Here is a 72,089-nt window from a genome sequence, read left to right on the forward strand (position 1 = left end):
ATTCTATTTATTTTATTCTGTTAATATGGTTTGTTTTGTTCTGTCTCCCCCTTCTAGGCCGTGAGCCCACTGTTGGGTAGGGGCCGTCTCTAGATGTTGCCAACTTGGACTTCCCAAGCGCTTAGTCCAGTGCTCTGCACACAGTAAGCGCTCAATAAATACGATTGAATGAATGAATGAATGAAATCAGCCTAGGCGTGGAAGACTTCATGCTGCTCTCTGACGCTCTCCCTGTCTCGCGCTATAGATACACACATGTTTGAGTGTGTGTATGTGTGTTTGTGTTCTTCCTGCTCAAAGATGATGTGCCTGGTGTCTGTCTCTGCACACAGTAAGCGCTCAATAAATATGATTGAATGAATGAATGAATGTAGGTCAGATGGACCTACAGACCCAGCTGCACTGTGTGTATTGTATCTCTTTCTCTCTCTCTCTCTCTCTCCCTCTCCCCCCCTCACACACCCCACCCTGATTGTATTGCCAGGTCACCTGGGTGAGGTCAGTGCTCAGCCTGCTCTTTGTTTTTCCTCCTTGTATCTTGCTCAGTCAGTCAATCATATTTATTGAGCGCTTACTGTGAGCAGAGTACCGTACCGAGCGCTTAGAGAAGCAGCGTGGCTCAGTGGAAAGAGCCCGGGCTTGGGAGTCAGAGGTCATGGGTTCTAATCCCAGCTCTGCCACTTGTCAGCTGGGTGACCTTGGGCGAGTCACTTAACTTCTCTGTGCCTCAGTTACCTCTTCTGTAAAATGGGGATTAAGACTGTGAGCCTCATGTGGGACAAACTGATCACCTTGTATCAGTATTACCCAGCACTTAGAACAGTGCTTAGCACCTAGTAAGCGCTTAACAACTACCATCATTATTATTATTATTATTACAGTACAACAATATAACAGACACATTCCCTGCCCACAGTGAGCTATTCCTGCCTGGTCATCTGGGTGAGGTCACTGTCTGGCATGCTCTTCGTTTTTCCTACCTGTCTCTTTCCCAGTCAGTCATATTTATTGAGCGCTTACTGTGTGCAGAGCACTGTACTGAGCACTTGGGAGAGTACAATACAACAATATAACAGACGCATTTCCTGCCCACAATGAGCTATCCCTGCCAGGTGAGCTTTGCGCAGTCAGTCCCCTGCCACTCTTCGCGTTTCCTCCTGGTCTCTTTCTCTCCTGGACCTCGTGGCTGCAATCAGTCAATCAATCAATCGTATTTATTGAGCTCTTACTGTGTGCAGAGCACTGTACTAAGTGCTTGGGAAGTACAAGTTGGCAACATATAGATACCCAACAGTGGGCTCACAGTCTAAAAGAACTGCTCCTGTCCGGGTGGCACGTGCCAGGCTGGTCCATCTGCTGACAATGGTTTCCCAGTACGTCGCTGCACTCCTGCAGTTTCGGAGGTTGCCTTGTCTTGAGTCCTTACACCGTCTTCTCTCAGCCACCCCGTGTCAGCTCCTCACACAGCACCTGCTCGGATGCCTTGTTAATAATAACAATAATTGTGATAAGGGATTGTGTCTGTTTATTGGTGTATCGAACTCTCCAAGTGCTTAGTACAGTGCCTTGCACATGGTGAGTGCTCAATAAATACAACGGAATGAATTCATTCAATCGTATTTATTGAGCGCTTACTGAGTGCAGAGCACTGTACTAAGCACTTGGGAAGCACAAGTTGGCAACATATAGATACGATCCCTACCCAACAATGGGCTCACAGTCTAGAAGGGGGAGACAGACAACAAAACAAAACATATTAACAAAATAAAATAAATAGAATAGTAAATATGTACAATGTGCAATGAATGAATCCTACCCTTCCTTTCCAAACTCCTAGAACGGGTCGTCTACACTCGCTGCCTCGAATTCCTCAACTCCCACTCTCTTCTTGGCCCCCTCCAATCTGGCTTCCCTTCCCAACACTCCACCGAACCTGCGCTCTCAAAGGTCACCAGTGACCTCCTTCTTGCCAAATCCAATGGCTCCTACTCTATACTAATCCTCCTCGACCTCTCAGCTGCCTTCGACACTGTGGATCACCCCCTTCTCCTCAACACGCTATACAATCTTGGCTTCACAGATTCCGTCCTCTCCTGGTTCTCCTCTTATCTCTTTGGCCGCTCATTCTCCATCTCCTTTTGTGGGTTCCTCCTCCCCCTCCCATCCCCGTACTGTAGGGGTTCCTCAAGAGTCAGTTCTTGGTCCCCTTCTGTTCTCTATCTATACTCACTCCCTTGGTGAACTCATTCGCTTCCACGGCTTCAACTATCATCTCTAAGCTGATGACACCCAAATCTACACCTCTGCCCCTGCCCTCTCTCCTTCCCTCCAGGCTCGTAACTCCTCCTGCCTTCAGGACATCTCCATCTGGATGTCTTCTGCCTCCTAAAACTCAACATGTCCAAGACTGAGCTCCTTATCTTCCCTCCCAAGCCCTGTCCTCTCCCTGACTTTCCTGCCACTGTGGAAGGAACTACCATCCTTCCTGTCTCAAAAGCCCACAACCTTGGTGTCATCCTTGACTCCGCTCTCTCATTCACCCCACACATCCAATCCATCACCAAAACCTGATGTGCATATAGCTATAATTCTATTTATTCTGATGGTTTTGACACCCGTCTACACGTTTTGTTTTGTTGTCTGTCTCCCCCTTCTAGACTGTGAGCCCGTTGTAGGGTAGGGACTGTCTCTATACGCTGCGAACTTGGACTTCCCAAGCGCTTAGTACAGTGCTCTGCACACAGTAAGTGCTCAATAAATACGATTGAATGAATGAATTTGTGGTTAAGTAATATTAATAATGATGGTATTTTTTAAGTGCTACCATGTGACAAGCACTCTATTGAGTGCAGGGCTAGATTCATGATAAACAGATTAAACACAGTCCTTGTCCCACATGGGGCTCACAGTCTAAAGAGGAAGGAGAACAGGTATTCAATCTCCATTTATATAGGAGCAGTGTAATAATAATAATAATAATGGTATTTTTAAGCGCTTACTATGTGCCAAGCACTGTTCTGTTGCCTAGTAGAAAGAGAATGAGTCTGGGAGCCAGAAGACCTGCATTCTAATCCCAGCTATGCCACTTTTCCGCTGTGTCTTTGGGCAAGTCACCCCACTTTACTTCTCTATGCTTCAGTTACCTCATGTGTAAAATGGGGAAGAAGATTGTGAGCCCTATGTTCATTCATTCATTCAATCCTATTTATTGAGCACTTACTGTGTGTAGAGCACTGTACTAAGCGCTTGGAAAGTACAACTCGGCAACATACGTTGGACTGTGTCCAACCCGATTATTCTGTGTCAACCCTGGTGCTTAGTACAGCGCCTGGCACTTAGTGGAAAGAAAGAGGCAACTGCGGTATAAAAAAGAAAGAAATTGAGAAAAGTTAAGCGACTTCCTCCAAGGTCAAACAGGTAAGTGGCAGAGCTAGGGTTTGAACCAGGTATCCTGGCTAGTACAGTGCTCTGCACACAGTAAGCGCTCAATAAATACGATTGAATGAATGAATGATTCCAAGCCCGTGCTCTTTTCACTACGCAACACTGCTTCTCCCGCTGCAGATCTTTCTTCTCATTGTCCCACCCGGTGAAGCTTTGTTGAGAAGAGAGAACTTCCCTGCGGAGAGACTGACAACATTCCAATAACTTCACTCTTCATGATCTTGTTTCACCATTTTTTTAAATGGCATTTGTTAGTTAAGCACTTACTATGTGAAGCGCTGCTTGGAGAAGCAGCGTGGCTCAGTGGGAAGAGTCCGGGCTTTGGACTCAGAGGTCATGGGTTCAAATCCCGGCTCTGCCACTTGTCAGCTGTGTGACTTTGGGCAAGTCACTTCACTTCTCTGGGCCTCAGTTACCTCATCTGGAAAATGGGGATGAAGGCTGTGAGCCCCATGTGGGACAACCCGATCATCTTGTTAACCTCCCCAGCGCTTAGAACAGTGCTTTGCACGTAGTAAGCGCTTAATAAATGCCATTATTATTATTATTATTATGTGCTAGTCACTAGACTAAGCCCTGGGGTAGATGTAAGCTAATCAAGTTGGACACAGTCTCTGTCCTACATGGGGCTCATAGTCTCAATCCCCATGTTTCGGATGAGGTAACTGAGGCACAGAGAAGTGAAGTGACTTGTCCAAGGTCACACTGCAGACAAGTGGCAGAGCTGGGATTCGAGCCCAGGTCCTTCTGAGTCCCAGGCCTGGGGTCTAGCCAGTAGGCCCCACTGCACATTCCTGGTCCGTACAATTTTGGTTTGGTCAGAGTCTTGCACCCCGCTGCTGCCTCACTGTGCCTGCCCATCTCTCCTTGGGGGCACACTGACCCATTCCTGGGCCTGGGGGGCTAGGGGGTGTCCATGGGCTTGCCAGGGGGCATAGTCGGGGAACTTGGTGGCCAAAAAGGCCCGTGAGAGGCAGCGGCCCTCCAGTTCTGCTGCAGCCTCGGCCTGGGGGAGAGGGAGACGTCACTTTCTCGTCACAGAAAGTGAAACTCCGTGGTTTAGCCTCCTAAGCAGAAAAGAGAAACTCCCCAGTGACATAATGGATGTAATGCGGAAGTGAGCATTTTCAGGCATTTTCAGGCGTTGCTTCTGCAGTGGCGAAGGGGGAGGCTTGGCTTGGGCCAAGTGTGTATATATACGTACATCATCATCATCATCAATCGTATTTATTGAGCGCTTACTATGTGCCGAGCACTGTACTAGGCGCTTGGGAAATACAAATTGGCAACACATAGAGACAGTCCCTACCCAACAGTGGGCTCACAGTCTAAAAGGGGGAGACAGAGAACAAAACCAAACATGCTAACAAAATAAAATAAATAGAATAGATATGTACAAGTAAAATAAATAAATAAATTAATAGGGTAATAAATATGTACAAACATATATACATATATACAGGTGCTGTGGGGAAGGGAAGGAGGTAAGATGGGGGAGATGGAGAGGGGGACGAGGGGGAGAGGAAGGAAGGGGCTCAGTCTGGGAAGGCCTCCTGGAGGAGGTGAGCTCTCAGCAGGGCACACACACACACACACACACATACGAATGCTCACTGTCCACTTTGGCCACACGAATGGAGCATGTGTCTCATAATAATAATAATAATAATAACAATAATAATGGCATTTATTAAGTGCTTACCATGTGCAAAGCACTGTTCTAAGCGCTGGGGGGATACAAGGTGATCAGGTTGTCCCACGGGGGGCTCACAGTCAATCCCCATTTTACAGATGAGGGAACTGAGGCCCAGAGAAGTGAAGTGACTTGCCCAAAGTCACACAGCTGACAACTGGCGGAGCCGGGATTTGAACCCACGACCACTGACTCCAAAGCCCGGGCTCTTTCCACTGAGTCACGCTGCTTCTCTATAATTATTTTGTGAATTTGTGTTGTGTTTTATCATTTTGTCACTGCTGCTGTCTGTCTCCAGTCCCTTCTCCCCACTTCTACTCTTAGGTTGTGAGCCCCTGAGAAAAGGGACCATGTCTAATTCCTACCTGTGTAATCTCTCTCAGAACTAATTACAGTAACTTCTTAATCAATACTACTACTACTTCTGCTACTACTACTACTATTACTACTGAACCTGACCTATCCTCCTGTGAGCAGGCAGGAAGCCACACTAGTCTTCTAGACTGTGAGCCCGTTGTTGGGTAGGGACTGTCTCTATAAGTTGCCGAATTCTGCTTTTCAAGCGCTTAGTCCAGTGCTCCGCACACATTAAGCGCTCAATAAATACGATTGAATGAATGAATAATAATGGTATTTGTTTAGCGCTTACTATGTGCCAAGTACTGGTCTAAGCGCTTGGGGGATACAAAGTAATCAGGTTGTCCCACGTGGGGCTCACAGTCTTAATCCCCATTTTACAGATGAGGGAACTGAGGCCCGGAGAAGTTAAGTGGCTTGCCCAAAGTCACATAGCTGACAAGTGGTGGAGCCGGAATTCGAACCCCTGACCTCTGACTCCCAAGCCCGGTCTCTTTCCACTGAGCCACGCTGCTTAATAGCCCTGGAGGGTGCCAGGGGAGCAGGGCGGTGGGGTCCTCTCTGCTGTCTCTATCCACCCGGGTGTCCTGGGGTTGGGGGTGGGCTGTGACAATAGTCACATAGTAAGCGCTCAATAAATACGATTGATGATGATGTGACAATCATCCTGGAGGACCCATCGTTCAGTGGAAACCCTTCCCCCCTCCCTGACTGACCTGTTTCACTCACAGCACTTATGTACGTATCTTTAAATTGTATTTTATAAATGATTTATATTAATATCTGTCTCTCCCTCTAGAAGCAGTGTGGCCTAGTGGAGAGAGCCCGGGACTGGGAGTCCGAAGGACGTGGGTTCTAATGTCGGCTCTGATGCTTGTTTGCTGTGCGATCTTGGGCGAGTCATGTAACTTCTCTGTGCCTCATGATTCCTCAAATGTAAAATGGGGATACCTGTCCTCCCTCCTACTTAGACTGTGAGCCCCATATGGGAGAGGGACTTTGTCTGAACTAATTAATAATAATAATAATTTTGGTGTTTGTTAAGCACTTACTACGTGCAGAGCACTGTTATAAGTGCCAGGGAGGATACAAGGTGATCAGTTTGTCCCATGTGGGGCTCACAATCTTAATCCCCATTTTACAGATGAGGTAGCTGAGGCACAGAGAAATTAAGTGACTTGCACAAAGTCACACAGCTGACAAGCAGCAAAGCTGGGATTTGAACTCATGACCAACTGTAAGGTACCATCATCATCATCAATCGTATTTATTGAGCGCTTACTATGAGCAGAGCACTGTACTAAGCGCTTACCAATTAACTGTACCTTCCCCAGTGCTTAGAACAGTGTATGACACAGAGTAAGCACTTAACAAATGTCATAATCAATCAACCATGATCAATCAATCTAGACCCTAAGCTTGTTGTGGTCAGGCGACATGTATTGTACTCTACCAAGTGCTCAGTGCAGTGCTCTGCACACAGTAAGCTTTCAGTAAATACCATTGATGATGATGATGATACAACACCCTGGATGCCCCCCTGGAGAGGTACACAATCCAGACCATGAGTGAGCACCTGTGCCCTGTCCATGCTCCTGGACACAACATCAGGATCATGCTTCAGGACACCTGGACTGCCCAGACACCACGAATGGCACAAGAGAGGACTGGTGATGCTGGTATTTGTGAAGCGCTTACTACGCTTCAAGCACTGTTCTAAGCGTTGGGGTAGATACAAGCTAATCAGGTTGAACACAGTCCCTGTCCCACATGGGGTTCACAATCTTTATCCCCATTTTACAGATGAGGGAACTGAGGCCCAGAGAAGTGAAGTGACTTGCCCGACATCACACAGCAGACAAGTGGCAGAGCCAGGCTTAGAACCCAGGCCCGTGATCTAGCTAGTAGGCTATGCTGCTTCCTCATTCCATCAGCACAGCCTGCAGTGACTTAAGTGATGACGGTTCTAACGTAGCAATCACTGTGGGCCAAGCACTGGGCTCCGTACTCGGGCAGATATAGGATAATCATGAGAGCCCCAGACCCTGCCCCACATTGAGCTCACAGTCCAAGAGGGAGGGAAAGTGGGGACCTAATCCCTGTTTTACAGCTGACGCAACTGAGGCTCAGAGAGGGTCAGTGACTTGTCCAAGGTCACAGAGCAGGCTGGGGGAAAAGCCAGAATTAGAATATGGTTCTCCTGATTCCTGGCCCTGTGTTCTCTCTCTGAAGCCCTCACTGTCCAGAACTGACCCCACCTCTGTCCCTAGTCTGCAGTGTGACCTCAGGAAAGTCACTGGACCTCTCTGGGCCTTTGTTTCCTCCTCTGCGACCCAACACCGTGGGTGTACCAACACCGTGTCCAGGGTGAGGGGACCGCCGGGCCCTGGTTGGCTTTTCCTGGAGTTCCTCTGTGACCGAGAGCATCCAATGACCACCCATTGGCCTGCCCGTCCATTCCCTTGCCTGCCTTGCCAGAGGACTAGACTGTAAACTCGCTGTGGGCAGGGAATGTGTCTGTATATTGTTATACTGTACTCTCCCAAGCACTTAGTCCAGTGCTCTGCACAAAGTAAGTGCTCAATGAATATGATTGATTGACTTATTAATCAATAAGGTATTGACACCTGCCTACTTGTTTTGTTTTGTTGTCTGTCTCCCCCTTCTAGACTGTGAGCCCCTTGTTGGGTAGGGACTGACTCTATATGTTGCCAGTTTTTACTTCCCAAGCTCTTAGTACAGTGCTCTGCACACAGTAAGCACTCAATAAATACGATTGAATGAATGAATGACTTCACTGCTGGCCAATCGGATGTCTAGGGGAGGGTCAAAACTTTAGAGCAGTTGGAGAGAATTCATTGTGGTCACCTGAGCTGTCCCCTGCTATCTGTCCCAAACTGGTTCTCCCCAAACGGGCCACTCATTTCACGGTCCAGCCTTGTCTCAGGGATTGGTGTAACCTGGACTGATTCTGCTCTGAGATAGCCTTTCCCCTCCCCCTTCCTTTCCTCATCACTTCCTCTTCCTCCTTCTACCCTCCTAATAATCATGATAATAATGACAGTGATGTTTGTTAAGCACCTACTTTGTGCCAGGAGCTGTGCTAAGCATTGGGGTAGATAGGAGATCATCAGTCGGATACAGTCCCATCTCCCGCATGGGAGTTACAGTTCAAGGGGGAGGACATCTTATCCCCATTTTGCAAATGAGGACACTGAGGCCCTGAGAAATTGTGTCTTCCCAATGTCACCCAGGAGGCCAGTGGCAGAGCTGGGATGAGAACTCAGGCCCCGCGATGGTCAATCTTGTGCTCTGTCCACCAGGCTGTGCTAATAGAGAGCTCTGTGACCCTCTCTGATTGCTGAATTGACTTTTCAGATCATTTCTGGGCAAAAGTTCCTCCTCCTCCCTTGGGGGTGGGGGAGAGAGAGAGAGAGAGAGAGAGAGAGAGAGAGGGGTGTGTGTGTGTGTGTGTGTGTGTTCACAAACCTGGGGGTGGGGGAGTGGCAGCAGGCATGTGTGTCAATGATGGTGGCCCATTGTTCTTGTTCTAGAGGTGGCCAGGGGTCAATGGGTGACCACTAAGCTCAGGGGAACTGGTGGAGCCTTGGATTAGGTCTGATTGTGAAAGCACCAGCTGAGAGCCCTGCCCCTACCGAGGAGACTGTTGGGTAGGGACTGTCTCTATATGTTGCCAACTTGTACTTCCCAAGTGCTTAGTACAGTGCTCTGCACACAGTAAGCACTCAATAAATACAATTGATTGATTGATTGAGGACCAAAGCCCCAGTACAAAGCCCCCTGGGGGGCATCTGCCCCAGGCCCACCCCAACCCGGGTGGTTCCCGACGTATACCCCAATTCCACCTACCCCAAGCCACAGGGCTCCTCCCCCCAGACATGAGGCTGGGACTAATCTAATCTTTGTTGGGATTGTCCCAGATGGTCTTCTGGGACCAAGAAGCCTAGTGCCCTTCCCGAGATGCCCGGTGGTCCATCAGGAGGCTGCCCAGCTGGGGACAAACTGCAGGACTGGGAGCCAGGGACCTAATCTGCAGTGTGATCTCAGGCAAGTAACTGAACCTCTCTGGGCTTTCATTTCCTCCTCTGTAAAATGGGGCTTTGATCTCTGTTCTCACACCTCTTGCTTCCACTCTGGCACTTAGCAGAGTTTTTCGGCGGAGTAATTAATAATAATGATAATAATGATATTTGTTAAGCGCTTACTATGTGCAAAGCACTGTTCTAAGCTCTGGGGAAGTTACAAGGTGATGAGGTTGTCCCATGGGGGGCTCACAGTCTTCATCTCCATTTTACAGATGAGGTAACTGAGGCCCAGAAAAGTTAAATGACTTGCCCAAAGTCACGCAGCTGACAGTTGGCAGAGCCGGGATTTGAACCCATGACCTCTGGCTCCAAAGGCCGGGCTCTTTCCACTGAGCCACGCTGCCACGAAGGAGATGAGGGAGAGGAGATGAGGATGGAGAAAACGGGGGAATGGGAGGGACAGAGTTAAGGGGGAAGCAGTGGGGAGGGTGGGAACTTGACTGGTCCAGGGCTCATGGAAAGGGAAAGGGAAAGGGAAGAAGACAGTGACAGGTGCTCTTGTGAAGACAACTTCTCCATTCTGCTGGCCGGAGCACAGCAATCTCCCCACAAAACTTGCAAAACACAAAGTCTTTGGTTTTTGAGGGCATCCTCAAACAACAACCAGCAGCCTTCTGCGTGGGCCCAGCTGGGCCAGTGTCAAAGTGGCCTGCACTGGACCTGACCCTAAATGCACCCTTTGGTGGCTCTACAAGCCCTCACCCCCAACTTTGGACCCGGGGGTCCGGCCTGAGACCCTCAGCTCTTAGGACACTTGAGTTTCTCAATCAGTCGATCGACCGATCAGTGATATCATCCTCACCTCATTACAGCTTCACAAAACCCCTGGAAAACCGGGAGATTAGTGTCCCCATTTTGCAGATGAAGAGACTGAGGCCCAGAGAAGACTTGCTTTTAGTCCAAGGGGAGGGTCAATGGCAGAGCTGGGAACAGGATCCAGTTCTGCTCGTATCCATAATCAACTCACTGACTAGGGAGCCAACTGTGAGCGGAGCACTGTACTGGACAATTACTGTGAGCAGAGAACTGTACTAGGCATCGGCTGGGTACAAAGTTCTGTACTGAAAGCTTGTTAGTCCAGAGCATAATAGGGAGAGCCTGCTGTTGGTGATCACTTTGGCGGGGCAGGACCCAGAGGTGGGATGTATTTCCTTTCAAGGGCCGATGCTGCAGAAATTCGTAACCAAATCTTTCTCTGGAATAAGAAAGAAAGTCCCTCTACTGGAACAAGCTGACCTTTACCAACTCTTCCCATACTGAGATGGTATTTAACTCCTTGCTGCAGTGAGTTTCCTCTTTCCACTTAACAGGATATTTCCTGTGGGAAACAGTTTGCCAAAGTTTAGAGCATAGACAGCAGTAGGGAGAGGCAGGAGAAAGAGAATGGCTTTGCCTCAGATGCTAAGTAAAGGCACTGTGGGGTCTGACAGCCAGGGTTCGGCCTCCAATAATCAATTAACCAATCAATTGATGGTATTTATTGAAATCCTACTGCATGCAGAGCACTGTACTGAGTGTAATCGAGTTGGTAGACATGATCCATTTTCATGAGAAGCTTGCAGTCTAGGGGGAAAGGCAGCCTATTAAAATAAGCTATAGAGAGTGGAAATGTCAGGGTATAATCATCAGTCAACATTAAAGTATTTTTTGAGCCCAAAAGGCACCGATCCAAGCGTAAAGACATACAGAAGAGTCGGTCCGATTTGAAAGGGGAAGGAGTACTAGGCCAGAGGGAGAATGGGGGTGAGGGGTTGGTGGCGAGAGAGACGAGATAGAAGTACAGCGAGTAGGTTGGCATTAGAGGAATGAAGCGTGTGGACTGGGTTGTAGGAGGAGATCAGTCAGGAAAGGTAGGAGGGAGGAGTTGATGGAATGCTTTAAGCCTGATGGTCAGGAATTTCTGTTTGATGTGATGTGGAGATGGGTGGGCAACATTGGAGGGCCTTGAGAAGTGGGGAGATATGGACTGAATGATTTTTAATAAAAATGATCCAGGCAGCAAGGTCAAATATGGAGTGGAGTGGGAAAAGTCAGAAGGCAGGGAGGTCAGCCAAAGCGCTGATGCATTAGTCAAGGCAGGGTTTGATATGTGCTTGGGTCAGCCTGATAGCGCTTTGGACACAGAGGAAAGAGTAGAATCTAGAGATGCTGTGAAGGTAGAACAGACAAGATCTGGGGATCGGCTGAATAGGTGGGTTGAATGAGAGAATCAAGTGGAGTGTAATGCCAAAGTTATGGATTTATGAGACAGGAGGGTATCTCTAGATTGTAAGCTCACTTGGGCATGGAACCTGTCTGCTAATTCTGTTGTACTGTACTAAGTTGCTTAGAACAGTGCCCTGCACATAATAAGTGCTCAATAAATACCACTGATCCATTGATCAATTGGTGTTGTCTACAGTGATGGGAAAGACTTCAGGAACATAGGATTTCAGCGGGAAAATGAGGAAGCCCCAGGGCGCTTGGATGAACATTGGGCTGGTTGTCCTCCTGGACGCTAAACGGCACGGTTAAAGGCTGGATAAGGTTGGACTCTCCAACACCTCTGACTCGCCCCTGTCCATCCCTGACTCTCCCCCAGTGACCCAGCATGGGCTTTCAAACACCCCTGACTCTCCCCTCTCATTCATTCATTCATTCATTCATTCATTCATTCATTCATTCATTCCCCTACTGAGAGCTCACCTCCTCCAGGAGGCCTTCCCAGACTGAGCCCCCTCCTTCCTCTCCCCCTCCTCCCCCTCTCCACCCTGCCGCCTTACCTCCTTCCCTTCCCCACAGCACCTGTATATATGTATATATGTTTGTACGTATTTATTAGTCTATTTATTTATTTATTTTACTTGTACATATCTATTCCATTTATTTTATTTTGTTAATGTGTTTTGTTTTGTTCTCTGTCTCCCCCTTCTAGACTGTGAGCCCGCTGTTGGGTAGGGACCGTCTCTATATGTTGCCAACTTGTACTTCCCAAGTGCTTAGTACAGTGCTCTGCACACAGTAAGCGCTCAATAAATATGATTGATTCATTCATTCATTCAGTCATATTTACCGAGCGCTTACTGTGTGTCATCCCTGACTCTCCTCTGGTGAGCTAGCACGTACTCTCCAACACTCCGACTCTCCCCTCCCCACCCCTGACTCTCCCTTAATGACACAGCACGGACCACCAGACACCCCTGACTCTCCCACAATGAGCCAGCATGGTCGCGTGTCCCTAGATCTGGGTAAATTCTTCGACGTGCAGCTGGAGGGGGAGGGGGTTGGCAGGTGCTGTGGAGGGCACAAGCCGCAGTCTGGGAGTCGCAAGCCGGTTTCCGTTTTGCTTCTGTGGGGAACTGTGTCACTAGCCTGTGACTTGAGCCTGTCGGGCAGCCCAGAGGACGTTCTGCTGGGTGGGTGGGGATGGGGGTGACCCGCAGACCATCAGGGGGGATGCAAGCCAGGCGGCTGGCACTGGGCAAGAAGTCAGCCCTTCCCCTGTTCTGGCCCCACTCTCCTGCCCCCTCTGTGCCCGGGACCCTTCTGTGGTAGCCTGGGTCTCTTGTCTGAACCCACCCTCTCCTGCCCCTGCCCAAGATAATAATAATAATAATTGTGGTATTTGTTAAGCACTTACTACATGCCAGGCACTGTACTAAGAGCTGGGGTGGATACAAGGAAATCGGGTTGGACACCGTCCCTGTCCCACGTGGGGCTCACAGTCTCAATCTCCATTTTACAGATGGGGTAACTGAGGCACAGGCAAATTTTGTTAGTATGTTTGGTTTTGTTCTCTGTCTCCCCCTTTTAGACTGTGAGCCCACTGTTGGGTAGGGACTGTCTCTATATGTTGCCAATTTGTACTTCCCAAGCGCTTAGTACAGTGCTCTGCACATAGTAAGCGCTCAATAAATACGATTGATGATGATGATGATGAAGTGACTTGCCCGAGGCCACAAAGCAGACAAATGGTGGAGCCGGGATTAGAACCCATGACCTTCCGAGTCCCAGGCCCATCCTCTATCCTCTAAACCATGATGCTTCCCGTGTTTGGGTGTTCCTGGTTGGAACTGTGGCAGCAGTATCCCCCACCCTACCTCCCCTCCCGGTCATGTTGTCCCCTCTCACCATTCCCCATCTCTCTAGACCCCGGGATCAGGGCTGGACCTCTGCTCGTTCAGACCCCAGGTGAGGGCTGAAAGTCAAACCAGGATCCAGTCAGCCTGTGGTCCTGATTTGAAGAAGCTTCTAATAATAATAATAATAATAATAATAATAATGAAAATAATAATAATAATAATGGCATTTATTAAGTGCTTACTATGTGCAAAGCACTGTTCTAAGCACTGGGGAGGTTACAAGGTCATCAAGTTGTCCCACATGGGGCTCACAGTTTTAACACCCATTTTACAGATGAGGTAACTGAGACACAGAGAAGTTAAGTGACTTGCCCAAAGTCACACAGCTGACAATTGGCAGAGCCAGGATTTGAACCCATGAACTCTGACTCCAAAGCCCATGCTCTTTCCAGTGAGCCACGCTGCTTCAGTAGTAGTAGTAGTAGTAGTAGTAGTAGTAGTAGTAGTAGTAGTAGTAGTAGTAGTAGTAGTAGTAGTAGTAGTAGTAGTAGTAGTAGTAGTAGTAGTAGTAGTAGTAGTAGTAGTAGTAGTAATTATGGTATTTGTTAAATGCTTACTATGTGTCAAGCACTGTTCTTAGTGCTGGGGTAGATACAAGGTAATTAATCTGGACGCAGTTCCTGTCACATTAAGGATTTATAGTCTTAATTTACATTTTACAGTTGAGGGAAGAGGCGAAGAGAAGTTAAATGACTTGCCCAAGGTCACACAACAGACAAATGGCAGAGCCGGAATTCGAACCCAGGTTCTCAGACTCCCAGGCCCGGGCTCTTTCCGCTAAGCCACGCTCCTCCCCCTGAACCTCAAGAAACCGTGTATTTCCGGCAGTTGGAGGCCGAGTTCTGTCAGGGGCGGAGGCGGAGGGGAAGGCAGGCCGTGGGCTAAAAACAAGCAGTTTCCTGTTGGAAGCAGCGGAGGTGGCTCCACTCACCTGAACAAACCACAGTTTCGGGTGGCGCCGACACCACCGGAGCGCTCTCCGTTTCGGCGGGAAAGTCAGGCGGGCCAGGGCAGGCCTGGGTGCATCTGGGGGGGCCTGGGCGGCAGGGTCACACATTTCTCATTCGTCTTTGGAGTGTGATCTCTGTCACCCGCAGCAGGAGTTTCAGGGGAGGATTTTCCGGCCTGCCTCTCGTCAGCGGGGCCGGACCCTGTCCTCTCTCTCCCCCTGGGCCCCACCACTGCTCGCCTTCCCTGCCCTGTGGGGGCTTAGTCCTAGTCCACCCCACTCAGTGCTCCCCGTCCCCTACCTCTCCCTCTCTGTCCCCCAGCCAGCTTCCTCCAACCCCTACCCTTCTCACTGTACCTCCATCTCATCTATCTCACTGAAGAACCCTCAACTACATCCTGCCTCTGGCCTGGAACGCCCTCCGTCCTCAAATCCAACAGACAATTACTCCCACCGCCCCCTCAAAGCCTTATTGAAGGCACATCTCCTCTAAGACATCTTCCCTGACTAAGCCCTCTTTTCCTCTTCTCCCACTCCCTTCTGCATCCCTCTGACTTCCTCCCTTTATTCATCCCCCCTCCCAGTCCCACAGCACTTATGTACATCTCTGTAATTTATTTATTTACATTAATGTCTGTCTTCCCCTCTAGACTATAAACTCGTTGTGGGCAGGAAATGTGCCTGTTTATTGTTATATTGTCCTCTCCTGAGCACTTAGTACAGTGCTCTCCCGTTGAGTGTCCATGCTCCAAAGACTTTATGCCTCTCACCTCCCTGTCCCTCTCCTCCTTGCCTTCTACCTTCAGGCACAACACTAGGCCTCCCTCATTCATTCAATCGTATTTACTGAGCACTTACTGTGTGCAGAGCACTGTACTAAATGCTTGGAAAGTACAATTCAGCAACAAATAGAGACAATCCCTACCCACAACAGGCTCACCTGGGAGCTCTCTGCTGCTAGGCAAGCCTGATTCCTGAGAATAATAATAATAATGGCATTTATTAAGTGCTTACTATGTGCAAAGCACTGTTCTAAGCACTGGGGGAGATACAAGGCAATCAGGTTGTCCCGTGGGGGGATCACAGTCCTAATCCCCATTTTACAGATAAGGGAACTGAGGCACAGAGAAGTGACTTAAGCAGCGTGGCCTCGTAGAAAGAGCATGGGCCTGGGATTCAAAAGCCTTGGGTTCTAAATCTGGCTCTACCACATGTCTGCTTTGTGACATTGGGCAAGTCCCTTTACTTCTCTGTGCCTCAGTTACCCCATCTGTAAAATGGGGATTAAATCCTACTCTCTCCTTCTTTGAGTGTGAGCCCCAAACTGGACAGAGACTGTGTCCAACCTGCCTAACTTGTATCTACCTCAGCTCTTAGAATAGTGCTTGGCATATAGTAGCAGATTAAGAAGTACCTTAGTTATCATAATTATTATTCCTGCCTTCTCCTGGGACCCCCCCCACCTCACCTCCTGGCATTCCCCCACCAGGGAATGCCTTCCGTACTCTTCTTCCCTTAGCCACTCTTGTTCTTTCTTAAGCGGAAGAAGCCGAAAAACAGCTTTTCTCCCATTTTGAGTCATTCTGTCTTCAGGGCAGGCACAGATAAGACAGGCAGACAGGCAGGCAGACTGGCAAGATGAAAGGGTTGATCCCGGGTCCTGACAGTCAGCTAGAAAGAAAGACCTAATAATGGAGTTTGCCTCTAGCTACCACTGTACCTCGAACTCCTTATCTTCCCTCCCAAACCCTGTCTTCTCCCTGACTTTCCCATCATTGTGGACCGCACTACCATCCTTCCCGTCTCATGAGCCCGCAACCTTGGTGTCGTCCTTGACTCCGCTCTCTCATTCACCCCACACATCCAATCCGTCACCAAAACCTGCTGGTCTTACCTTCACAACGTTGCCAAAATCCACCCTTCCCTCTCCATCCAAACCGCTACGTTAGTACAATCACTCATCCTATCCTGACTGGATTACTGCATATGCCTCCTTTCTGACCTCCCAACCTCCTGTCTCTCCCTGCTTCAGTCTATACTTCACTCTGCTGCCCGGATTATCTTTGTACAGAAATGCTCTAGGCAGGTCACCCCCCTGACCTCCTCAAAAATCTCCAGTGGTTGCCTATCAACCTTCGCATGAAGCAAAAACTCCTCACTATTGGCTTCAAAGCTCTCCATCCCCTCGCCCCCTCCTACCTCACCTCCCTTCTCTCCTTCTCCAGCCCAGCCCGCACACTCCGCTCCTCTGCCGCTAACCTCCTCACTGTGCCTCGTTCTCGCCTGTCCCGTCGTCGACCCCTGGCCCACATCCTACCTCTGGCCTGGAATGCTCTCCCTCCTCACATCTGCTAAAATAGCTCTCTTACCCCCTTCAAAGCCCTACTGAGAGCTCACCTCCTCCAAGAGGCCTTCCCAGACTGAGCCCCCTTTTCTCTGCTCCTCTTCCCCACCTCATCGCCCCTACTCCCTCCCTCTGCTCTACCCCCTTCCCCACCCCACAGCACTTGTGTATATTTGTACATATTTATTATTCTATTTATTTTATTAATGATGTGTATATATCTATAATTCTATTTATCTATTTTGATGCTATTGATGCCTGTCTACTTATTTTGTTTGGTTGTCTGTCTCCCCCTTCAAGACTGTGAGCCCAGTGTTGGGGAGGGATTGTCTCTATCTGTTGCTAAATTGTACTTTCCAAGCACTTAGTACAGTGCTCTACACACAGTAAGCTCTCAATAAATGTGATTGAATGAGTGAATGAATGAACTCAGTCTTGAGAGAAAGGAATCCCATTCTCAGGAACAACTGGGTTTGAAATTCTCTTAATGATGACAAAGAACTTGTTAAAGGGAAGCACAATTTTATAAATTATAGTGGTATAAATAAACTGAAACAGATTCACAGTAAGGCAAAAACGAAAAGACAAACAGATTTGCAGTAGGATAAAAACAAACAAACAAGTGTTCCAAAGACTTTTCCTTCATTGGCTCCTGGTGATTCGGATCCAAACTCCCCTTCAGTGGTGGGAGCTACTCAGGCCTAAGTTAGCCCCCTTAATTGCTGAATTGCCCAGTCCTGGGCCCAGGGAGAACCACTTGGGAGTACCTCCCTTAGTCAAACAGCGGGAGACCCTGGCTGTGGCCTGGGCCCCAGAATCTTTTGAAGTTTTGCTGGGTGTGGAGTGATCCAGGGTCATACACAAAGTCAGACCAAGCCTATCTGAAACAGAATGGGGTGAGCCGGTCAGTTGGGTTCTGCCTCCTCAATGGCCATTCCCGTGGGGCATGGAAGAGGCTGATGATGGTAGTCAAGTCCTGACCTCTAGCCCTAGTATATACTCATGGCAAACCTCTGAGTCGGGAAGCCTAGGCTCTTCAGGGCGGTGTAATGTGGCCGGGTGGATTTTCCCACTCAGGCCCACTTCTGGTAACCCCTTCCACAATGATTCCAGCCAGTCACCTTCCCCTACAGCCAGGGAGATGGTGCATCTGGTGGACAATGTCCTGCAGACCCAGCTCTGCTCCCAGTTGACTGTGTGACCTCAGGCCAGGCGCTCGACCTCTCTGTTCCTTGGTATTCTCCTGTCTAATGGGGAGAAGAGAGTCTGCCTTTACATATCTCAGGAATATGGTATGAAGGCACCATGCGGTGGAGGTGCTTGGGGAAGCAAAAGGACCCAATGGGCTGAGGGCTGGACTGACCGGAGCCAGTAAGAGGTCAGTCTGTGGACACTCTGGCAGCAGCTGAGTCAGTGACTTCACAGCTTGAACCCAATTTCCCACTGGACTTAATCTCCAGTCTCCCCTCTTCCAAAGGTTTTGGGGGTGGGGTTCTATGCTCTGGTATACACACACACACTCTCTCTCTGTCTCTGTCTCTCTGTCTCTCTCTGTCTCTCTCTCTCTCTCTTTCGCACACACACACACACACACACACACACGCGCACACGCACACACACACATAGTATGCGAGCACACACACATCAGGGGACCAAAAGCTTCAGGAGGTGATCCTAGCAGGAGGGAAAGAGTCATTGACTCCCCCCTCCCCAGCCTAAAGGAACACAACCCCCTGTCCCCACAGATAGGAGCACCACTCAGCTTCCACCTGACCTTTATGATGATAAAAATCTTACCAAAAAACTTTTATAAATTATAGTGGCGAATAAAGTTAAACCAACACAGATTCACAGTTGAGTACCAAAAAAAAAAAAAACCTGCCTAAAAAACTCCCTCGTGCTTCACGAATTATTGGTCCCCCAGTCAGCTTGCAGGGGTGCCCTAAGCCTGCTTGGGTCCAAGGTCCAAATGCTGAGAGGGTCTGTGGACCACCAGTCCTCCTGGGACCCCAGATTCCTGGCCAGCTCACATGGGCTCCTACACCCATTTTGGGCCCGTGTACAACTCACACCCATCACCTTTCCAATCCAAAAATAAAGACTGAAGTGGGCATTAGAACGTGCCAGACTCAAGTCTTGTAATGAATGAGGGACAAATTTCCCCCCAGTGACCCAGCATGGACCCTCCAACACCCCTGACTCTCTCCTCTCCATCCGTGTCTCTCCCCCAGTGACCCAGCATGGACTATCAAACACCCCTGACTCTCTCTCCATCCCCGACTCTTCCAGAGTGACCCAGAATGGATGCTCGTCCACAGACCTCCACTTGCGGTTAGTATTTATAGCTACTCCACCACAGTCTAATGTATCCATTTATGTCTGCTTGTCTCCCCTGTTAGACTCCAACTTAGTGAGGACTAGTCAGCATCTCATACTTTTCTTTCTGTTCCCAGGCTCCTGGTGCGCTGCCCAGGGGCTGGCCGATGATCGCAGTGGAAAATAGTGCCCTGTCCACAGGCTGGCTAATGATCTGACGGCCTCAGTTGCCCTGCCCAGCGACTGGCTGATAACCAATTGGGTACCCGCCCTGGGACCTGCAGATGATTGAACTGGCTCCTGCCTGGGGGCTGGCCCGATGATCACACGGCTGCCGGTTGCTCTACTTTAGGGGCTGGCTGAATGATCGCCCTTGGGGCTTCCAACAGTAGGTAGCCAACGATGCAGCACTTGGGCCCAGATTGACTGCCACTTGGTTTCTGTCCTGCAGTTCTTGCCGGGGCCCCTGATGTCAGTTTATTTAAAGCACAGGTCCCTTCCAACCCCACAGAAAGCGCTGCCCCTTTATTGGCCTTTGGGAACTCTGAGTGTGCCTGTGAGCGCTTACTACTAGACCAGCCAAAACTGCTCCCGGCCACACGACAAGAGTGGCTGCCACCAGAAACTAGGGGACCACTGGAGGTTGGGGAAGTCCCGAGGTAGTCCATGGCCTGGACAGATGTGGTTTGGACAGTTTGTGGCCTGGTCAACTCAAGGCCCCCACTCGGATAGTGTGGTAGAGTTGGGGTTTGCGGGGAGGGGCAGCCGTGGAGAGCAGGCAGCGAGGTGGTTAGGGGAGGGCCCTGCTCTCCCAAAGCTCAGGCTGGGGCTGCGATCGAGGTCTGGTGGTGGGGCCCAGCGGGACGGAGCCACAGTCCAGCATGGGGCACCTGATGGGTGCGGGGGCCACCGACTCCCTTGCTCATCCCCTGGTCCGCTCAGCTGGTCCCCAGTGGGGTGTTCCCGGCCCAAGGCCCGCTCACCCGGCGCCAGGCTGAACGTGCCCATTCTGAGAGGGGCCGCGGGGGCTGGAGAAGGGACGGGTGGGCAGGGGCAGGCTCTCCTGCAGGTCCTGGCGTGACAGGCGCCTCCGGAACTCATCCGTGGTGAAGTAGTAGAGGGCTGGGTCCAGGCAGGAGTTGAGGCTGGCCAGACACAGGGCCACGGGGTGGAAGGTCTGGATCAGCCTCCGGGCCAGGCAGCCATCGATCTTGTTGGCCTTGACTAGGAAGTCCAGGGGGAAACTGATGTGGTATGGGGCGAAGCAGATGAGGAAGACGGCGGCACAGGTGAGGATCATCTTGAGTGCCTTCTTCTTCTCGCCCAGGTCTTGCGGGACGGGACCTTTCTGGCGCAGGGACAGGGCGGCCTTCCAGGAGCAGTAGAGGATAACCAGCAGCGGGGCACAGAAGCCCAGGAGCTCAGCCACTCCCAGCAGGGCCAGGGCCTGGCCCAGGCTGAGGTGTTGGAGGGTGGGCAGGTCGACGAAGCAGGTGGCGTTGGGGGGGGCCGGGGGACCGGCCGGAGCCGGCGGTGCCGGTGATGTTGCCGGCGACAGAAGGGTCGACCCCGCCGAGGCGCAGCAGCGGAAAGGGCAGGCAGGCCAGGCCCACGGCCACCCAGCCAGCCAGGCTGATCAGCACGTCGCCCTGGCGCTTGGCGTCGGTGAAGCGGAAGGGGAACATGAGAAAGCCGAAGCGGCGTACGCTGATGCACACGAGGAAGTAGACGCTGGCATACATGTTGACGTACTTGAGATAGAAGCAGAAGAGGCAGAGGCCTGGCCCGAAGGGCCAAGAGCGGTGCAGGTAGTAGAAGATGCGCAGGGGCAGCGACAGCACCTGCATCAGGTCGGCCACGGCCAGGTTGATCATGAAGATGACGGCCCGCTTGGTCTCGCGGATGTAGCCGTAGAAGACCCAGAGCGCCAGGACGTTGCCAATGAGGCCGGGCAGCAGGATCACTGTGTAGGTCACGGCATACAAGAAGTGGGGGAACTCAGAGTTCTCCTTGCACGACGAGTTGCCGCCCGAGGCACCTACGGTCTGCGACCAGGAGACGTGGGTGGCGGGGGAACTGGTCTGCATGGTGGGCTGGTACCGGTCACCGTCGCACCCCGGGGCTCTTGGGGCCAGCTGGGTGGGGCCTGGGCAGGTGGTCCATGGTCCCCCGCGGGGAGGAAGGGAACCCTGGGACCCCACCCAGAGGCAGGGGACTGGGCCCCGGTTCAGAAAGGCAGAACCCGGTCCGGAGTCTCCCGCTTTCCAGGGGGGTGCAGGGGGCAGACTGGTGTGGCCCTCCGGGCTGGGGTTCTTCTTCAGTGCGGCCTCTCCCCTGGGCCGGTCCCTCTCAACGGCGTCTGGTGGTCAGGTGGGCGAGGATGGCAGACCTGCAAGGGAAAGAGTGTTAGAGGCTGGCAGAGGCAAGAGCCCACAGGGGGTGAGGCGGGGCTGGAGAGGGGTGGAAGTGGAGGGGAAAAACTGGAGGGGGAGATGGGGTGATGGGAGAGAGGGTACCATCCATGGGGCTGGGTGCCAAAACTTGGCCCAGGCAGGACCTATGGCTCCTGGGGAAGGGTGACAGGGAAAGGCAGTGTTGTCCAGTGGGTAGCGCGTGGGACTTGGCCTGCCCTGCTCTAGTCCCAGTTCTGCCCCTAACTTGCTGTGTGACCTGGGGCAAGTTCCTTTAGATCTCTGGGGCTCAGTTTCCTCCTCTCTACAGTGCATCGAGACCCCTGTTCGCCTGCACTTGCAGACTGAGAGCCTTGGCAGATGGGGAAGTTGTCTGAGCGGATTGTTCTGGATCCTCCCCAGTGCTGAGCGCCGTGCTTTGTGCAGAGGGAGCCCTCAGGAAGCACCACAGCTCTTCCTGTGACTGTGGATGGGCAGATAATAATAATAATAATAATAATAATAATAATAATAATAATGGCATTTATTAAGCGCTTACTACTTGCAAAGCACTGTTCTAAGCGCTGGGGAGGTTGCAACGTGGTGAGGTTGTCCCACATGGGGCTCACAGTCTTCATCCCCATTTTACAGATGAGGGAACTGAGGCCCAGAGGAGTTAAGTGACTTGCCCAAAGTCAAACAGCTGACAAGTGGCGGAACTGGGATTAGAGGAGGAGAACTGGGACCATTGAGGCCAGTGGAAGCAGTTACTTAGCTTACCCAGGGGCAGTTGAGCAGGGCATACACCTTCAATTTGGGTGCCAGTGGGAGAGACAGAGACATGGCCTACTGGAAAGAGTCTGGGCCTTGGAGTCAGAAGGCCTCAGGTTCTAATCCTGGCTCTGCCACATAATAACAATAATAATAATAATAATAATAATAATAATAATAATAATAATAATAATAATAATAATGGTAATAATGATTTTGACACCTGTCTACATGTCTTGTTTTGTTGTCTGTCTCCCCCTTCTAGACTGTGAACCCATTGTTGGGTAGGGACCATCTCTATATGTTGCTAACTTGTACTTCCCAAGTGCTTAGTACAGTGCTCTGCACACAGTAAGTACTCAGTAAATATGAATGAATGGTATTGGCTAAGTGCTTACTATGTGCCAGGCACTACACTAAGTGCTGGGGTAAATACAGCAAATTGGGTTGGACACAGTCCCTGTCTCATGTGGGGCTCACAGTTTCAATCCCCATTTTACAGATGAGGTAACTGAGGCATAGAGAAGTAAAGTGATTTGCCCAAGGTCGCACTGCAAACAAGTGGAGGAGGTAGGATTAGAACCCATGACCTTCTGACTCGTAGGCCCATGCTCTATCCAATATGCCATTCTGCTTCTCACTGTGTGACCTTGGGGAAGTCTCTTCACTTCTCTGGGCCTCAGTTCCCTCATCTGTGAAGTGGGGATTAATACTGTGAGCCCTCAGTGGGACTCCATTTCCTCCCTTCAAAGCCCTTGCATATACAGCACCTGTATATATTTGTACAGATTTACTACTCTATTTTACTTGTACTTATTTACTACTCTATTTTGTTAATGATGTCCATATAGCTATAATTCTATTTATTCTGACAGTTTTGACACCTGTCTACATGTTTTGTTGTCTGTCTCCCCCTTCTAGACTGCGAGCCCGCTGTTGGGTAGGGACCGTCTCTAGATGTTGCCGACTTGTACTTCCCAAGCGCTTCGTACAGTGCTCTGCACGCAGTAAGCTCTCAATAAATACGACTGAATGAATGAATGGTAGGGAATGTGCACAACCTGATTTATTTGTATCTACCCCATTGCTTAGTACTATGCCTGACACTTAGTAAGCATTTAACAAATACCATTAAAAAAAAACAAAAGGGGGGCCAGAAGGAGATTCAGCCACTGCCCTCCGGGAGCTGCCAGTCTGATGGAAAGATAGAAAACACACACACACACACAATCAATCAATCAATCGTATTTATTGAGCGCTTACTGTGTGCAGAGCACTGTACTAACACACACACGCCAACTCTCTCTGTTCTGGACACTTGGGGAGGGACAGAGGGAGGAGGAGACTTGGTCCCTGTCCTCATGGGGCTGCCAGTTTAGTGGGGAGACAGGCCACATACACACTCTCGCATGCACACAAACACACACACAGACTCACACACTGCATTGGGTAGGGGAGGGACAGAGGAGGAGACATGGTCCCTGCCCTTGAGGGGCTGCCAGTCTGATGGGAAGACAGGATGCACGAGCTTGTACGCACACACGCACAAACACACACACACACATATCCACACACTCTCACTGCAGGGCCTGGGGAGGGGCAGAGGCAGGAACCAACTTGGTGGCCATATGCAAACACGAGTTACAGGAACAGATATTTATACACACGACACACACTTGTTAAGTATAAATATCTGGGCTGCCTGTAGATAGGTGGGTAGATACAGCCGCGATGGAGAAGGCCACAGAGTGCAGCGGAAAGTGCGAGCCGGAGGTGGAAAAATGTCAATGGCCTCGGCTTCGGGGGCGAGTTCTATTTGGACTCCAGCCCACCTGCCACCGGGAACCCGCAGGGGAAATCCCACGCTGAGGCCCCAAGGGGGCTTTCTGAGGGGGTGGATTGAGGGTAGGGGAGGGGCCAGCTCCAACCTGAAGCCGCTTGCAGCCACCGTCTACTATGTGCACAGGGCTGCTGTACTGGGTGCCACATGTGTGCAGATCACAGCTCCGGGCGCTTCCTGTGTGCTGGGTGCTTGCCGGGGGGAGGGTGCCATCCATACGCATGTCACAGAGAAGAGGTTCAATCAATCAATCAATCAATCATATTTACTGAGCACTTACTGTGTGCAGAGCACTGTACTAAGTGCTTGGGAAGTACAAGTTGGCAACATATAGAGACGGCCCCTACCCAACAGTGGGCTCACAGTCTAGAAGGGGGAGACAGAGAACAAAACCAAACGTATTAACAAAATAAAATAATTAGAATAGATATGTACAAGTAAAGTAAATAAATAAATAGAGTAATAAATATGTACAAACATATAAACAGGTGCTGTGGGGAAGGGAAGGAGGTAAGGTGGGGGGATGGAGGGGGGAGGAGGGGGAGAGGAAGGAGGGGGCTCAGTCTGGGAAGGCCTCCTGGAGGAGGTGAGCTCTTAGTAGGTTCATCCAAAAGAGAAGGGAGTGGGGGCTTTTGCTGGTCCCCTCCATTTCTGGGCTCCCCCCAGAGCTAGCCGGGCTGGGAGGGGCCCAGGCCCCCAGCTCTGGGGAACCTGGCCCAACTTGGCCTGGCTCTGACAGTGGCCACAGGAGAGGCCAAAGGTCAGCCATCCATCACCGGATGCAGGGAGGGATGGGGGAGGGGAGTAAGCCCTTCCAATCCTGTCCTCCCTGCGATTTTCCCATCACCGTAGACACAACCAGCCTCCTTGCCTCACTAGTCCGTAATCTTGGCATTATCCTAGACTCATGTCCCTCGTTCAACTTGCATATTCGATCTGTCACCAAATCCTGTCAGTTCTACCTTCACATCATGGCTTAAATACACCCTTTCCTCTCCATCCAAACTGCTAGCATGTTACTCCAAAGCACTTATCCCTATCCCACCTTGATTACTGCATCAGCCTTCTTGCTGATCTCCCCACCTCCTGTCTTTCCCCACCCTAGTCCATCCTTCACTCTGCTGCCCAGATCAGTTTTCTACAACACCGCTCAGTCCGTGTTTCCCCACTCCTTAAGAACCTCCAGTCATTGCCCATCCCCTGCACACAGTAAGCGCTCAATAAATGATTGAATAAATATAAAAAAGAAACTAATTTCCATCAGTTTTAGATAACTGTTAGCTCGCCCCCTTCTACCTTACCTCATTAATTTTTTAGTATAATCCAGCATGCTCACTTTGTTCCTCTAACACCAACCTACTCACTGTACCTCGATCCCCTCTATCTCGCCACCGACCCCTCAGCCACATCCTGCCTCTGGCCTGGAACTCCCTCCCCCATCAAACTTGACAGACGACCACTTTCCCCCACCTTCAAAAACCTTATTAAATGTTCTGTAGAAGTAGACTTCTACAAAACCCTCATTTCCTCTCCTCCCTTTCCCTTTTGCTTCGCCCTTGCACTTGAATTTGTACCCTTTATTCACCTCACCTTCAGCCCTACAGCATTTCGGAGAAGCAGCGTGGCTCAGTGGAATGAGCCCGGGCTTTGGAGTCAGAGGTCATGGGTTCAAATCCCAGCTCCACCAAGTGTCAGCTGTGTGACTTTGGGCAAGCACTTAACTTCTCCGGGCCTCGGTTGCCTCATTTGTAAAATGGGGGATTAAGACTGTGAGCTCCCCGTGGGACAACTTGATCACCTTGTAACTTCCCCAGCGCTTAGAACAGTGCTTTGCACATAGTAAGCACTTAATAAATGCCATTATTATATTCGTAATTTATTTTAGTGTCGGTCTCCCCATCTAGTCTGTAAGCTCGTTGTGGTCAGGGAATCTAAGAACTCTGTTATACTGTGCTCTCCCAAGTGCTTAGTACAGTGTTCTGCACACAGTATGCTCTTAATAAATACCAATGATTGATTATGTCTACTTCCAGGCGTTTCCAGTCTAGGATTGATGCTGAGGGCCTGTGGCCAGAGGCGGATTTTGATCTACCAGGGGTCTGGGGCTGGAGTTCCGTGGAGGGGGTTTTGTCTTTGGGTTCCTTGGTTTGTTTGTTCTCAGGTGCCCAGAAGAGCATCCTGTACCCAGTGGGCATCCCATACAGCACCCTACACCCAGGAGATGCATATCAGGTCACAAATTCTAATCTTGGCTCTGCCACCTGTGTAATCTTGGACAAATCACTTCAGTTTTTAGAAGCAGCCTGGTCTAGTGGATAGAGCATGGGCCCGGGAGCCAAAAGGTCATGGGTTCTAATCACGGCTCTGTTACTTGTCTGCTGTGGGATCTTGGGCAAATCCCTTCACTTCTCTGGGCCTCAGTTTCCTCATATGTAAAATCAATCTATCAGTTGTATCTATTGAGCGCTTACTGTGTGCAGAGCACTGTACTAAGCACTTGGGAAGTACAAGTTGGCAACATAAATGGGGATTGAGGCTGTGAGCCCCACATGGGACAGGGACTGTGTCCAACTCAATTTGCTTGCATCCACCCCAGCGCTTAGTATGGTGCCTGGCACATAGTAAGCACTTAACAAATGCCATCATTATTATTATATATGTAATGATATTTGTTAAGTGCTTACTATGTGCCAGGCACTGTTTTAAGCCCTTGGGTAGATACACAATAATCGGGTTGGACACGGTCTCTGACCCATACAGGGCTCACAGTCTTAATCCCCATTTTACAGATGAGGGAACTGAGGCATAGAGAAGTAAAGTAATTTGCCCAAGGTCACACAGCAGACAAGTGGTGGAGCCGGAATTCAAATCCAGGCCCTTCTGACTCCCAGCCCATGCTCTATCCACTGCTTCTTGTGGTACACTACCCTGCTCACAGTAGGTGCTTAGTACAGTACTCTGCACCCAGTAGGCATCTAGTTCACTACTGTGCACAGAGCAGGCATCCAGTACAACAGTCTGCACAGTCATTCTGTAAAGTGGTGTGCGCCCAATATGTACTTAGTACACTACTCTGTAATCAATCAATCATATTTATCGAGCACCTACTGTATGCAGAGCACTGTACTAAGCGCTTGGGAGTTGGTAATAATAATAACAATGATGGCATTTATTAAGCACTTACTATGTGCAAAACGCTGTTCTAAGCTCTGGGGGAGATTCAAGGTGATTAGGTTGTCCCACGGGGTGGGCTCACAGTCTTCATCCCCATTTTACAGATGAGGGAATTGAGGCACAAAGAAGTGAAGTGACTTGCCCAAAGTCACACAGTCGACAAGTGGCGGAGCCAGGATTTGAACCCATGACCTTTGACTCCAAAGCCCGGGCTCTTCCCACTAAGCCACGCTGCTTCTCAGCTGCTGCTTCACCATGCTGCTTCTCTCTTATGTGTCTACCACAGTGAATGTGGTAGACACATTCACTGCCCAAAATGAATTTACAGTGTAAAGGGGGAGACAGACATTAATATAAATAAATTACAGGTATAGACATGAGTGCTGTGGGGCTGAGAAAGGGGTGAATAAAGGATGCAAATCCAAGTACAAGGGTGACACAGATGGGAACGGGAAAAAAAGAAAATAAGGTCTTTGTTGCAGGGGGCCTCTTGGAGGAGATGTGATTTTAATAAGGCTCTGAAGGTAGGGAGAGTGATTGTCCTTTCAATATGAAGAGGGACAGTGTTCTCGGCCAGAGGCAGGTCGCGGGTGAGAGGTTGGCGGTGTGATAGACGAAATGGGTGTTCGGTGAGTAAATTGGCATTACAGCATGCGCTTGGGAGTCAAAGGACCTGGGTTCTATTCCTGGCTCAGTCTCTTGCTGGCTGTGTGACCTTGGACCTCAGTTTCCTCTTCTATAAAATGGGGATTTAATACCTGGTCTCCTTCCTACACTTAGACTGTGAGTCCCATGTGGGACAGGGATTGTGTCTGCTCTGCTTATCTTGAATCTACCCCAGCACTTAGTTCAGCCCTTGGCGCATAATAAGTGCTTAACTGCATGCATTCAATTGTATTTATTGAGCATTTACTGGGCGCAGAGCACAAGTATACAATTATTGTTATTGATGATAATAAATAGCAGAATGGGTAAGTCCGTATGTGCATAATGGCTATATTTTGGGTTGTGTGTGTGTCTAAGTGTGGAGGTGGAGCAAAAGTGCTTAGGTGGCAGTTGGGAGAGGGCAGCTTGGGGAGAAGGAAAGTTAATGGAGGAAGGCCTCCTGGAGGAGGCGAGCTTTCAGAAGAGCTTTGAAGATGGGGAGAGTAGTGGCCAAATGGATGTGGAATGTCAGAAAGTTATAGGATGGAGGGAAGATAAGACCAAGAGATCAGCGGTGTCAGCGGCAGGAAAGTTGAGCACCAGGCACAATGAGAAGGACAGCATAAGAGAAGCAGCATGGTGTAATGGATAGAGCACTGGCCCGCGAGTCAGAAGGTCATGGGTTCTAATCCCGCCTCTGCCCCATGTCTTTTATGTGACCTTGGGCAAGTTAGTTTACTTCTCTGGGCCTCAGTTACCGCATCTGTAAAATGGGGATTGAGACTATGAGCCCCACGTGGGACAGGGATTGTGTCCAACCCAATTTGTCTCTAACCACCCTAGCACTTAGTACAGTGCCTTGCACATAGTAAGTGCTTAACAAATACCACAATTATTATTATAAGAGGAATGAAGGGTATGAAGTGGGGTGTAACAGAAGTAGAGCGAGGATAAAGCAATGTTGAAGAGTTTTTGCTTGATGCAGAGGTGTTTGGGCAAGCGTTGGAGGAGTTTGAGGAGCAGGGAGATGTGCACAGAATAAGGAATGGAGCCAGTAGAGGCTGGAGGAAGGGAGATCAGAGAGGAGGCAGATGCCGTAGATGAGGTGGGACATGATAAGCACTTGGACCAGGGTATTGGCCAAAGAGCATCCAAGAGTTTTGTTTCCCTTCCAAAAAGTTTGGTCAGTGAAGTCAGTGGGACAACCTGATCACCTTGTAACCTCCCCAACGCTTAGAACAGTGCTTTGCACATAGTAAGCGCTTAATAAATGCCATTATTATTATTATTATTATTTTACCCACCCAGCATCTCTGTGAAGTAGGGAGAGGCAAATGGGAAACTGCGGCCCGGAGAGAGAAAATGATATGGCGGAGGGCCATAAAGTCCGGTCCAGTGAAACAGGCGGGACTGGGAGTCAGCGGCCTGGATTTTGTCCCTGTTTCTACCCTGGGTCTGCTGCGTGATGGCGAGCAAGTCACTCACCCTCTCTGGGCCTCCTTGCTTGGGTCCCCGCACTCCCAGTTGGGCGTCCTTGCCTGTGTCCCCTTACTCCCAGCCCCATGCTGGTTCCTAGGTGGTACTATCTCTCAGACTTCCCCCGGCCACCCCTGGCACAAGCCCAGTAGCCAGCCCTAGCAAAATCCTCCCTTTGTCCCTCAAGGTCGGCTGGCTGGTAACTCACCACCCCTACCCTGGCCCGCCTTGGCTGACAGGATGTTGTTCCTACTGGCAAACCTCAATCTCTCTTGCTGCCAGCCAAGGCCCTCCACTTTCACTCGATTCTCAGGGGAACTTCAGTCAATCAATCAGTCAGTGGCATTTATTGAGCACTTACTATGTGCGGAGCACTGTACTAAGCGATTCAGAGAGCACGATACAACAGAATTAACAAACACTTGCTAAGAGTAGCAGTACCAATTGTGGTATTTGTGAAGTGCTTACTATGGGCCAGGCACTGTACTAAGCGCTGGAGTGAATACAAGCAGATCAGGTTGGACACAGTCCTTGTCCGACATGGGGCTCACAGTCTCAATCCCCATTTTACAGATGAGGTAACTGAGGCCCGGAGAAGTGAAGTGACTTGACCAAGGTCACACAGCAGACAGGTGGTAGAACCGGGATTAGAACCCAAATGAGATCATTTTAGACTGTGAGCCCACTGTTGGGTAGGGACTGTCTCTATATGTTGCCAACTTGTACTTCCCAAGCGCTTAGTACAGTGCTCTGCACACAGTAAGCGCTCAATAAATACGATTGATTGAAGATCAGACTCTCAGCTGCTGGCATCCCTGTCTCCCTGTCCCCATCCTAGCCCCAGTCCCGAGTCCAGGGCCTACAGGAGCCAGCAGGGGCAAGGAGGCCTCGCAAATTTAAAGCCAGAAGAAATCAGATCGTGTAGTTCAGAGGGAGTAGTCCCTCTTCACCTCCCTATGAATCCCCATCTGCCTCCCTCCCACCCCCGTGATCTCGGTTTGGAAAGATCTTGTTGGAAGGTAGTGATGTCACTCACCCTAGGACCCCGTGGGGAACACTGTGGGGGCAGGCAGGGGGTGGGGACCTTTTAGACTGTGAGCCCACTGTTGGTTAGGGACTGTCTCTATATGTTGCCAATTTGTACTTCCCAAGCGCTTAGTACAGTGCTCTGCACACAGTAAGCACTCAATAAATACGATTGATGATGATGATGATGATGGGGACCTGAATTGTCAGAGGTGAGGCCGCCCTAAAGCTTCCTCCTGTGGTCAAAATAGGGAGGGTGGAAACACCTCGGCTGCTCGGGAGTTCACCACCTGATCAGCCAGTCAGGCAGTCAGTTGTATTTACTGAGCAGCATGGCCTAGTGGAAAGAGCACAGGCCTAGGGGTCAGAGGTCCTGGGTTCTAATCCCGGCTCCACCACATGTCTGCTGTGTGACCTTGGGCAAGTCACTTCACTTCTCATTGCCTCTGCTATCTCCTCTGTAAAATCTGAATTAAGTCTGTGAACCCCCTGTGGGACAAGGACTGTCCAACCTGATTACCTTGTATCTACTCCAGTGCTTAGAACAGTGCTTGGCACATAGTAAGTGCTTAACAAGAACCATAATTATTATGATTATTATTTTTGAGTGCTAACTGTGTGCAGAGCACTGTACTAAGCGCTTGGGAAAGTACAACTCTCATTCACTCATTCACTCTCCCTTCAAAGCCCTATTGAAAGCTCACCTCCTCCAGGAGGCCTTCCCAGACTAAGCCCCCTCCTCCCCCTCCCCATTCCCCCACCTTACCTCCTTCCCCTCCCCACAGCACCTGTATATATGTATATATGTTTGTACGTATTTATTACTCTATTTGTTTATTTATTTTATTTGTACCTATTTATTCTATTTATTTTATTTTGTTAATACGTTTTGTTTTGTTGTCTGTCTCCCCCTTCTAGACTGTGAGCCCGCTGTTGGGTAGGGACCATCTCTATATGTTGCCAACTTGCACTTCCCAAGCGCTTAGTACAGTGCTCTGCACATATTAAGTGCTCAATAAATACGATTGAATGAATGAATGAATGAATTCACCCCACATATCCAATCCCTCACCAAATCCTACCGGTCTCACCTCCACAACAATGCTAAGATCAGCCCTTTCCCCTCCATCCAAACCACTACCACGTTAGTACAATCACTCATCCTATTCCGACTGGATTTCTGCATCAGGCTCCTTTCTGGCTTCCCAACCTCCTGCCTTGCCCACCTTCAGTCCATACTTCACTCCACTGCCCAAATTATCTTTCTACAGAAACATTGAGGGCATGTCACCCCCCGCCCTCAAAAATCTCCGGTGTTTGTCTATCAACCTCCGTATCAAACAAAAACTCCTACTGACTTCAAAGCTCTCCATCACCTTGCCCCTTCTTACCTCACCTCCCTTCTCTCTCCTACATCCCAGACCGCACACTCCGCTCCTCTGGTGCTAACCTTCTCACTGGGCCTCGATCAGGCCTGTCTTGCCACGGACCCACGGGCCCAAGTCCTACCTCTGGTCTGGAATACCCTCCCTCCTCAAATCTGACAAACAATCACTCTTCCCCACTTGAAAGCCCTACTGAAGGCACACTTCCTCCAAGAGGCCTTCTCATCCTAGGATCCCTTTTTCTCAGCTTCTTCTCCTTTCTGCATCAGCTCCACTTGCTCCCTTTGCTCTCCCCCCCACCCCCGTCCCCGCCCCACAGCATTTATGTATATATGTATATACCTTTAATTCTATTTATTTATATTAATGCCTGTTTAATTGTTTTGATGTCTGTCTCCCCCCCTTCTAGACTGTAAGCCTGTTGTGGGCAGGGATTGTCTCTCTTTATTGCTACGGTGTACTTTCCAAGTGCTTAGTTCAATGCTCTGCACACAGCAAGTGCTCAATAGATGTAAATGAATGAATGAATGTAATATAACAATGGAACAGACACATTCCCTGCCCACCACAAGCTCACAGTCTAGAGGGACTGATCCTTGTGGGACCCAGCAGTGGCAGGAGAAGGGCTCACTGTGGTAATAACTACTAATTGTGATACTTTTAAACACTTACTCTGTGCCACACTCTGCACTGAGTGCAAAGAGAAGCAATGTGGCCTTGTGGAAAGAGCACGGGCCTGGGAATCAGAAAGACATGAGTTCTAATTCCACTCTGCTACTTATCTGCTGTGTGACCTTGGGCAAGTCACTCCACTTCTCTGTGCCTCCATCTGTAAAATGGGGATTTAGACTGTGAGCACTATGTGGGGCAGGGACTGTGTCCAAATTGATTATCTTTTATCTACCCCAGTGCTTAGTACATGCCTGGCACTTAGTAAGCATTTAACAGATACCGCAATTGTTACTTTTTCACTAAGTACTGAGATAGAAAAAAGATAGGTTGAACACCTAAGAGGGAGGGAGAGCAGGGATCTAGACTGTGAGCCCACTGTTGGGTAGGGACTGTCTCTATATGTTGCCAACTTGTACTTCCCAAGCGCTTAGTACAGTGCTCTGCACACAGTAAGCGCTCAATAAATATGATTGATTGATTGATTGGGTAGGGATTGTCTCCATCTGTTGCCAAATTGTACTTTCCAAGCACTTAGGACAATGCTCTGCACACAGTAAGTGCTCAATAAATACGATTGGATGAATGAATGAATCTTAACCCTAATATATAGATGAGGAAAGGGAGGTCCAAAGAGGTTCAGTGACTTGTTCACGGTCACACAGCAGACAAGTGGCAAAGTCGGGATTAGTATCCAGATCCTCTGACTCCCAGCCACTACTTCACTCGCAGAGGGAGGGGGAGGTGATGGATGGGAGAGAAAGGGAGGGGGAGTGGAGGGGATGAAGAAGAGGGACTAGATGTGTTCCAATTCCAGCTTCGGTTGAGCTCATTTCCCCTCCGAGAGAACATCCCCTCCAAACGTTGCCTCCGAGAGAGAGTGTCTGTCCTCCCTGCTGTCCCAGAACTGGTTCCCAAAGGCTCCCGACTGATCCCTATGGTTCCCAGAGGCTGTCTACTGGACCATGTTATCCACGCCTGGTCTCGCTGACTACAGAGAGCCAGCCACCTGCCAGGAGTGAGTGTCCACCTACTACTGAAGATGACTGCACAGTGAAAGGGGTGGGTGAGGCCGACAGAATTGCTCTTCCGCAAACACTCTCCCACATCCCAGCCCCAGGATGAAGGCCCCCCACTGCAGCTAGAAGGCACCAGGTTCAGACAAACAACAGGGAACACTATTTCCCCAATGCAGGATGTGCGCATCGGGAATCCATTCCCAGAGGGAGCTGTGCGGCTGGAAACACCGGCGGGTCCAGAGGGGTTAGGGTGGCTCCATGGATGAACATCCATGCTGGGTCAGTCATTTAGGAGAATGAGGGGTGTTGGATGTTCTGTTCTGGGTCTAACTGGGGGAGAGTCAGAAATGGAGAGGGAAGAGTCAGGGATATTTGATTGCCATGATGGATCACTACGGGAGAGGCAGGGATGGAGAGGGGAGAGTTAGGGGTGTGGGATGGTCATGCCAGCATCTTAATGCCAGTGTTAGAGACTGATTACAGGGCTGGATAGATGGGGAGCAGGGCCAGGGAGAGTGTCACACGTATCTGATGTTCTAACGAAGGGGAGGAATGATTAACCTGAAATGAAGATAGCCTATTTCTTCTAGGAAATTGTCCAGGGTGGGCAATGTCCTGACCAGGTGATCATCAGAGATGATGGAAAACAAGGCCTGGGGACAGGGCAGGCATAGAATCTATGTGGGCGTGCGCACACGTTCTCTCCCCCACCACACACACACACCAGGCATTTACATACACATACAAGCATACATAACCACACACATTACAGCGTGCACACTCCTAAATAGATGCACAAACAAGCACATGTCCATTTGTACATTTGTAGACAACACTGGCAGAGAAGTTCAGCTTGAGTGCATGTGTAGCTGGGAAGGCCAAAGAGAGAGAGAGACACACTCTCTCTCTCTCTCTCTCTCTCTCTCTCTCTCTCTCTCTCTCTCTCTCTCTCTCTCTCTCTCTCTCTCCAGGAGAGATCCAGAAGCGGATCTTGGGGAGAGGAGACTCACTCACTGAAATCTTTCCCCTTCTAGATTGTAAGCTCACTGGGGGCAAGGAATGCGTCTGTTTATTGTCATATTGTACTCTCAGTGCTTAGTTTAGTGATCTGCACACAGTATGTGCTAAATTGATGATTGAATGAATGAATGAATGTCTGCACAAGGCTTAGGGGCCTGAATTGAGTTGGAGGTGACCTTACTCTGCCTCCCCAACAAGACTGTGAGCTCCTTGAGGGCAAGAAGCACATGACATGCACTCTCCCAAGCTCTCAGTACGTACATACATACAGTGCTTTGCTGGCCAGGCCCACTGTTTGGCTGATGGAGAAGCAGTTCCCGGGGCCTGGGAAAGGGCAGGGGGCTATCAGCAAGGTCTGAAGGAGTGGGAGACATAGGTTGGAGAAAGTGGGGGCTGGACAGGGGAGCCTCCATCCGGATTCTCCCAACCAGAGACTTCCAGACAGGCAAGCTCGGAGTCTATGAATGAGGCCACTGGTAATGAGGGGCCAGGAGTCCTCCGGGGCTAGCCACCGGACAAGCGGCGACCCCGGGCCCAGAAAAGGAGCCAGATGCCCCGTGCTGGGCTGTATCTGGAGGGGCTGGTCCTGTTCTCAGGCACTCCTGTTCTATTCTTAGCTATTTCAGTGGACTCTGGGTAACTCTGGATTCTGGCCAGGAGCCTCTTCCCTTTTAGCCCGGTCAAGGAGGCCAGAGGTCCAGCGCAACGGCTCTGGTTGATCCGGAATGGATCTCAGCCCCGGCTGGCTGCCTTGTTGGGGTGTGGACTAGTAGAGGGAGTCCAACTCTAATTCCAATTCTGCCCCTGCCCTTATGTGTAACCTTGGGCAAGTCACCTAACCTTTCTGGACCTTAGTTTCTTCACTTGGGCAGGAGGGGTAATAATACCTGTCCCACCCCTCAATCACACAGGGGTGTTTTGTGAGTAAAATGAGATCACTGGTGTGAAAGTGCTTTGGGATAACCCCAAAGGCATTAAACAGAACACAAGGTTTTACCAGCAAATCGTCATCATCATTATTATTATTACTATTAGAATTATCGTTATTATAGGGATGGCCCCCACAGTGAAACTACTGACTCCTACCCTTTGCCTCCTATCAATCGGATTGAGAAGCAGCATGACCTAGTGGGAAAAGTACAGGCCTGGGTGTCAGAAGACCTGGGTTCTCCCATCTCTCCCATTTGCCTGCTATGTGACCTTGGGTGAGTCATTTAACTTCTCTGTGTCTGTTTCACCATCTGTAAAATGTTCTGTCTCCTACTTAGGCTGAGAGCTTCATGTGGGTCAAGAACTGTGTCCAACCTAACTAATTTATATCTCTAGCACTTAGAACAGTGTTTGACCCATAGTAAGCGTTTAACAAATAACATTAATAATAATAATAATACTTAGACTGTGACCCCAAGTGGGACAGGGGCTGTATCTGATCTGATTAACTTGTATCTACCTCAGCACATAGAACAATGCTTGACACCTAGTAAATGATTAACAAATGTCCTAATAATAATAATCAATCAATGATATTTACTGAATGCAGAATACCATTCATTCATTCAATCGTTTTTACTGAGTGCTTACTGTGTGCAGAGCACTGTACTAAGTGCTTGGGAAGTACAAGTCGGCAACATATAGAGACGGTCCCTACCCAACAACGGGCTTACAGTCTAGAAGACTATGCCCTGTGAGAAGACACCAGAAGCAAAACTCAAGTCCCCTGCCCTCAAGGGGCTTTCGTTCTCCCAGAGGACATAGACAGACCAACCTCAGGGGAGGTAGCTGCTGACTTCTGCCCTTCCCTAAAACATTCCTAGCTGGTTCTGACCTAGTTTTGGTTTTCCAGTATGCTCTGGGGCCCCACAGGGAGCACCAGTCGTTGATCTGACCGGAAATTTCTAACTGGGGATGGCAATCTGCCATGACTGCATCAGAGGGCCCAACTGTACTCAGCTACGTTGACCCCATGGGTGAGATGGCCTGGCTTACCCAGGACAGCTGTCTGTAGGCATGTGTGCGTGCAGACACACAATTTGCCATGTTTCCTTTTCTCCTAAGCTCCTGCCCACGAGAGAGCTCTTCCTTTATAGGAGGCTGAAAGTCACTAGAATGGAACATGGAGGCTTGCCCCAATCCTGGGCCCTGGTTTCCTGCCACACTTCCTAACGGGAAAAGAGAAAGGGTCGTGGAGGGAAGAATTGAGACCATAGTCAGAGGCCTGAGAGGGCAGGGACTCCTGGGCTGATCGATTTTTGAGCACTTATAACTCCATGAAACTCTCACTCACATAAACGTGGTAGTTCTAAAATTCGATGGAGCTGGCTGCAGTCAACTCTCGATTATCGGTGGGGGTGGATAATCCATGCCTCCTTCTTTGCCCCCACCTTCTCTCTCTTGCTTTCAGCCCAATGTGAGCTTCCTGAAGCATCTGGGAACTGCAGATGGTGAAGAGGCCCTGGTAGAAGGGGTCCCGGGAAGCCCCTCTCACTGTGAGCTCTGGATGCTCACTGTGGCTGGTCTTATAGTGGGGCTATCAAGACCCCTGCCTGGGCTCCGGGGGTCTTAGAGAATCACGGCGGAATCGCAGCTGTGGACATAGTGAGCACCCAATTACAATGTTCAGAGCTGGCAGCCCTGAGTCAGGGAGCACGGGCAATAGTGTCGTGTAGGGTGTGCATGGTCTCTGCTGGTAACTGTGCCTCTCATTCATTCCTAATGATTTAATGCCTTCTGTGATGTCACTTATAATAATAATAATGACATTTATTAAGTGCTTACTATGTGCAAAGCACTGCTCTAAGTGCTGGGGAGGTTACAAGGTGATCAGGTTGTCCCACGGGGGGCTCACCGTCTTAATCCCCATTTTGCAGATGAGGTACCTGAGGCACAGAGAAGTTAAGTGACTTGTCCAAAGTCACACAGCTGACAATTGGTGGAGCCAGGATTTGAACCCATGACCTCTGACTCCAAAGCCCATGCTCTTTCCACTGAGCCACGCTGCTTCTCTTATGATGGTTTTGTTGCTGACATTTTAGGAGCCATGTCCTTATGCTTTTCCAGGCACTGTACGAAGTTCTGGGGTGGATACAAGCAAATTGGAGCTCACTGTGGGCAGGGATTGTCCCTTTTTATTGTTGTATTGTACTTTCTGAGCACTTAGTACAGTGCTCTGCACACAGTAAATTCTCAATAAATACAATTGAATGAATTTATTGAGTATTTATTGGGTGCAGAGCACTGTACAGTACAGCAGGGTTGGTGGGCACATTCCCTGCCCACAAGGAGTTTACAGCCGACAGTGGGAGACAGACATTAAAATCTGATGTTAACCTGTACCTAAGCACGTGGGCCTGAGGGCAGGGTGAATATCGAGTGCTTAAAGGGGACACATCCAAGTGCCAGGGAGACACAGAAGGGAGAGAGGAAGTAGGGAAAATGACAGTGTCATCGGGAAAGGCCTCTTGGAGAAGATGTGATTTTAATAAGGCTTTGAAGACGGAGGGAGCGGCGGACTGTCGGATGTGTATGAAGAGAGAGTTCTAGACCCGAAGGAAGATGTGAGCAAGGGACTGCTGCTGAGATAATGAGATCGAGATACAGTGAGTAGGTTGGCATTCGAGGAGCAAAATGTGCATGCTGGTTTGGAGACTCTCCCCGTCAGATTGGCAGCGTTTTGAAGACAGCGCTGGTTCCTCCCTCTGCTCCCACCCCACTGCCCCCACAACCCCAGCCCCCAGTTTGGTCTCTGGCCCCAGCAGACACCCAGAGGAGCCTGGTGATGGAGTAGTCGTGGTCCCCAAAGTGTGCAGGGAGGAGGCAGCCATGGGGACGTACCCAGTCCCGGCCCTGGCAGGTCCTCGTCTCCACCCCACTGGGTCTCTCCCACCGCCACTGTGCTGCCAATCCCTGAAGGGGTCCAGGGGAGCCATGTGGCGCCTCCTATGCCAGGGGAGGGATCTCGTCTATCTCACCACCAGCTGTTGCCTATGGCCCTAAAAGACCTCCCTCATATCTGTCAGATATAATAATAATAATAATGGCATTTGTTAAGCGCTTACTATGTGTGAAGCACTGTTCTAAGCACTGGGGGGGATACAAGGTGATCAGGTTGTTCCACATGGGGCTCACAGTCTTAATCCCCATTTTACAGATGAGGGAACTGAGGCCCAGAGAAGTTAAGTGACTTGCCCAAAGTCACACAGCTGACAATTGGAGGAGCCGGGATTTGAACCCATGACCTCTGACTCCAAAGCCCATGCTCTTTCCACTGAGCCACGCTGCTTCTCAGAGCCTTATTATTGAGGAATCTCCTCCAAAGGCCTTCCCTGACTAAGGCCTCCTTCGCTGTTATCCCACTCCCTTCTGCATCCCCCTGACTTGCTCCCTTTATTCATCCCCGCTCCCAGACCCACAGCATTTATGTCCATATCTGTCATCTATTTATTTCTATTAATGTCTGTCTCCCCCTCTTGACTGCAAGCTCGTTGTAGGCAAGGAATGTGTCTGCTTATTGTTATATTGTATTCTCCCAAGTTCTTAGTACAGAGCTCTGCACACACAGTAAGGGCTCAATAAATACGACTTTTAGACTGTGAGCCCACTGTTGGGTAGGGACTGTCTCTATATGTTGCCAATTTGTACTTCCCAAGCACTTAGTACAGTGCTCTGCACACAGTAAGCGCTCAATAAAAACGATTGATGATGATGATACGACTAAATGAATAAATTAATTCATTCAATCGTATTTATTGAGCCCTTACTGTGTGCAGAGCACTGTACCGAGAGCTTGGAAAGTACAATTCGGTAACAGATAGAGACAATCCCTACCCAACAACAGGCTTACAATCTAGAAGGGGGAGACAGACAACAAAACAAAACAAGTAGGCAGGCATCAATAGCATCAAAATAGATAAATAGAATTATAGGTATATACACATCATTAATAAAATAAATAAAATAATAAATATATACAAATATACACAAGTGCTGTGGGCAGGGAAGGGGGTAGAACAGAGGGAGGGAGTAGGAGCGATGGGGTGGGGAGGAGGAGCAGAGGAAAAGGGGGACTCAGTCTGGGAAGGCCTCCTGGGGGAGGTGAACTCTCAGTAGGGCTTTGAAGGGGGAAGAGAGCTGGTTTGGGGATGTGAGGAGGGAGGGCATTCCAGGCCAGGTGAAGGACATGGGTGAGGGGTCAACAGTGGGACAGGCGAGAATGAGGCACAGTGAGGAGGTTAACAGCAGAGGAGAGGAGTGTGTGGGCTGGGCTGTAATAGGAGAGAATGGAGGTAAGGTAGGAGGGGACAAGGTGATGGAGAGCTTTGAAGCCAATAGTGAGGAGTTTTTGCTTCATTCGAAGGTTGATAGGCAACCCCTGGAGATTTTTGAGGAGGGCGGTGACATGCCCAGAGTGTTTCTGTAGAAAGACAATCCGGGCAGCAGAGTGAAGTATAGACTGAAGCGGGGAGAGACAGAAGGTTGGGAGATCAGAAAGGATGCTGATGTAGTAATCCAGTCGGGATATGATAAGAGATTGTACCAACAAGGTAGCAGTTTGGATGGAGAGGAAAAGGAGGATCTTGGCGATGTTGTGAAGGTGAGACCAGCAGGTTTAGGTGACAGAATGGATGTGTGGGGTGAATGAGAGAGTGGAGTCAAAGATGACACCAAAGTTGCGGGCTTGTGAGATGGGAAGGATGGTAGTGCCATCCACAATGACGGGAAAGTCAGAGAGAGGACGGGGTTTGGGTGTCTAAGACATGTTGAGTTTTAGGTGTTGGGCAGACGTACTGGTGGCGATGTCCTGAAGGCAGGAAGAGATACGAGACTGGAGGAAGGAAGAGAAAACAGGGAACGAGATGTAGATTTGGGTGTCATCTGCATAGAGATGATAGTTGAAGCCATGGGAGCGAACAAGTTCATCAAGGGAGTGAGTATAGATGGAGAACGGAAGGGGACCAAGAACTGACCCTTGAGGAAGCCCCTACAGTTAGGGGATGGAAGGGGGAGGAGGAGGCCGCAAAGGAGACTGAGAATGAATGGCCAGAGACATAAGAGGAGAACCAGGAGAGGACGGAGTCTGTGAAGCCACGGTTGGTTAACAAGTTGAAGAGAAGGGCAAGTTGAAGAGAGGAGGAAAAGATGCCTGCTGGGATCAATCAGTCAATCACTCAATCATTGGTGTTTATTGAGCACTTACTGTGTAACCAGATCTGACTGTTGGTGCCTCCCTTGGCTCACCGGGCCTTGGGCCAGGTCTGCCCTGCCCCTGCAGAGACTGGCCCGAGCCCTGAATGGACTGGCCCAGTTCCAGGGGGAAACCCGAGCAGCGAGCCTCAGCTCTCCAATGCAGAGCCAGCCAGGACTCTGGTTCCGGGGGTGACCAGTGACGGGGACTGAGCAGGCCCAGGCCCACCTGGTACTGCCCCCTTCCTCCCCCCCACACCCCCTGACGGCACGCTCATCACACCCCCGAACTCAGGTCAGGCTGCTCCTGAGCTTGCTGGGATCCCGACACTCCTGGAGCACAAAGGTGGTGTCTGTCCCCTGGGCTGGGCTCCTGAGAAACCAGAGACTGTGGCCTCAGATATGGACCTGCCAACAGGGCCCAGAGGCATATGGGCTGGGGCTCTGGGGACTGTCCCCCCAACCACGCCTAACCAAAGCACTGCCGAGAGCCATATCCAGGGAAGGAGGAATGGTGCAAACAGCCCCCCGACCCCCAAATCTCTATGGCAAGGGAGGTAGTGGGGAGAGGCAGAGGGGAAATGCATCACCCTTGCACTTGGATTGTCTCCCTTTATTCCCCCCACCCTCCACTCCACAACACTTACGTACATAACCATAATTTATTTATTTATATTAATGTCTATCTTCTCCTCTAGACTGTAAGCTCCTTGTGTACAGGGAATGGGTCTACCAACTAGACTGTGAGATCAATATGGGCAGGGAATGTCACTGTTTATTGTATTGTACTTTCCCAAGTGCTTAGTACAGTGCTCTGCACACAGTAAGTGATGAATAAATATGATTGAATGAACTCTATTACATTGTAATAATAATAATAATTGTGGTATTTGTTAAGTGCTTACCGTGTGCCAGGCACTGTACTAAGTGCTGGGGTGGATACAAGCAAATCGGGTTGGACACAGTACTCTTCACTCATTCATTCAATCGTATTTATTGAGTGCTTATTATGTGCAGAGCACTGTACTAAGTGCTTGTGAGAGTACAATATAATAATAAACAGATGCATACTCTCTAATCAATCAATCGTATTTATTGAGCACTTACTGTGTGCAGAGCACTGTACTAAGCACTTGGGAAGTACAAGTTGGCGACACATAGAGACGGTCCCTACCCAACAGTGGGCTCACTCTAAATGCTTAGTACAGTGCTCTTCACATAGCACTCAATAAGTGGTATGGCCTAATGGAAGGAACACAGGCCTGAGCGTCAGAGGACCTGAGTTCTAACCCTGGCTCTGCCAATTGCCTGCTGTATGACTCTGGGAAAGTCACTTAACTTCTCTGGGCCTTAATTTCCTCAACTGTAAAATAATGATTCAATGTCTGATCTCTCTCTTACACAGACTATGAGTCCTGTGAGGGTCAGGGATTGTGTCCAACCTGATGAACTTGTATCTAACCCAGCACTTAGAACAGGGCTTGATAGTAAGTGCTCAGCGGAAAGAGCCCGGGCTTGGGAGTCAGAGGTCGTGGGTTCAAATTCCGGCTCCACCACTTGTCAATCAATCAATCAATCAATCGTATTTATTGAGTGCTTACTGTGTGCAGAGCACTGTACTAAGCGCTTGGGAAGTACAAGTCGGCAACACATAGAGACAGTCCCTACCCAACAGCGGGCTCACAGTCTAGAAGGGGAAGACAGAGAACAAAACCAAACATACTAACAAAATAAAATAAATAGAATAGATATGTACAAGTAAGATAAATAAATAAATAGGGTAATAAATATATACAAAAATATATACATATATACAGGTGCTGTGGGGAAGGGAAGGAGGTAAGATGGGGGGATGGAGAGGGGGACAAGGGGGAAGAGGGGGAAGAGGGGGTCAGCTGCGTAACCTTGGGCAAGTCACTTAACTTCTCTGCACCTCAGTTCCCTCATCTGGAAAATGGGGATTAAGACTGCAAGCTCCCCGTGGGACAACCTGATCACCTTGTAACCTTCCCAGCACTTAGAAAAGTGCTTGGCACATAGTAAGTGCTTAATAAATGCCATTATTATTATTATTATTATTATTATTAAAAATGCCAACATCATCATCATCATCATCATAATACATATGATCGATTAATTGGATGGCATCTCACAGCCTGAGTCTCCTCCTAGGAGTCAGGGGACAAGGAAGGGAGAGTGAGGTGGGGTGGCCTGGGTTCTAGTTCCAGTTCTGCCCCTGGCCTGCTGTAAGCTCATTGTGGGCAAAGAACGTGTCTACCAACTCTTTTGTATAATACTCTCCCAAGCACTTAGTACAGTGTTCTAAACATCAATAAATACAATTGATTGATTGATTGATTGGGCAAGTCATGTACCCTCTCTGGGACTTACCTGTGAAATGGAGATAGGATCCATGCTCTTGCTCCCTCTTCAACTGGATAGGTTAGGAGGAAGTAGAGAGCAAACTAAATTGGGAAGGGAAAGAGACACTGGGCTTGGAACTCAGAGATGAAGAAACTTAGGTAGAGATGTGAGCTTTGCAGCTAGGGCAGTCAAACTGGTGACAAGAAGCAAAAGTTTGGGAAAATTGCACGAGACCTTGTGGGTTGTGTCAGCGCGTTCACGTCAGCCGTATCTACACATTTGTGTTGGCCAGTCAGTCAGTCAGTCTTATTTATTGAGCGCTTACTTTGATGATGGTGGTATTTGTTGAGTGCTTACTATGTGCCAAGCGCTGTTCTAAGCGCTGGGGTAGATACAAGGTAATTAGGTTGTCCCACGTGGAGGCTCACAGTCTTAATCCCCACTTTACAGATGAGGTAACTGAGGCACGGAGAAGTTCAGTGACTTGCTCAAAGTCACACAGCTGATAAGTGGCGGAGCTGGGATTAGAACCCACAACCTCTGGCTCCCAAACCCGGGCTCTTTCTACTAAGCCATGCTGCTTCTCTTACTTTGTGCGGAGTATGGTACTAAGCGCGTGGGAGAGTACAATATAACAGACAAATTTCCTGCCCACTACCAGCTTACAGTCTGGGGCGGGACGTATCTGCATGTCCATAGAAAGAAGGGGTTTGGGGGACGATTTCAATGATTCTGGCCTTGACCTGTGATTGAAGAAGCTGGGGTTGGATATTCCATTTGGCCACCCACACCGCACAATGAGAGTCACTCGTCCCTAGGCCTCCTCGCCCCCTTTCTCCCCTTCGTTCCTGGCCTCCCTTCCTCCCATCCCCACCTATCCTCCCCCCCCACAAACACACACCCTCCTCACCTCTCCACCCTCACCTACCCTTCTCTCCTCCCTGCCCTTCCTTGCTTTCCCTCCTCCCCACTTCCACTTTCCCACCTCCTCCCCCCTTCCACTTTATAGCTGTCAGCCCACCCACCCCAGCTCAAACTCCTGAATGTCTTTTTAGGAGAGACCATAGTGTCTACTAAGCTCCAAGGTGAAGTTAAAAGCTCATCCCCCCCCACCCACATATTCACACATGCACACTCATACATCCACACGTTCACATGCCCACCCATCCACCCCTTCATGCACACATATACACCCCCCCCCCCCACATATAATCATACATGCACGGCTTTAATGAAGGCACATCTCCAAGAGGCCTTCCCTGACTAAGCTCTCCTTTCCTCCTCTCCACTTCCCTTCTACAACACCTTGACTTACTCCCTTTATTCATCCTCCCCGCCCAGCCCTACAGCATTTATATACATATCTACAATTTTATTCAAACATATTAATGTCTGTCTCCCCGTCTAGACTGCAAGTTCACTGTGGGCAGGGAATGTGTCTGATCTATTGTTATACTGCTGTATTGTATATTGTTATACTCTCCCAAGTGCTTAGTCCAGGGCTATACACACAGTAAGCACTCAATAAATACCACTGACTGACTCATAATAATAATAATAATAATAATAATAATAATAATAATGGCATTTATTAAGCACTTACTATGTGCAAAGCACTGTTCTAAGCACTGGGGAGGTTACAAGGTGATCAGGTTGTCCCTCAGGGGGCCTCACAGTCTTAATCCCCATTTTACAGATGAGGTAACTGAGGCCCAGAGAAGTGAAGTGACTTGTCCAAAGTCACACAGCTAATTGGTGGAGTTGGAATTTGAACCCATGACATCTGACTCCAAAGCCTGTGCTCTTTCCACTGAGCCACGCTGCTTCTCACATGCCCATCACCCACTCCCTCATGCACACCTGACTGGATTACTGCATCAGCCCGACTGGATTACTGCATCAGCCTCCTCTCCGATCTCCCATCCTCCTGTCTCTCCCCACTTCAATCCATACTTCATGCTGCTGTCCGGATTGTCTTTGTGCAGAAACATTCTGGGCATGTTACTCCCCTCCTCAAAAATCTCCAGTGGCTACCAATCAACCTACACATCAGGCAAAAACTCCTCACCCTGGGCTTCAAGGCTGTCCATCACCTCGCCCCCTCCTATCTCACCTCCTTTCTCTCCTTCTCCAGCCCAGCCCGCACCCTCTGCTCCTCTGCCGCTAACCTCCTCACTGGGCCTCGTTCTCACCCGTCCCACCGTCGACCCCCGGCCCACGTCTTCCCCCTGACCTGGAATGCCCTCCCTCCACACATCCGCCAAGCTAGCTCTCTTCCTCCCTTCAAAGCCCTACTGAGAGCTCACCTCCTCCAGGAGGCCTTCCCACACTAAGCCCCCTCCTTCCTCTCCCCCTCATCCCCCTCCCCATCCCCCCCCACCTTACCTCCTTCCCCTCCCCACAGCACCTGTATATATGTATATATATTTGTACGTATTTATTACTATATTTTATTTGTACATATTTATTCTATTTTGTTAATATGTTTTGTTGTCTGTCTCCCCCTTCTAGACTGTGAGCCTGCTGTTGGGTAGGGACCGTCTCTATATGTTGCCAACCTGTACTTCCCAAGCGCTTAGTACAGTGCTCTGCGCACAGTAAGCGCTCAATAAATATGATTGAATGAATGAATGAACCTGTACACCCACCCCTGACACACCATCACATTATAGCTAGAATTCTATTTGTTCTGACAATTTTGACACCTGTCTGCATGTTTTGTTTTGTTGTCTGCCTCCCCCTTCTAGACTGTGAGCCCGTTGTTGAGTAGGGGTCGTCTCTATATGTTGCTAACCTGTACTTCCCAAGCACTTAGTGCAGTGCTCTGCACACAGTAAGTGCTCAATAAATACGATTGAATGAATGAGTACGCATAGTCATTCATTCACACACATATATCCACCTTCCCACTCACACAGACTCACTCATACATTCAACTACACACCCCAACCAGAAGTCCACATTCATACACAGCTGCATACGTACACAAACATGTAATAGTAATAATGATGGCATTTATTAAGCACTTACTATGTGCAAAGCACTGCTCTAAGCACTGGGGAGGTAACAAGGTGATCAGATTGTCCCACAGGGGGCTCATAGTCTTCATCCCCATTTTACAGACGAGGTAACTGAGGCACAGAGAAGTGAAGTGACTTGCCCAAAGTCACACAGCTGACAATTGGCGGAGCTGGGATTTGTATCATGACCTCTGACTCCAAAACCCAGGCTTTTTCCACTGGCCACGCAGCTTCCCACGCTACACAAGTTCTCGTTCTCTCTCTCTCTCTCTCTCTCTCTATCTCTCTCTCTCTCTCTCTCTCTCTCTCTCTCCCTCCCTCTCTCCCTCTCTCCCTCCCTCTCTCTCTCATCCCTGCACTCCAGCCCAGGATCTCCGGGACGTGGCTCCACGGGTCTGGTCCCAGCTTCCAGCCACACATTAGGCCTGAGCCATTTTTAGCCTTCCCGGGCGAGGAGGCCCAGGGACCTTCCCAAGGCCCGTGATAAATAACTTAAAGCTGAGAAAAGGTTTTCAGGTTTGGGGCACAAGGAAGTTTCCGCAGTGAGTTTGAGAGCTGGGCCCCTCCCCCGTCCCTCCGCTGGCATGCTCCCCAGCCGTTGCATCCAGGGGCGAGCGGGGTGTCACCGTCCCCACATTCTGGACTCTGAGATTGCTCCACGGCGCCCTGGGGGATACGCAGGGGGAACCCCAGAGCATCAGCCGGTATCTGCCCACAGTGAGCAGGTCCCACGGGGCCCGGGCGCTGGTGTCTGTGGGCACACAGAGCACTCCAGGGGGTGGAAAGGGGGAACCCAGGAGCACCAACCCTGGGGGGAGGTAGAAGACCAAAGGGAGAAGGTCTCCTGGGGCCTGACTGGTGGAGGAGAAATCTAGCTGACCAGAGCCTGATGTCCTCCCCACTTGGTATAATGCCTCCTCAGGCTAGAAACCACTGTCCTTCAGAAGGCAGAAGTCTACCGCATGGGCCTGGGCTGGTGCTCGCTGGGTCTTCCCGGTGGACCACTGTCCCATCCCTTGAACTGCCCTCAGCAGGCTTCACCTCTACCCACCCTCCCTCCAACCCTTCTTTCCCTTCCCCACTCCCCTCTCCCTCCTCCCTGGACCCATGAGGCTGGCCGACCCGAGAAGCTCTGTGGCCTAGTGGCAAGTGGATGAACCTAGAAGTTGCAACGCCTGGGTTGTTCTAAATCCGGCTGTGCCATTTGCCTGCTGTGTGACCTTGGGCAAGTCACGTAACTTCTCCGTGCCTCATGTTCCTCATCTGTAAAATGGGGATTAAATACCGTTCTTCCTCCCCCTTAGACTTTGACAGGGAAAGGGACAGGGACCGGGTCCATCCTGATTGTCTTGTATTTATCCCAGAGCTTAGTACAGTACTTGGCTCTCCACAGCACTCAACAAATAGTGCAATTAGTAATAGTTGTAGTAATAGGTGTAGTAATAGTAATAGTAGTAGTATTGGGAGGTGGCTGGGGGAACCCAGAAGCCCTGAGCAGAGGCGGCCATTTCTGATGCCCAAATTTTGGCAGCCGCTTTGGTAAGGAGCAGATCGTGGCTAGGGAGGATTTCCAAAGACCTTTCCCTCGGGCACCCCTGGGCTGACGGCAAGAGACAGGGAAGATGGTACTGGCTTTTCCACAGGCAACCTGGCTCTCAGAGGCAGCCATCTCCCCTCTTCATTCATTTATTCATTCATTCATTCACCCACCCATCCATTCAATCTTATTTCCTGAGCACTTACTGTGTGTAGAGCACTGTCTTAAGTGCTTGGAAAATACAATTCAGCAATAAAGAGAGAGAATCCCTGCCCACATCAGACTTACAGTCCCCATAAAGAACAAGAAGAAACTTTGGGGTCTCTAACCTTAACAACCTGCATCTAGGACAGTGCTCTGCATTCAGCAGACACCCAGTACAGTGCTCTGCCCATAGTTAATGTCCAGTACTCTGCCCAAGGTAAATGCTCAATACAGTAGTCTTGTCCACTGATGTCAGTTAATTGTATTTATTTAGTGCTTATTGTGTGCAGGATACTGCACTAAACTCTGGGGAGAGTATAATACAACAATAGACAGCCACATTTCCGGCCCACAATGAGATTACTCCATTGCTGTGCACAAAATAGGTTCCCTGTACAATGCTCTGCCCATAGCAGTTGCCCAGTACTGCATTCTACCCACAGTAGGTGCTCAGTACAGTGATCTTGTCCACAGTAGGAGTGCAGTATATTTCTGTCCATAGTAGGAGTCCAGTACATTTCTCTGTCCACAGCAGGATCCCAGAACTATGATCTTCTTCACTTTAGACACCCAGGGCAGGGATCCATCCATGGTAGGCATTCAGTACAATGCTCTACCCACAGTAGCCAATACTATGCCCTGCCCACAGTAGGTACCCAGTCCACTGCTCTGCTCACATCAGGTGCCCAGTAAAGTGCTGTTTCCAAAGTAAGTGTCCAGTACTGCACCCACAGTAGGTACCCAAGACAGTGCTCTTTCCACAGTAAGTGTCCAGTACTGCACCCACAGTAGGTACCCAGGACAATGCTCTGCCTGCAGTAGGTCCCCCTACAGTGCTCTGCCTACAGAGAAGCAGCTAGGCTTAGTGGAAAGAGCCCGGGCTTGGGAGTCAGAGGTCATGGCTTCGAATCCCGGCTCTGCCACTTTGCTGTGTGACTTTGAGCAGGTCGCTTAACTTCTCTGGGCCTCAGTTACCTCATCTGTAAAATGAGGATTAAGACTGTGAGCCCCACGTGGGACAACCTGGTCACCTTGTATCAGAACAGCGCTTGGCGCATAGTAAGCGCTTAACAAATGCCCTTGTTATTATTATTACTGCACCCACAGTAGGTACCCAGGACAGTGCTCTTCCCATTGAAAGTGTCCAGTGCTGCGCCCACAGTAGGCACCCAGGACAATGCTCTGCTTGAAGTCCCCCGTACGGTATTCTGCCCATACTGGGGTGCCCAGTACAGCGCTCTGCACATTGTGGGCACTCAATGAATACAGTACTCATCCATACCCATCCGAAGTGGCAGGAATCTTTAGCCAGCGGGGAAAGCGGTCTCCCCCATGGAAAGGCAACCAACGCTCTGCCTCTGTGCGCGCGATTCCCTCCTCTGCCCGTGCCCCCCAGAGCCCCCTGCCCCTCCAGATGCCCCTGCAGATGCCCCTCCAGATGCCCCTCCAGATGCCCCCTGTCCGCTCGCCCCTGGTCCCAGTCTCTCCCCCTCTCGGGGCACCCCCAGAGCCCGAGCCTCTTCCTCCCCCACCAAGAGGGCACTCCAGGGGGAAGGTGGTGCCAGGGCTCGGGGGGCATCTCTCCGAGGGGCACCGTGCCCAGGGCCGTCCGTACTCACGCGGCAGGCGGGGATGGAGGGGGAGGGCGGTGTTGGGGGGCTTCTCCGAGCTCCGGGAAAGGCCGGGGTCCCCCTGAGCGCCGGGCCCCCGGGCTGGCCGGCCTGGTCGCCCACCTGCTCCTGCCAGTGGGGCTGCCAACGTGCCACCCCGGGCCCTCCGGGAGTGCCAGCCTTCTGCCGCCGCCGCTGTCACCGCAGGCCCAGCCCCTTGTGAAAGGGGAAAGGAAAGAGCAGAGTCCCGCCCCGCCCCGCCCCGTCAATCAATCAATCAATCGTATTTATTGAGCGCTTACTGTGTGCAGAGCACTGGACTGAGCGCTTGGGAAGTACAAGCTGGCAACATATAGAGACAGTCCCTACCCACCAGTGGGCTCACCGTCTAGAAGATCAATCATCATCAATCGTATTTATTGAGCGCTTACTATGTGCAGAGCACTGGACTAAGCGCTCGGGAAGTACAAACTGGCAACATATAGAGACAGTCCCTACCCAACAGTGGGCTCACAGTCTAAAATCTGTGATTTTATTTTTAATCTGTGATTTAGATTTTAAAATCTAAAATCAATCAATCGATCGATCGCTCGGATTTACTGAAAGTTCCAGCGCTTAGAACAGTGCTTTGCACATAGTAAGCGCTTAACAAGTGCCATCATCAATCGTATTTATTGAGCGCTTACTGTGTGCAGAGCACTGGACTAAGCGCTTGGGAAGTACACGTTGGCAACATATAGAGACAGTCCCCACCCAACAGTGGGCTTATACTATTATTATAGAGCGGTTACTGGGTGCAGAGTACTGTACTTCCCAAGCGCTTAGTACAGTGCCCTGCACACAGTAAGCGCTCAATAAATACGATTGAATGAATGAATGTACTGAGCCTTGGGGAAGGAAGACACAGCAGTCAAGAGAGACAATCCCTTCCCACGACGAGCTCGCAGTCTAGAGGTGGGGGGAGACAGACATCAAACCAGTAATAATAATAATAATAATAATAATAATAATAATAATAATGATATTTGTTAAGCGCTTACTATGTGCAAAGCACTGTTCTAAGCGCTGGGGAGGTTACAAGGTGATCAGGTTGTCCCACGGGGGGCTCACAGTTTTAATCCCCATTTTACAGATGAGGTCACTGAGGCACAGAGAATAATAATAATAATAATAATTATTATTATTATTATTTTGGTATTTGTTAAGGGCTTACTATGTGCAAAGCCATGTTCTAAGCGCTGGAGCGGTTACAAGTTGATCAGGTTGTCCCACGGGGGGCTCACAGTTTTAATCCCCATTTTACAGATGAGGTAACTGAGGCCCAGAGAAGTGAAGTGACCTGCCCAAAGTCACACAGCTGACAGTTGGTGAAGCAGGGATTTGAACCCATATCCTCTGTTCCAAAGCCCGTGCTCTTTCCACCGAGCCACGCTGCTTCTAATAATAATAATAATGATGGCATTTGTTAAGCGCTTACTATGTGCCAAGCACTGTTCTAAGCGCTGGGGAGTATACCAGGTAATAATAATAACAACAGTCTTACTCCCCATTTTACAGATGAGGTCACCGAGGCCCAGAGAAGTGAAGTGACCTGCCCAAAGTCACAGCTGGCAAGCGGCGGGGCTGGAATTTGAACCCATGACCTCTGACTCCCAAGCCCGGGCTCTTTCCATTAAGCTACGCTGCAGGAAACAGTGATATAAATACATAAAATGAGAGAAATGGACCTAAGTGGTGTGGGGCGGGGAGATGAGGAAAAGCGGGGCGTAGTCTGGGAAGGCCTCTCGGAGGAGATGGGCCATCAGTGAGGCTTTGAAGTGTGGGGGAGAGTCATTGCCTGGAGGATTTGAGGAGGGGGGGTGGGGGTGTGGGGCGTTCCACCCGCAAGGTGCAGGAGGAGGACGGACAGAGGGAGGCTGGCGGGAGGAAGCCGTATGACAGTCAGCCGGCCCTCTCAGCATTTACCCAAGGGGGGCTCTTCTCTGTGCCTCAGTGACCTCATCTGTAAAATGGGGATTTTTTTTTAATGGCATTTGTTAAGCGCTTACTATGTGCAAAGCACTGTTCTAAGCGCTGGGGGGGGATACAAGGTCATCAGGTTGTCCCACGTGGGGCTCACAGTCTTACTCCCCATTTTACAGATGAGGGAACTGAGGCACAGAGAAGTGAAGTGACTTAATAATAATAATGGCATTTATTAAGTGCTTACTATGTGCAAAGCACTGTTCTAAGCGCTGGGGGGGATACAAGGTCATCAGGTTGTCCCACGTGGGGCTCACAGTCTTAAATCCACATTTTACAGATGAGGGAACTGAGGCCCAGAGAAGTGAAGTGACTTGCCCAAAGTCACACAGCTGACAAGTAGCGGAGCCAGGATTTGAACCCATGACCTCTGACTCCAAAGCCCGAGCTCTTTCCACTGAGCCACGCTTCTGTGAGCCCCCTGTGGGACAACCTGATCGCCTTGTAACCTCCCCAGAGATTAGAACAGTGCTTTGCACATAGTAAGCGCTTTATAAATCCTATTATTATTATTATTATTATCATCCTCATTGGGGAGGCCGTGGTAGCGCTCCCCCGGCCCCGAGCTCCCCTTTCCCCACGCTCTCCCGGCCCCGGGCTCTCCCGGCCCCCGAGCTCCCCCAGCCTTGGGGTACCCCCGTCCCGAGCACCCCTTTGATGATGACGATGATAATGACATTTATTAAGCGCTTACTATGTGCAAAGCACTGTTGTAAGTGCTGGGGAGGTTACGAGGTGGTCAGGTTGTCCCACGGGGCACAGTCCCCATTTTACAGATGAGGTAACTGAGGCCCAGAGAAGTGAAGTGACTTGCCCAAAGTGACAAGTGGCGGAGTCGGGATTTGAACCCATGACCTCTGACACTGAGCCACGCTGCTTTTCACGTTGCCCCGACCCCGAGCTCCCCCAGCCCCGAGGTCCCCCGGCCCCGAGCTCACCTGGTTCCTCCTGAAGGCCCAGGGCGGTCCGCACGTGAGGCGAAGTGGGGTGCTATATATAGCACAATTGGGATCCGTTTCCCAGACACGTGGTCCCCTCCTCCCCAGGATTAGTTTTGTGGAGTAGGGAAGCGGGACAGAAGGATTCGGAGCGTCTTAAATCGACTTCTACAACCCAATTCCACTTGTCGGGAGCGTACCGAGCGCTGCACTCGACGCCTACCGTGCGCCGCAAGGCTCCGACTGTGTGCAGAGCGCTCGGCCCGGCTCCTTCTGTGCCCAGAGCGCTACACAGGACCCTCGCCACATCCGGGGCCCTGTACCGGTGTTTGGAAGCATTTCAATTGAAGCGAAAGATGTTTCGGTCCCTGCTTTGGAAAGTTCACACCCCAGAAGGGTTGACGGGCACACTCGAACCGCAGGTGGTGGTAGACGGAAAGAGAAAGAGCACAGGCGGGAATGATCAAAACAAAACTGGTGATCAGATAAGTCAGGCAGACAGGTGGATGCGTGCGTGTGTGATAAAGGGCGGCCTGAGCAGGAAGGTGAGGATCAGGCTAGGAAGGCCTCTTGGAGGAGGTGGATTTTCGGGAGGTTTTTTTTTATGGTATTTGTTAAACGCTTACTATATGCCAGGCACTATGCTAAGCGCTGGGGTAGATACAAGCTAATCAGGTTGGGCACAGTTCATGACTCATATGGGGCCCAAGGTCTTAATTCTCATTTTACAGATTAGGTAAATTGAGGCACAGAGTAGTTAAGCGACTTGCCCGAGGTCACACAGCGGATAGGAGGCAGAGGTGGAATTAGAACTCAAGTCTTTCTGACCCCCAGGTCTGTGCTCTATCCTCTAGGCCATCCTCTTTTCTGCAAGGTTTGGGAGATGCGGAGAGCCGTGGTTGGGAGCGTGGTTTGGATAGGGAGGGAGTGCTGGAGTAATAATAATAATAATGGCATTTGTTAAGCGCTTACTATGTGCAAAGCACTGTTCTAAGTGCTGGGGAGGATACAAGGTGATCAGGTTGTCCCATGTGGGGCTCACAGTCTTAATCTCCATTTTACAGATGAGGTAACTGAGGCACCGAGAAGTTAAGTGACTTGCCCAAAGTCACACAGCTGACAGTTGGTGGAGTCGGGATTTGAACCCATGACCACTGACTCCCAAGCCCGTCCTCTTTCCATTGAGCCACGCTGCTTCTCTACCGATGGGGGAGGGTGTGGGTCAGATCCTTCTAGACTGTGAGCCCGTTGTTGGGTAGGGACTGTCTCTATATGTTGCCAACTTGTACTTCCCAAGCACTTAGTACAGTGCTCTGCACACAGTAAGCGCTCAATAAATACGACTGAATCAATCAATGAATGTTGGAGTGAGGAGTGCAAAGCTAGGAGTTGAGTTTGGAGGACTATAGCGTGTGGGCTGGGCAGAAGTGGGAAAAAAGAGTGGACAGGGAAGCCTCTAAAACCTTCTCAGTCCTTAATGACCTCACTAGTCCTGGCCAGAGACTCCCTAAATTTAGGGGTCAAGTTTGCAGAGGCTCAGGAAATAAATGAATCAGTCAATCAATTGTATTTATAGAGCGCTTACTGTGTGCCAAGCACAAACACTTGGATTAGAGAAGCAGCGTGGCTCAGTGGAAAGAGCCCGAGCTTTGGAGTCAGAGGTCATGGGTTCAAATCCCGGCTCTGCCACTTGTCAGCTGTGTGACTTTGGGCGTCACTTCACTTCTCTGGGCCTCAGTTACCTTGTCTGTAAAGTGGGGATTAAGACTGTGAGCCCCACGTGGGACAACCTGATCACCTTGTATCCTCCCCAGCGCTTAGAACAGTGCTTTGCACATAGTAAGCACTTAACAAATGTCATTATTATCATCATTATTATTATTATTACAATACAGAAATGAAGAGAACATTCCTTGCCCACAATGGGCGTAGAGTCCAGAGGAGGACTGGCTGTCTGACTGACAGTTTGATTGTGCTGTGGCCTATTGGGCTATCACTGGGGCCGGGATGTACAAAGCCACAGGCTGCACCTCTGACCACCCGCTGGCTCGTTGCCCTCTGGAGAGAACGTGGTGGGCCACTGGCACTAGAATCAACTCCTCTTTGCAGGGGCTCCATCCTGAATAATACTAAATAAATAATAATGATGGCATTTGTTAAGCGCTTACTATGTGCAGAGCACTGTTCTAAGCGCTGGGGGGGATACAAGGTGATCAAGTTGTCCCACGTGGGGCTCACAGTCTTAATCCCCATTTTACAGATGAGGTAACTGAGGCTCAGAGAAGTTAAGTGACTTGCCCAAGGTCACACAGCAGACATGTGGCGGAGTCGGGATTCGAAACCATGACCTCTGACTCCAAAGCCCGGGCTCTTTCCACCGAGCCACGCTGCTTCTTGTAGTCTCTGAATGGACCGAGGTCGTCCTCTGTCAACACCTTCATTGATTGGCTGGCCCAGCGGGGGGAAAATTGGTGGGAAATTCCACAGAGAACTTGTTCCTGGCACGAGTGTCCGCAGCCCTGTTCCTAAACCAGCAAGGGGGTCAGCAGTTGCACCAGAGCCCATCCAAGAGCACGGGCTTTGGAGTCAGAGTTCATGGGTTCAAATCCCGGTTCCGCCAATTGTCAGCTGTGTGACTTTGGGCAAGTCACTTAACTTCTCTGGGCCTCAGTGGCCTCATCTGTAAAATGGGGATGAAAACTCTAAGCCCCCCGTGGGACAACCTAATCGCCTTGTAACCTCCCCAGCGTTTAGAACACTGCTTTGCACAGTAAGCACTTAATAAATACCATTATTATTATTGTTATTATTAACAAGGGTTTGGAGGGGCCGTGCAGAGAGGGATTTGTTGGGCACCTGGAAGGCAGTGTGGCCTAATGGAAAGAGCTCACAACTGGCAGTCAGGAGACCAGGGTGGAGTCCCAGCTCTGCCCGTGGCCTGCTGTGTGACTTTGAGCGAGTCACTTCATCTGACCGATAAACAATAGTACTGACTGAGCGCTTACTGTGTGTCGAGCACTGTACTGGGCACTTGGTAGGAGTTGGTAGACATGATCCCCATCTACAGGGCGAGCCTCAGTTTCCCCCTCTGTAAAATAGGAATAGGATCCCTGCTCGACCTTCCTTTTAGACCGCCGCCAGGAAAGGGCCAGAGACTGCATCCGATCTGATGATCCTATATGTACCGCCATCATCTTCCTTCCAGGGAAGTAGTATGGCCTAGCGGATAGAATATAGGCCTGGGAGCCAGAGGACCTTCATTCATTCAGTCGTATTTATTGAGCACTTACAGTGTGCAGAACACTGTACTAAGCTCTTGGGAGAGTACAATATAGCAATAAACAGTCATATTTCCTGCCCACAATGGGCTTATAGTCTATAGTGGGGGATAATTGTGGTATTTGTTAAGCGTTTACTGTGTGCCAGGCGCTGTACTATACACTGGCGCGTGTTCTAATCCCGGCTCCGCCATTTGTCTGTTGTGTGACCTTGGGTAAGTCACTTCATTTCTCTGTGTCTCAGGTCTCTCATCTGCAAAATGGGGATTTGTGCTCCCACCTACTTAGCCTGTGAGTCCCTAGTGGGACCTGATTAACCTTATGTCTATCCCACCACTTAGTAGACTGCTTGGCACATATTAAACATCTAACAATACTACAGTTGATGATATTTAATATTCTTAGGGCTTGGCGTAGAGTAATCGCTGAATCAGCGGGTCATCGTGACTATTGGCCGGTGGCCACGCACCACTGCCCCACTGCTACCTGCTGTCGGTTCCGTGGCCTTGGAGGCCCAAGTTTTTGTCCGGGGGAATGGGAACCGTGCTGTTCTCAGCTCTTAAAGCTCTAGGGCCCAGAGTTGACCTGCCACTGCGGGGGAGGTGACCATAGCCTCAGTTTCCTCATCTGTAAATTGGGGATTAAGACTGTGAGCCCCACGTGGGACAACCTTGTACCCCCCCCCCCCCACCGCTTAGAACAGTGCTTGGCACATAGTAAGCGCTTAACAAATACCAACATTATTATTATTAGTTCCCATTTTACAGATGAGGTAACTGAGGCACAGAGAAGTTAAGTGGCTTGCCCAAGGTCACACAGCAGACAAGTGGCAGAGTCAGGATTAGAACCCATGTCCTCTGACTCCCAAGCCCGTGCTCTTTCCACTGAGCCACACTGCTTCTCTTTCCTCTGGACTTGACAGGGTAAAGAACCTGTTTATGTTGCCAACTTGTACTTCCCAAGTGCTTAGTACAGTGCTCTGCACACAGTAACTGCTCAATAAATACAAGTGAATGAATGAATGAACCTTCAGGGCTCAGGGACCTGGCCAGCTAGGGGATCCCCCGACCAAGGCCGGGACTAGGGTGGGTCAATGTGGTCATTCATTGTCCCGTGGTCCCTGAGCCACGAAGCCCCTGTCTCCTCTTCCTGCCCCTCCCCGCCCCCCACTGTCCTGGGGACCCTCAGCTAAAAGAGACAATGACTCCTTTCCTCTAGCTGGGCCGGATTTAGGATGAAAATACAATCTCCTTTGAGCAGCAAAAGCCCTCTCGGCTGCGCTGCTCTGGCCCCAGGGCCGCCCCCGCCTCCCCTGTGACCCCCAGGACTCCGGGCAGACTTGCCCTGGAGTCCCCTTCTGGCCGCCGGTTGGAGTTTGTCCGGGCTGAGCCCTTCTCTTGACCCTGTTGTCCGCCAAGCCCAGCGGTGTCCATCTGTATGTGTCCCATCATACCTGGGACACTGCGGCAGGTCTGGGCCCGCAGCCGGGGACGGGCAAACAGAGGGGCAGACAGGGACAGAGCAGGGCACTAGGACAGACAGACAGGAGTAAGGGCAGAGCAGGGCACCGGGATGGTCAGATTGGGGTGTGGACAGAGCAAGGCCCCAGGACAGTCGGACAGGGGCAGAGAAGGGCATCAAGATGGATGGATGGATGGGAGAAGGGACAGAACAGGGCACCAAGGATGATCGGACAGGAGCAGGGACAGAACAGGGCATCAGGACAGATGGATGGGGCAAGGGTAGAGCAGGGAACCAGGACAGTTAGGGGGACAGGGCGGTTTGTGGACAAGGATGCTTGCTGGGAGAGTCAGGACCCTGGGGTCTGGCTGGATGCAGGCTGAGGTGGGTGGGATTGGAGCTTATGGGCTAGAAAGGGGGTGAATCAAGCAAACATTGAATTGCTGTTCCCCAATCCCACCATCCACTGCTCCCCTGCTCCCCAACTCCCACGATGGCAAGAAGCCCCTAGGGCTGCTGGAGGGAAGCTGGTTCAGAAACAAGGCAGGAAACACTTCTTCCCCAGCGTCGAGGAAAGGTGGGGGCGTGGGGGTGACAAGCACAGGGTAGGCATTCCCACAGGGAGGTGTCCAGCCTGAAGCACCTGCAGGCCCAGAGTGGTTTGGACAGATCCATGGACGAGCATCCATGCTTGGTCACCGGGAGAGAGTCAAAGATGGAGAGGGGAGAGTCAAGGGTGTCGGATGGTTCTTGCTGGGCCACTGGGGGAGAGTCAGGAATGGAGAAGGGAGAGTTAGTGGTGTTGAATGGTCTGTACTGGGTCATTAGGAAAGAGCTAGTGGTGTTGAATGGTCCATCCTGACCCCGAGGGCGAGTGTCCAAGAGGGCAGCCAGCACACAGAATCCCAATCACAGAATCCTCCCAGAATCCCAATCAGGGCCGGCCAGGCCGTGGTACTGACCCATGCTTCACTCTTGGTTTGATGGTTGTGGATCGAAATTGAAAATGATAATTCAAAGCCATAAAAAGTATTTCTTAGTCACTGACTGCTGTGCGTCTGCTCCAGCCCAACTGAGGAAACCCTGAATTTCCTCACCCTGAATCCTGAAGCACACAGTAAGCGCTCAATAAATACAATTGATTGATTGATTGATTGAATTGGTTTGAAAAGAAGTACATTTTGGCTGCCTGAGCCCTACATAGGTAATCCTAAAATAATAATAATAATAATAATGATGACATTTATTAAGCCCTTACTATGTGCAAAGCACTGTTTTAAGCGCTGGGGAGGTTACAAGGTGATCAGGTTGTCCCACGGGGGGCTCACAGTCTCAATCCCCATTTTCCAGATGAGGTAACTGAGGCACAGAGAAGTAAAGTGGCTTGCCCAAAGTCACACAGCTGACAATTGGCGGGGCCGGGATTTGAACCCATGACCTCTGACTCCAAAGCCCGGGCTCTTTCCACTGAGCCACGCTGCTTCTCTGCCAGGCGATGGTTAGTTGGTGGCCAGGTTGGCCGGTGATGATGGTGTCGGTGGCGGGGGTGAGGACAGTGATTACAGTGATGGTGTTGGCAGTGGTAATGGTTTTGATTGTGGTGGTGAAAGGTAGACAAGCAGGTGCTGCGGCAGCCCCGGACAGAGACCACATATGCTATGGGTGAACGGCCCCCGACTTGGTAAGTCACACTGGGGCCTTTTAGCGTGGGAAGACGGTGGCTGAGAACAGGAAGCTGAAGAAATTCTTCTGCAGGTGGTCATACCCAGCGAGTGCCAGCCTCCGCTTCAAGTTTTCTAGTTAGGGCACTGCCAGCCCTGACTCTGTGCCCAGTCCTGTGCAGAGCAGTGGCAGGTACCTGAGGTCATCCCCTCAGACACAGTCCCCGTCCCTCCTGGAGTTCACGGTCTGAGAAGGAGGGCCAGTGGGGGGGCCTTAGCTGGGGAGGCCCAGAAAGGTGATTTCTAAACCGTGAGCCCACTGTTGGGTAGGAACCATCTCTATATGTTGCCAACTTGTACTTCCCAAGCGCTTAGTCCAGTGCTCTGCACACAGTAAGTGCTCAATAAATAAATAAATACGATTGATTGATTTCTAAACATGGAGGTGCCTCAGCCATGAAGAAAAACCTTTCTCCTGGGCATTTATTCTCGTTATCTTGGCCTTGAGCAGAATAGCTCCAGGGCTCAGGTCCAGAGAAATATTGACTGGTCACTTCCTGGAGGGGGATGGGAAGGCATCCGCATGACCTAGTGGGTAGAACATAGCCCTGGGGGTCAGAAAGATCTGGGTTTTAATACTGGCTCCACCACATGCCTGCTGGTTGACCTTGGGCAAGTCACTTCACTTCTCTGGGCCTTAGTTCCCTCCTCTGTGAAATAGGGATTAAGATCATGAGCCCCATGGGAGACAGGGACTATGTCCAACCTGATTTGCTTTTATCCACCCTCGGGCTTAGAACAGTGCTTAGCACATATTCAATGCTTAACAAATACCATAGTTATTATTATTATTATTATTATTAGGGGCCATGGAGATGGACGAAGGACCAACAGTAGAGAAACAACGCGGCTCAGTGGAAAGAGCGCAGGCTTGGGAGTCGGAGGTCATGGGTTCAAATCCTGGCTCCGCCAATTGCCAGCTGTGTGACTTTGGGCAAGTCACATAATTTCTCTGTGCCTCAGTTACCTCATCTGTAAAATGGGGATGAAGACTGTGAACCCCACGTGGGACTCCCTTCCCCACAGCACTTGTATATATGTATATATGTTTGTACATATTTATTACTCTATTTATTTATTTTACTTGTACATATCTATTCTATTTATTTTATTTTGTTAATATGTTTGGCTTTGTTCTCTGTCTCCCCCTTCTAGACTGTGAGCCCACTGTTGGGTAGAGACTGTCTCTATATGTTGCCAACTTGTACTTCCCAAGCACAAAGTACAGTGCTCTGCACACAGTAAGCGCTCAATAAGCGCTTGAGTAAGCGCTTGGGAAGCAGCGTGGCAGGGAAGCAGCTTGGCTCAGTGGAAAGAGCCCGGGCTTTGGAGTCAGAGGTCATGGGTTCAAATCCCTGCTCCGCCAATTGTCAGCTGTGTGACTTTGGGCAAGTCACATAACTTCTCTGGGCCTCAGTTACCTCATCTGTAAAATGAGGATTAAGACTGTGAGCCCCACGTGGGACAACCTGATCACCTTGTAACCTCCCCAGCACTTAGAACAGTGCTTTGCATATAGGAAGCGCTTAATAAATGCCATTAAAAAAATACGATTGATTGATTGACAACTTGATCACCTTGTATCCTCCCCAGCACTTAGAACAGTGCTTTGCACATAGTAAGCGCTTAACAAATGCCATCATTATTATTATTATTACCTTCTGCCCCACAAGCTTCCCAGAGCCCCCCTCGCTCCTCTGCCGGCCACCCACAGTGCCCGGCGCCGCTGGCATTTCTCCATCCTGGTGACGTCGTCTCCCCAGAGCCTGGGTTCTAAGGGAGCCTCATCTGTTTATCCATTATTTATTTGATCACTTGTTTCTATTATTTATATCCATTCTATCACTCTTGGCTAGAGTTGATTCATCAGTTTAGGTCTGTCTTCTCCATTAGACTATAATCTCAGCGTGATTTTTATGTCTTTTCGTCTGGATGTTTATCTATTGCAGTGCTGAGCTGCTCAGGCCATTGTAACAATAATTATCATGGCATTTGTTAAGCACTGTTTTAAGCGCTGGGGCAGATACAAGTCAATCAGGTTGGACACAGTCTCTGTCCCACGTGGGGCTCACAGTCTAGATAGGAGTCAGTAAGATTTAATCCTCATTTTACACATAAGGGAACTGGGGCACAGAGAAGTGAAATGACTTGTCCAACGTCACAGAGCAGCCAAATAGCAGAGCCAGGATTAGAACCCAGATTCCCTGGCTCCTAGGTCTGTGCTCTTTCCACTAGGCCACGCTCAATGAATACCCTTGATATTGATGATGATGAGCTGAGCCCGTTGTTGGGTAGGGACCGTCTATATGTTGCCAACTTGTACTTCCCAAGCGCTCAGTCCAGTGCTCTGCACACAGTAAGTGCTCAATAAATATGACTGAATGAATGAATACTGACATGGATCAACTGCTGCTAAGGCCTGCTCAACCCTTCTCGCTGCTGCCTGCCCAAATTCCCAATTTCTACCTGTATCCAATTATCTCTGCCCTCCTCTGCCTCTGCTGCCTTCTCTACCTGTCTGTCTCTGACTGCCTGCCTCTGTTCTGACAGTCTTCTGTGCCTATTTCAGGGTGAACCTGACTGTCTGTTTCGGCCTGTCTCTGCCTGTCTCTATCCATCTGACTGCCTGACTCTACCTTTTTCTGCCTGTCTCTGCCCAACTCTACCTGACATCTGGGCCTGTCTCTGCCTATCTCTGCCTGTTTCTGTAGCCGATGATCTTCTCTGGCTATCTTGGACTAGTCCTGGCTGCCTGACTCTCTCTACCTGCCCCTAGCTGTCTGTTCTGTGGGCCTCAGCCCGGGGACTGATTCTGGGAGGGAGAAGCATTTTCTGGCTCCACTCTGCCCACCTCTGCTGTGTGGATGGAGATGCCAGGACCTCTGACTGGTCATAGTAGTAGAAACCTGGTTTCCCCTCGACTCTGCCCTCATCCAGGGCCTTGCAGAAGCCTGTTGGGTTAATTTTGAAGTTCTGGTCCTGGACCACTCTGTCTCCTCTCTATCCCCATTTCCCTCAGAAAAAATATTTTGACATCAGAATAATGAGGTCATTCCAGCCTTGCTCTTCTCACAAATTCCCAACCTTCAAAACCCCCAAATTCCTCTCAATCAATCAATCATATTTATTGAGCACTTACTGTGTGCAGAGCACTGTAATAAGCACTTGGGAAGTACAAGTTGTTCTCCAGCTCTTTCATTGTCTGTCTGTGTGAATATCTCTGTGTGTCTGTCTCTCATTACCCCCTTCTTCCTAGCCTACTCACTCTTTTCCTCTCTCTTTCTCTCCTCCCCTCTATGTTAGACTCATTATCAACTGGAGTGGACTTTTCCAGTAGTATGAAAATCTCGGTTGGAAATGCAAAGACCTTGTTCCCCTCCCTGCACCCTCTCCCCCTTGCCCTTCCTCTGTTCCCCTGTTTCTCCCCCACCTGACACCCACTTTCCCCACCACATACTCCTCCTGTCTCTCTGGCTGGTCGCAATCTTATTTTGAAATGGAAACTCTGAGTGTGTGTTGAGGAGGGTGGAGGGGGAGGGTGTGTGTGTGAGTGAGTGTGTGTGTGTGTGTGTGTGTGTGTGTGTGTGTGAGAGAGAGAGAGAGAGAGAGAGAGAGAGAGAGAGAGAGAGAGAGAGAGAGAGAGAGAGAGAGAGAGAGAGAGACTAGGGCTGCAAAAATTAGTAATGGGCCACTTGAGGACCCTCAGCTCTGTTTGCGGTCCCTGCTCCCCCTGCCAGGGTCAGGGATCAGGAATCCTCCTGCGATAATTCTGGCTCCGGTCACCGTGACCTTGGAGTGGACAGCTCCCTAAAGGGGAGTCTGACCTCTCCAGCCTGTCCTAGAGAACCCGGATCCGTGCTCCCACCCCAGCCTGCCCTGCAGGCAAGAGAGGGTGTCATGCTGGGGTAATGTGGGATAATTTGCTCTCAGTAACAATAATAATAGTATTTATTAAGCACTTACTATGTGCAAAGCACTGTTCTAAGCGCTGGGGAGGTTACAAGGTGATCAGGTTGTCCCACGGGGGGGGGGCTCACAGTCTTAATCCCCATTTTACAGATGAGGTAACTGAGGCACAGAGAAGTTAAGTGACTTGCCCTAAATCACACAGCTGACAATTGGCGGAGCCAGGATTTGAACCTATGACCTGTGGCTCCAAAGCCCGTGCTCTTTCCACTGAGCCATGCGGCTTCTCTAGGCTCAGTAGGCTACCATCTCTTCAACTGGAAGATTCTCCAAGGCAGGGACTGTGTCTTTGAAGAAGTCTATTGCATTTCTCTTAAGGTCCCAGGACAGCATTCTGCACATAAAAGGCACACAGGACAGGACTCCGCATGTAGTAGGTGCCCAGTACAGTGCTCTGCACATGGAAGGCACTCATTATAGCGCTCTTCCCACAGAAGTTGCTCAGTACAGTACTCTGCAGGTTGTAGGTGCCCAGTACAGTGCTCTGCACAGTATAGGCTCCAAGGACAACTCTCTAATATGAAGAAAAAGAAAAGGAAGAAAAAGAAAAATACTTTTAAAATGCTTACTGCGTGCCTAGCACTGTACTAAAAATTGATTATCAGAACAGACACAGTCCCTGTCCCACAGGGGGATTGTAGTCTAGGCAGGAGAGGACATTTCATCCCCATTTTACATATGAGGAAACTGAGGCACAGAGAAGTTAAGTGACTTGCTCAAGCTCACACAGCAGGCAAATGGTGGGGTCGGAATTAGATGTCAGGTTCTGTAGATATCCAATTAATGCTGATGAAACTGCAAAGCTGAAGAATTGGCCCACTGTGAACAGAGCCTAATTCTCATGTTAAAAAATGCTGCAACACTTGGTCTGGGTTTTTTATGGTATTAGTTAAGCGCTTACTATGTGCCAGGCAATCTACTAAGCGCTGGGGTAGATACAAGCTAATCAGGTTGGACACAGCCTATGTCCCACATACCCCATTTTACAGATGAGGTAACTGAGGCACAGAGAAGTGAAATTCATTCATTCATTCAATCAATCATTTTTATTGAGCTCTTACTGTGTGCAGAGCACTGTACTAAGTCCTTGGAAAGTACAATTTGGCAAAAAATAGAGACAATCCCTACCCAACAATGGGCTCACAGAAGGGGGAAATGACTCATCTGGAGACACATAGTAGGCAAGCGGTGGAGCTGGGATTTAAAGCCAGGTCCTTCTGACTCCCACACATGGTGGAGCTGGGATTTAGAGCCAGGTCCTTCTGACTCCCACACATGTGCTCTATATAATAATAATAATAATAATAATGGCATTTATTAAGCACTTACTATGTGCAAAGCACTGTTCTAAGCGCTGGGGAGATTACAAGGTGATCAGGTTGTCCCACGGTGGGGGCTCACAGTCTTAATCCCCATTTTTACAGATGAGGTAACTGAGGCACAGAGAAGTGAAGTGACTTGCCCAAAATCACACAGCTGACAACTGGCAGAGCTGGGATTTGAACCCATGACCTCTGGCTCCAAAGCCCGTGCTCTTTCCATTGAGCCACGCTGCTTCTCAATCCACTGTCCACTTCTCTTCTTCTATCCGCTTCTCTATCCACTAGGCCATGCTCAAGCCATTTGATCTTTCAGCGGGCAATGAAGCAGTGTGGCAGCCTGCACACTGGAGAACAGGACAGAAACAGAGAAGCCGGTTGCTATGGAGATGACTTAGTGTTACCACATGAAAGCTCAAACTTGCCTATTCAAATTCTGTGCGTTTTCAGAAAGAAGAAAACTTTTTCAAGTAAAATTCAGTATTTAAGACTCAGAGTGAAAATGGAGGGGCTTCCCCTGGGGGTGAGGGTTGGGATGGGGGCAGAGCCTTGTCAGTGCTGACATAGAGACAGCAGCTACACTGGGCCCGCACTGTTTTGACAACTGCGAAGAGATGCATAAGTAACACATCACTGTTGCACTTCAGCAGGCTTACAGTCTTGGCGGGAGAATCAAAGGGGGACAGACATCTAAGCCCTAAGCCTTTTCTTCAACTCGCCTGTCCCGCCATCGACCCCCGGCCCACGTCATCCCCCGGGCCTGGAATGCCCTCCCTCTGCCCATCCGCCAAGCTAGCTCTCTTCCTCCCTTCAAGGCCCTGCTGAGAGCTCACCTCCTCCAGGAGGCCTTCCCAGACTGAGCCCCTTCTTTCCTCTCCCCTCGTCCCCCTCTCCATCCCCCCGTCTTACCTCCTTCCCTTCCCCACAGCACCTGTATATATGTATATATGGTTGTACATATTTATTACTCTATTTATTTATTTATTTATTTATTTTACTTGTACATTTCTATCCTACTTATTTTATTTTGTTGGTATGTTTGGTTCTGTTCTCTGTCTCCCCCTTTTAGACTGTGAGCCCACTGTTGGGTAGGGACTGTCTCTATGTGATGCCAATTTGTACTTCCCAAGCGCTTAGTACAGTGCTCTGCACATAGTAAGCGCTCAATAAATACGATTGATTGATTGATTGATTGATTCTGCATCACCCTGACTCCCAGCCCCACGGCACTTAAGTACATATCCATAACTGATTTATTCATACTGATGTCTCCCCTTCTAGACTGTAAGCTCAATGTGGGCAGGGAATGTGTCTGTTATGTTGCTATATTGTACTTTCCCAAGCTTTCTTAATACAGTGCTGTGGACACAGTAAGAGTTCAATAAATATGATTGTCTGACTATCAAGGAAAGAAAAACAAAGTAAGAGCCACTAACAAAACAAAGATTCAATACTAGCAATAAAACAGTTCATTCCTCCCAAGTACTTAGTACAGCAGAAGCAGCATGGCTCAGTGGAAAGAGCACGGGCTTTGGAGTCAGAGGTCATGGGTTCAAATCCTAGCTCTGCCAATTGTCAGCTGTGTGACTTTACATATATATATATATTAATGATAATTATATCATACTTGTTAAATGCTCTCTATGTGTCAAGCACTGTTCTAAATGCTGGGAATGATACAAGATAATCAGTCCCTGTCCAACATGGGGCTCCACACTTATCCCCATTTTACAGGTGAGGTAACAGGCACAGAGAAGTTAAGAGACTTGCCCAACATCACACAGTAGACATGTGGCAGAACTGGGTTTAGAACCCAGGTCCTTCTGACTCCTAGGCCTGTGCTCTATCCACTGAGCCATGCTGCTTCCACCACTGCCACTATCGCCATCTCCACCTCACAAGCAACTCAGCAGCATTTACTGAGTGCCTGCTAACTGCAATGCACTGTAATAATAATAATAATAATAATAATAATAATAATAATGGCATTTATTACGCCATCATATTATTAAGCCATCATATATATATAATTATATATGTAAAATTATATATAATTAATAAGTATGATATTATTATTATTTTGTGGTGTTAATGATGGTGATGGTGGTGATGGAAATGGTAATGGGGAAGGGGGAAAAGCAAGGTGTGGAGAGAGAATGGGAGAAGGGGATAGGGCAAGAAGAAAGCTTTCAGATGAGAAACAATGTAGTTTAAGGAAAAGAGCATGGGCCTGGCTTCTAATCCCGGCTCCACAACTTGTCTGCTGTATGACCTTGGGCAAGTCACTTCCCTTCTCTGTGCCTCAATTCCCTCATCTGCAAAATGGAGATTCGATATTGTAGTATTTGTTAAGCGCTTGCTCAGCTCAGCCTTAGAGAAGCAGCGTGGCTCAGTGGAAAGAACACGGGCTTTGGAGTCGGAGGTCATGGGTTCAAATCCCTACTCTGCCAACTGTCAGCTGTGTGACTTTGGGCAAGTCACTTAACTTCTCTGTGCCTCAGTTACCTCATCTGCAAAATGGGGATTAAGACTGTGAGCCCCCTGTGGGACAACCTGATCACCTTGTAACCTCCCCAGTGCTTAGAACAGTGTACATAGTAAGCGCTTAATAAATGCCATCATTATTATTACTTAGAATGTGAACCCCATGTGGGACAGGGGCTGCATCTGAACCGATTAGCTTTGTATCTACTCCAGTGTTTTGAACAGTGCTACGTACATAGTAAGCACAAAGCAAATACAATAATAATTTTTCACTTCTCTGTGCCCCAGTTCCGTCATCTTGCTAAATGGGGATTGAAACTGTGAGCCCCATATGGGACAGGGATGGTGTTCAACACGATTTGCTTGTATCCACCCCAGTGCATTAGTACAGTGCCTGACACATATTAAGCACTTATGATATTATCATTATTATGTGAAAGGAAATGTTTGCAGAATCTAAATAAAGGGGATGGTGGGGGGGGAGGGGTGTGTGTGTGTGTGTGTGTGTATGTGTGTGTGTGTGTTTTACCCTGATCCACCACCACGGAGTCCACAACACCTAGAGTCCTTTCCCTGTAGAGTCTCACCCACTCTCTCGGGGGATTTTTGTTTCAAACGGTTCTTGAACCCTAGGAAGTGACGCTTTTCCTGTTTGCACCACTGTTGTCATAGCAACCGACACTTCGGGGTTGTCCAGACCGCCACTATGGGTGCCTCCTCAGGCCTCCACCTGTTCTTCAGCCTTCCGTCCCTGCTTTTTGAAGCCAACCCTCAGAGCTCCAGAAACTCGCTTCCACCCAAGTCTCCCAGCCCCCTCCCCAGCTTCTTCCACCTCCTCCCTGGTCATTCATTCAGTCGTATTTATTGAGCACTTATTGTGTGCAGAGCACCTTACTAAGCTCTTGGGAGAGTGTGACTTTTAGACTGTGAGCCCCTTTTAGACTGTGAGAACACTGTTGGGTAGGGACTGTCTCTATATGTTACTAACTTGTACTTCCCAAGCGCTTAGTACAGTGCTCTGCACACAGTAAGCACTCAATAAATACGATTGATTGATTGATTGAGAGTACAATATAACAATAAACAGACACATTCCCTGTCCACAATGAGCTTACAGCCTAGAAGGGAAAAACAGACACTAATATAAATAAATGAATTACAGATACGGACATAAGTAATGTGGGGCTGGGGGGTGATGAAATAATAATAATGATGGCATTTATTAAGCGCTAACTACATGCAAAGCACTGTTCTAAGCCCTGGGGAGGTTAGAAGGTGATCAGGTTGTCCCACGGGGGACTCACAGTCTTAATCCCCATTTTACAGATGAGGTCACTGAGGCACAGAGAAGTGAAGTGACTTACCCAAAGTCACACAGCTGACAATCAATCAATCAATCAATCAATCGTATTTATTGAGCGCATACTATGTGCAGAGCACTGTACTAAGCGCTTGGGAAGTACAAATTGGCAACACATAGAGACAGTCCCTACCCAACAGTGGGCTCACAGTCTAAAAGGGGGAGACAGAGAACAGAACCAAACATACCAACAAAATAAAATAAATAGGATAGAAATGTACAAGTAAAATAAATAAGTAAATAAATAAATAGAGTAATAAATATGTACAACCATAAGTGGCGGAGTCAGGATTTGAACCCATGACCTCTGACTCCAAAGCCCGGGCTCTTTCTCCTGAGCCATGCTCCTGCTCGATGAGAAGGGAGCAAGTCAGGGCAACGCAGAAGGGAGTGGGAGAAGAGGAAAGGAGGGCTTAGTCAGGGAAGGTCTATTGAAGGAGATGTGGCTTCAGTAAGGTTTTGAAGCGGGGAAGAGTAATTATCGGTTCCAGGCCAGAGGCAGGACGTGGGCTAAAGGTCGGCGGTGAGATAGATGAGATCGTTAGCATTAGAGCAGTAAAGTGTGAGGGCACCTCTCCAGCTTCCCCACTTCTTCCCCTGCCCCCTCCCCAGCTACTTCAAGCCTTCAAACCCCCACGGCTCCTCTCCCCTTACTGAGAATTCCCCTGCCTCTGCCCTGTCACCTCCCCACTCCCACTGCCACCCCCACGGGTCCCAGTTTGGCGAGGGATGGAGCCAGTCAAACTCGATGCCTGAGGCATGTAAGATCTCTCAATAACATCACTTTTTATCATTGTGCGCAATTACTGTATTGAACTTACATGTATATTTGGCAACTTCCCTGGTTAAGATTTGAGCCTATTTCTGTTAAATTTTTGTGCTCATTAGATACCTTTAACCAGTTTATGTCCAGTATATTGGGTTGTAAATGAGTTTCTCATCCTAACTACCTGTTTGGCAAACACTCGTTCTTGTTTGGTCCATCTTTAGAACAGTGCTTTGCACATAGTAAGCGCTTAATAAATGCTATCGTTATTATTATTATCTTTTGACTGTGTTTGTCTCTGTAAAGCTTCAGCTCCTTGAGCCATTTTAAGATGCAAACTTTTTAGATTCATGGAAGTTTTATGGACAAGCTGAGGAATCAATACGACCTGTTGGAGAGCCCAGTGCCTTGGCTGCTGGATACTAGGGGGCTTGGGGTTGGGTGGGAATAAGGCCACAGAGAGAACATTTATTTGTGTCAGGCTTTTTTACCATGCTGACAGGGATATTTGCCTATAAGTGCATGTGTAGGTGAAAAGGCCACTGCAGAACGCACAGTCCCAGCCACACTGTGCACACAAAAATGTTGTCCCTCGTTGTGTTGTCATGTTTGATTTTGGCAGCGCCTGACACTGTTCTCTCTTCTGCCTCCTTCTCTGGTTTCTTAATAGCAATGGACGAGGCTGGCCTATCAACCAGTGACTTCCAGTTTCCAGCTGAGATGCAACATTGTCTGAGGCTTTGTTTTACTGTGTCTCAAAAACGTTTCCTCTGTTCTCCTTGCTTTTGTTTTTCCCAGTTATGGCCCTCTGTACTTAGCAGCATGGAAAGCAGTGTAGCCTAGTGGATAATGCACAGATCTGGGAGCCAGAGGAAATGGGTTCTAATTCTGGCTCTGCCTGAGTGACCTTGGGCAAGTCATTTAACTTCTCCGTGCCTCGGTTACTTCAACTGTAAAACGGAGATTCAACACCTGTTCTCCCTCCTACTTGACTGTGAGCTGCATGTGGAACAGAGACTGTGTCCCACCTGATTTTTTTTTAAACGGTATTTGTTAAGCACTTATTATCTGCCAGGAACTAGGGTAAATACAAGCTAATCATCTTGAACACAGTCCCTATCCCACATGGGGCCCATAGTCTTAATCCCCATTTTACAGATGAGGGAACTGAGGTCCAGAGAAGTGAAGTAACTTGCCAAAGGTTACAGGCAGGTAAGTGGTGGAGCCAGGATTAGAACTCAGATCCTTCTGACTCCCATGCCTGTGGTCTATCAACCATGCCATGTCGCTTCTCTGATTAATTTGTATTTGCCCCAGTGCTTAGAACAGTGTTCAACACTTAGTAAACAATTAACAAATACCATGTTAAAAAAGCAGCTGTTTGGTTCTCCTGCACTGGTTCACTCTCCTCCTGTGTCTCATCCAGAGCAGCTGTGTGAAGGTGAGCAGAGCTTCGATGCTGGGAGACTGAAGAACCCCCAGACTTCATTGTTCGTGATCTTGATGTTTGTTTTTTTTTTTTAAATGGTATTTGTTAAGTGCTTATCATGTGCCAGGCACTGTTCTAAGCACTGGGGTAGATACAAGGTCATCAGGTTGGACACGGCCAATGTCCCACATGGGGCTCACAGTCTTAAACCCAATTTACAGATGAGGCAACTGAGGCCCAGAGAAGTTAAATGACTTGTCCAAGATCACACAACAGAGCAGAGCCAGGATTAGAACCCAGTTCCTTCTGATTCCCAGGCTTGGGCTTCGGCCTCTAGGCCATAGTAGATACTGGGCTCGACCTACAAGTGATGCCAACAGCGCTCCAGCTCTGTAGGCATTTAGGTTGGTCAGAGCCTAGTTCCACTCTGCCACCCCACACCATGCTGGGTTCTTTGATCCAGTCAGAGAATAATCTTGGTGTGGCACTCTAAGCACCCCAATCCATCAGTGGTATTCATTGAGCATGGACTGTACAGAGCACTGTACTAAGTGTTTAGAAGAGTATGATCCAACAGAGTTGGTAAATATATTCCCTGTCTACAGTGAATTTACAATCTAGAGTAATTAATGCAAGCACTTATCTTATCCTGCCTTGATTATTGTATCAGCCTTCTTGCTGACCTCCCTGCCTCCTGTCTCTTTCCACTCCAGTCCATATTCCAGTCTGCTGCCTGAATCATTTTCCTTCCAAAACATTCAGACCATGTTTCCCCACTCCTTAAGAAACTCCAGTGGTTTCCCATCCACCCCTGCATCAAGCAAAAACTCCTCACCACTAGCTTTAAAGCACTTAACCATCTTGCCCCCTCTTACCTCACCTTGCTGCTCTCCTACTACAACCCATCTCACACCCTTCATTCCTCTGGTGCTAACCTTCTCACTTTACCTCCATCTCATCTATCTTCCCGGCCAACCTCTCACTCACAGAATTCATTCAATCGTCATTCATTCAAGCATATTTATTGAGCGCTTACAGTGTGCAGAGCACTGTACGAAGTGCTTGGAAAGTACAATTAGGCAACAGATAACATAGCAGATAAAAGAGGTAGGCAACATCCTACCTCTGGCCTGGAATATCCTCCATCCTCATATCAGACAGATAATTGCTTTTCCCCACTTCAAAGCCTTATTGAAGGCACATCTCCTCCGGGAAGTCTTCCCTGACTGAGCCCTCCTCTCCTCATACTCCCTTCTGCACCGCTCATGTTTACTCCTTCATTCATCATCTTTCTCTCCCTTCCCCATGGCACATATGTATATATCTGTATAAATCTGTAATTTATATTTATTTGTATATTTATTTTATTTTTTATTTATCTATCTATTTATTTATATTAATGTCTGTCTTTCCTTCTAGACTGTGAGCTTGTTGCAAGTAGGGAATGTGTTAGTACAGTGCCTGGCACATAGTAAGCGCTGAGGTAGTTACAAGGCAATCACAAGGCAATCAGGTTGTCCCACATGGGGCTCACAGTCTTAATCCCCATTTTACAGATGAGGTAACTGAGGCAAAGAGAAGTTAAATGACTTGCCAAAAGTCACACAGCTGATAAGTGGCGGAACCAGGATTAGAACCCATGACCTCACTCTCCCAAGTGCTTAATACAGTGCCTTACACACAGT

The 72,089-nt window shown here is 49.5% G+C and overlaps 1 protein-coding gene across 1 annotated transcript; it reads right to left on the bottom strand.

The window, feature by feature from the left end:
* Nucleotides 1-20,309: 20,309 nt before the first annotated feature.
* On the bottom strand, nt 20,310-21,417 carry GPR174 (G protein-coupled receptor 174). Its single transcript, XM_038748566.1, is given in 2 exon segments — nt 20,310-20,837; nt 20,839-21,417. Coding segments are annotated over 2 exon segments (1,107 nt in total).
* Between the last annotated feature and the right edge of the window lie 50,672 nt (nt 21,418-72,089).

Source organism: Tachyglossus aculeatus, chromosome 6 (genome assembly GCF_015852505.1).
Source record: "Tachyglossus aculeatus isolate mTacAcu1 chromosome 6, mTacAcu1.pri, whole genome shotgun sequence".
In the NCBI taxonomy this organism is placed as follows: domain Eukaryota; kingdom Metazoa; phylum Chordata; class Mammalia; order Monotremata; family Tachyglossidae; genus Tachyglossus; species Tachyglossus aculeatus.